Source organism: Halichoerus grypus, chromosome 1 (genome assembly GCF_964656455.1).
Source record: "Halichoerus grypus chromosome 1, mHalGry1.hap1.1, whole genome shotgun sequence".
NCBI lineage: Eukaryota > Metazoa > Chordata > Mammalia > Carnivora > Phocidae > Halichoerus > Halichoerus grypus.
The window spans coordinates 160,672,301-160,744,389 of NC_135712.1; the positions used below are offsets into that span (position 1 = coordinate 160,672,301).

General features: G+C 42.4%; 2 protein-coding genes and 1 pseudogene across 2 annotated transcripts in view; 2 read left to right on the plus strand and 1 right to left on the minus strand.

Annotated features, from left to right (window-relative positions):
• Positions 1 to 456: 456 nt before the first annotated feature.
• On the minus strand, positions 457 to 28,017 carry RPN1 (ribophorin I). The gene is made up of 10 exons (XM_036078491.2): positions 27,691 to 28,017; positions 24,229 to 24,293; positions 19,843 to 20,149; positions 13,851 to 14,060; positions 11,845 to 12,037; positions 7,569 to 7,668; positions 6,217 to 6,355; positions 5,858 to 5,977; positions 2,259 to 2,504; positions 457 to 1,072 (listed from the first exon to the last, which is right to left on the minus strand). Exons 1-10 carry the CDS (start codon positions 27,949 to 27,951, stop codon positions 890 to 892), a joined length of 1,824 nt encoding a protein of 607 aa, XP_035934384.1. The 5' UTR covers positions 27,952 to 28,017; the 3' UTR covers positions 457 to 889.
• Positions 28,018 to 39,161: 11,144 nt separating this feature from the next.
• RAB7A (RAB7A, member RAS oncogene family) overlaps positions 39,162 to 72,089 on the plus strand; it is a 127,713-nt gene continuing 94,785 nt past the window's right edge. Inside the window, exon 1 of the mRNA XM_036078490.2 lies at positions 39,162 to 39,324. The gene's annotated coding sequence lies outside the window, so the exon portion shown is untranslated. The remainder of the gene's footprint in view (positions 39,325 to 72,089) is intronic.
• LOC118526940 (26S proteasome regulatory subunit 4 pseudogene) lies at positions 44,729 to 46,677 on the plus strand (annotated as a pseudogene).

Here is a 72,089-nt window from a genome sequence, read left to right on the forward strand (position 1 = left end):
CAACTCCAAAGTCACTTCCTTAGGGAAACTGCCCGATTCCCCTCTCCACCTGGATCATACTCCTACTCTCCAATAAATACTGTCAGGAGAACCCTGTCCCTTTTCTCCATGGGGTTGTCACAATTTGTGATTATGAATTTGTGTCTGATCATCTATCTGTCCTCCATAAGAACCACTGTTCTCTTTTTCATCCATCATTGTGTCCTTAAAGCCTAGTACAGCATGTGATGCAGAACAGATAAAAAAGTGTAAGAACAGAGCCCTTGCTCCACTACTGTTTGGCGACCTTATGTAGCCCACTTCTACCTCTGTGGCCTCAGTGTTCTAACATGTAAAACAGAGGCAATGCCTGCCATGCAAACTTGCTCTAAGAAGGAAATCCACTATTTAATGAATAAAAAGCACTTGATAAAAGTACTATCAAAGTTAGTATGACATGTGATTGTCACCAGAACAAATGTTCACACTCCCTGCTTTATTTTCATTTGGCCACACACGTTTAAAAAAAACAAACATACACTCACAAAATACCCAAACATAGGGAATTAGAAAGGCAAAAAACAAGGGGCTTATGGGCTGAAAGGATATCCTAGGCATCAGAACAAAACAAAACCAATCATCTACTGAAAATTTCTTTGTTCAAAACGCAAAGATATTTTGTTTTTAATGGGATTTAATTTTTTTTTTTTTTAAAAGAACCCTTTAAAGATAAAAACTAAGCTTCTTGTGTTGCCTATGGCAGGGTCTGGCTTCACTTCCTTGAAGGCCTTTTGTAAAAATACAGATGCCAGCATTCAGCGGCCTTGATGGTTGCCTTCCCCCCTTCGCCCCCAACCTGCCATCTGAAAGTGCAGCACCCTAGGCCCACCCCGATGGTAACTGTCAGGGGCTACAGAGCATCTAGGATGTGGTCGATCTTGGTGACCAACTCCTGCCGCTTTCCAGAGATGAGCTTCTCATTCTCAATGTACGTATCTTTCTTGAGCTTGCCGGCCACCAGCCGCTCGGCTTCCACCGCGGACTTCAGCACCAGCTCCTTGACCTGCGCATCCAGCTTCTGCATCTCGCTCACCTGGCCGAAGCAAGAGCAGGGCAGAGCTTGAGAGTGGTCCTCCCACCCACACTCAGCAGGGCCCACCACCTCCCATGGGCAGAGGGGCTGGCTGTGGAGGAAGACGGGCCTGGCTTCCAATGCCAGCTCCATTTTCTGTACCTTTAAGCTCTGACCTCAGGCCTCAGCTGTACGGGAGGATTGTGAGGATCGAGTGGGAACACAGGGGCAATCCCCCAGCACAGTGCCAGGCACACAGCAGGTCCTCGAGGTACGTTTATCTTCTTCCCTTTGGCTGGCCAAATTAGGTCCAGGGACTCAGTTGGGCAAGACTAATGGCGGGGGTGTGGCAGACAGACTGAATGACTCCCCTGTTATCACCAGCTGGGTGTGAGGCTGAGGACTTCACAAGACTTCACAATCATAATCATTCAACATTCAACAATTACTGAGTGAGCCACAGTGCTAAGCGCAAGTCCAGGCTCTGGAAAACCACAGTCAAGACAGATGAGGCATCTGGCCTTCAAAAAGCTACCAGGTAATACTCGAGCACATAAAGAGAAGAGTTGCAGAAAGAGGTAGGTGCTATGAAGAACACAGGGTAAGGAGAGGGAGTGCTGTGAGTGGCGTGTGGAGAGGGGGATCATCAGGGCCTCTGAGGGGCACCTCTGGGGAGAAAAGGGGTCTCCTCTTCCTTTATAGGTAACAAGGACTCACTCACAAAGCAGGTCCCAGGCAGGGTTCTCAGCACTTTATATGCACTAACTCATTTGACACTCACAACAAGGTGAGGTAAGTACTGAGGCAAGAAGAAACGGAGGCACAGAAGTTAGGTAACTTGCCCAGGTTGACAAAGTCTGAATCAAATGCCTGATTCTAAGTCTAGGTTCTTCTCAGCACACACAAGCAGCCTGGAGCCCTGCCCAGGCTGGCCTCCGGGACAGGCAGCCGTCGTTCTCAACAGTGCCCATGTGGACAGTGACATGGAGGATAGCAGAGCTTTCCGAACCCAGCCCATAACCAAGACCCCCAAACTTCTCGTTCCACTGTAGGGCTGGCTCCACAGGACAAGCCAACAGTGAGCAACAGCCGCCCGGCATGTGCCCCACCCAGAGCAGCCCCGTGGTGCTCGAGGTGGGGGACAATCCCTGAAGGCATAACAAGGGAGGGCAAAGAGCCGAGGGACTCCGGGACAGCTGACACTTACTTTGTCACACAGGTCAGAGCCCTCTGTCTTCAGCCTGGACTGTAGCAATGCAATCTCACTGGTCAAGGCCTTGTGCTCCGTCTCCAGGCTCTTCTTGCCGCTGTTGAGAGTGGACACATCCCGCGACTGCTTGTACCTATTGACGGTCTCGTCAAAGTGACGGTAGAGACCTATTCTCTTGTTGACCAGGGTCAAGACCTGCTCCGTGATGCAAGCCACCTTCATCCTGGCCTCTGCAGCCGGATCCTGTGGGGGCAACATCATGAGTGACAACATCCAGGCCTGAGCCTGCTCCAACCTTCACCTCCCAAAGAGTACCCACCACCGGCTGTGCAAACAAGAAAAGCCATCTTCCTGGAAAGTCAGAGAATCAAACCTTTGCTGACACTAAATCTGGACCAGTTAAGCAAAGGGCAGGACTGGGGACATGAAGATGAAGAAGACATTCACTTCAAAGCCCAGCAGGGCAGAGAGAGGATGGGAGAAAGGATATTAATGCTAGAATACACCATGAAAGGGGGCGCCTGGGTGGCTCAGTTGGTTAAGCGACTGCCTTCGGCTCAGGTCATGATCCTGGAGTCCCAGGATCGAGTCCCACATCGGGCTCCCTGCTCGGCAGGGAGTCTGCTTCTCCCTCTGACCCTCCCCCCTCTCATGTGCTCTCTCTCTTTCTCTCTTTCAAATAAATAAATAAAATCTTTAGAATACACCATGAAAGGGATAGGTGAGGTGCTAAAGGAAGAGAAACCTCCATGCAGGTCAGGGAAGGCTTCTAGGACATTTATTAGGTCTCCCTCCTTAAAACCTTCAAGAGTTTCCCAGGGCCTAAAGGATAAAGCCCAAGCTCCTTGCCCTGCCATTCATGATCCTTTAGATGAGGCCCTACCCCCGAATTCTCTCTCATCACATGTCTACTTCAGACAAGTTCTAGCTTGGCAGCTCAAAAGGCCAAATCTGGTCTGCAAATGGTTGATTTGGCCCACAATTGTTTTTTTTCCTCAATAAATTATCAAAGCTTTAAGATCAGGAAATGTATATACAAGAAACTGAATAAACTGACCCGTTCATTCAGTGAAGTACTCCGCAGCTATACAAAAAATAAATAATAATGAGGAAAAGCTCTATGAACCGTTTTGGGTAACTCTCACAACCTGTTTAGTTTAAAAAAAGGACAAAACATATATACTTGTGCTACCTTTTGTGCAAGAAAGAAGAGGAAATAAGAATTAAAGTATCTGCTTATTTCTGCAAAATAAATCAGGAAGGATACCCAGAGACTGATAAAATTAGTAATCTACAAGGCAGGGTTTTATAAATCCATAATCAAAATTAAATACAGTGCCACAGGGAGAAACTACAATAAAATTCAAACAAATAAATGACCCTAACTATATTTCAAATGAGTTAACACCGGAAAACTCAGCCAATTACCTTGGAACTCAGTACTCTGACAAGATATTCTCAGTCTAGAGACAAAAAGAACTCCTAACAAATCTTGGGACTCTACCTGATACGCCTGGTGTTTCTGGGGCATGAGTGCAACAATTCTGAAACTATTTTGTGTGTTTACAGAATTCAACAAATGAATAAACATACTGACGCTGGGGTCCAGGAGAGAAGGAAAACCGGTGGATGAGAGAGGACAGCAAGAACCCTGTGGCGTCAGACTGGAGGGAGACATCCGTGTTAAATGCTACTGTAAATACCATACATCTCTCCCCAGCTCTGTCTGCTGAAAGGCCCAGACACAGCGACACCCAAAAAGCAATGATCACACCTAGTTCCCAGATCATACTCTCTAGGTACCATTTCCACACTGAAAGGAACCAGGGCTGCCTGGAGAAAGTACTGAATATGCCTGAAACATGCTGATAGGCCTGACAATAAGGAAGTGCTTGAAAAAATGATGAGACATGACAAAAATGGACCAATGTGGGATAATATGAGCATCAAAATAAGTAATACCAGTGAACAGTAGCCCAGAGTAAGGAAGGAAGCCAGGAGTCCCAACAAGTAACAACCAGCCAACCAGTCAACCAGGAAGAGAAGCTTCTCCTTCCAGCACAATGCCAACAAAAGGAATCACAGTTTTCCAACCACCACACTAAGAGCAGATTCAGACAAGAATCAATACTAAATGCTAGGACTAATTGGTGAACGTATATGAGAGTGTTTCTATAGCCTCAAACAAATCATACATTAATTGCAAAGAGAAAAACAATAACTTTAACATGAAGAAATTAGGCAGACATCAACTTAGCCAAGTAAGGACAGTTAATAACATTCCCAGCACTGGGACCAGCTGACATCAGGTACCCCTGAGGGGATGCGCTACAAATATGGCACCACTTTATAGCACTCTTGCCAAAAATGCATAATCTCAATTTAATCAGAGAGAAACATATGATACATCTAAGTTAAGGGATATTCTACAAAACCGGTCTCTACACGTCAGATATGTCAAGGTCATTAAAGACAAAGAAAGGCTGAGGAGCTGTTCCAGATAAAAGGAGACAAAGGAAGCGTTACAACTAAATGGGATACATGATCCTCAGCTGGATTCTGGAGGAAGAAAAACAATTGCTAAAAATGTTACAGTCACCGGGACAGTCTGCCAGATCTGAACATAGCTTGCATGTAACAGCATTACAGCGACATAACATTTCCTGAATTTGATCCTTCTACTGTGGTTATGTTAAGAGAATACTCTTGTCCCTAGGCTACATGCATGCTTTAATACTCAAGGGGGTAAAGGATATAAATGTCTACAACTTACTCTCAAATGGCCCAGGAAAAATAATTATGTATCAAGAGAGAAGCCAAATGTCAAGTGCTATGTCTAGGTAAAGAGTATACAATCGTTATTTTTACTATTCTTGCAAAGTTTCCATAAATGTGGAATTATTTTAAAGAAAAGTTTTAAAAAAACAAAAGCAGGGACCCCTGGCTGGCTCAGTCAGTGGAGCATGTGACTCCTAATCTCAGAGTTTTGAGTTCACGCCCCACATTGGGTGTGGAGCCTACTTAAAATAAAATTTAAAAAATAAATTAAAAAAGGAAAGCAGCATTTATAGCTTAAAAAGTGGAACTATTTCATAATAAAACCTACACTCAGACCTTCTGTATGACAAGGCTTGCGAGCAGCTGCCTCACTGGGCAGCCTGTCTATGGAACCAGCCGGATCATCGTCTTTGCCACATGTACCCTACTGCTCCCTATGGGTTCCACCGAAGCCCTCCCTGCCGCTGCACAAACTGTTCCTTCCAGCTGAATGCCCTTCCCTACTTTGTCTGCGGTCACCCTCCTCAGGACAGCCCCACCATGAAACACACTGCCGGCTGCCCTGTTTCCACAGCACGCGCCCACCAGTGGCAACCTGCCTCACGTAACACCACACGCTCTGTGACCACAGCAACAAGAACAGGGTCTCTCTCTTTACAGTAAGGATTAGCGGAGGCCACAGGCAGGGGAGAGGCTTCTGGGCAACAGGGTTCTGCCTCGGGCTTGTTGAGAGGATCCCTGTGCTCAGTAAAGCTAACGAAACACATTATCAAGGACACAAAACGACTAACAAATGTAGGAAAAAAGCCAAGGGGTACCTTTGTGATGGAAAAGTCCAGCCTGACGTAGATGATGACAGTGAAGAACAAGATGTAGAAAGCAGCCACCACCAGCAGTGGCTCCTGCAGCATAAGCACCTTGTTGAACGTGTAGTGGACCTAGGGGAGAGAACAAGGAGGATGGGCTTCCACAGGCCTGCATGGACTCAGACACCCGGGGGCAAGAGGGGCCTCAGCAGGCCCACGATCATCCAGGCTGCCCCACCCATCCCCAGAGGTGACTGTGCTCAAACCCCTGCAGCCCAAGGAGGGCAAGATAAAGACAGGCAAGTCCATGGCCGCCAGGACCCCATACTCTGGGGAGGAAGACACAGAAGGCAGACCAGTGGAGCACTCACCACGATGTCCTGAATGTGCTGTTCCACCAGATTTTTCTTATAAGCAACAATCACAGGGCGGCCAAATGTGTCTAGGTAAGTGTAGTGCAGCTCATCTGGGGCCCGACTGATTTCATAGGGACTGTCAACTTGGATGTTCCTGGACACAGGTAGGAATGAAATACAGCCTAAGACAAACTGCACTGACCAACAAGGTTTATTTAGGGTTGGAGAATTCTAAGGCTCAGGGGGCCTATCAGGGTTGCTAAGTTCCCGCTCCACTCTGCTCCCCTCCTGGCACCAGACCTTCTAAGACAGCTGACCCACTGCCAGAATACCCCGACTATTCGACCACTCTCCCGCTGAGGTAATGACCGTCTCCCTGCTAATGCTTCCTTGTTCTTGCTAGTGCTCACCAGTACTGGCCAGCCCCCGGAGTCACACAGCCCACAGCCCCCCTGTGCACTCCACCCAGCAAGAGCCTCTCGGGGACTTGAAGAGGCCCCTGAGAAGTTACTCCAGAAGTTCTTTCTCCTCACATGACAGAGAACTTTCATAAGGTACAGTGGGACATGTCCTGTTTTTGTCTGCCTGGATCCACTCTCCCTCTTCCAGGTTCTCACGCTCTAGTTTTGCTAGAACTCCCCATCCCCCATAGGAGGAACAATCAAGGTGCCGATCTTTCTGGTGACCAGAGTGGGCACGTGACCCAAGAGAGGCCAAACAGAAGCTCCCCTTTAAGATGAACCTAGAGCGAAGTGACATGGAGACACACATAGGTGTTTATCCCTCCTGCCGAGGGCAGGTCCCCTGTGAACAACTGTCAGTTTCCACCAAACGGACTCCCAGAGATGTTCTGGCTCTGCAACTTATGCTGCCAATTTACAAGTGACTTACCCTTCCAAATGCACTCCTTTCTGCTTAAACTGGCCAAAGACAGCACTACTGGTTGTAAGCATGGAACCCTAATACACCATGAGGACCCCCCTTTCTGAACCTGGTCTAACCAGCCCAGGATAAAATAGAGCCACTGTTCCATTGCTCTTCTTTTTTGTATTAACACAGCACAAGGGCTCCCTGGCTGTCTTGACTCCGCATTCTGTCCTGTTGCAGATCATCCCATCCCCTTTGGATGCTGCAGCTGTCATACAGAGGCATTCTGTCTGGGGAATGTATTTCATAAATAAACCTTGTGCCCTCATTTGAGTCTAACTTTTCTGTTTAAACTCCAGTCAGAAAGTCCCTACAGACCTCTCAGTCAAAGCTATGTGCTGAGTACCTACTCAGCACCCCCCCAGAACATAGCTTCCCCTTGAGGTACAAGGCCACTACCAGAGAAATGGGAATCAGAGGAAAGGAACAGTCACACTCACTTGGCCCCTTCGGGCAAGATGATCTTCACTGTCAGAGAATCTATCACTTGCTCATCAAACACATGGTCCACGAACCTCATCTTCAGTGCATACTGGTCACCTGAAGAAAGACAAACACGTGCAGGGATGTGAAAAACAGAGGAAATGACACAGGAGCTAGGGGGAAGCACAGGGTACAAACACTCTCACCTTACACAGAGAGGAGTAAAGAGATGCTACCTACAGTTAACGGACTAGGAGATTCTGGGAGACAGAGGCGGTGCCGGCAGCATACTATGGGTCTTCCCCAATTTCTACATAAAGGCAGAGCAACTAGAGAGCAAAACCAAAAACCCATGGAGCATTTTTTACAACTAGGTAAAACAAGGATCTCCACGAACCCCAAAATACAAACGGGGAAGTCACAAAACACCAACAACACACAACGTGCACATTACTAGTGTCTGTAAAGGAGAAAGCAGAGGGAGGCAACAGGGCAAGTGACAGACCTGAGAAGAGAAGAGCCCCAAACAGGCCACCACATTGACTAGAGAAGGAGGCAAGCCAACTGTAGAAAGCAGCTGGAGCTCCGAGGAGTCCTCCCCTGACCCCACATGGTGGGCAAGCAAAACAGGCCCACGGACCTGTGAGTCTAGAGCAGTCTAGTCCCTGAGAACTTGGAAAAGCCATCAGAGCTCTCCTCCCAGGACAGCACCCTAAGTGGAGGAAAAACTGCCGGAAGAAAATCAAAATACCATACTAAATCAACAGAGAACTGGCAGTTACGATACCTCCTCCTAAAAACTCACATTAAAAATGAACAGGGGGCCTAGCTGGCTCGGTTGGTTGAGTGACTGCCTTAGGCTCAGGTCATGATCCCAGAGCCCCAGGATCGAGTCCTGCATCAGGTTCCCTGCTTCTCCCTCTGACCCTCCCCTCTCGTGTTCACTCTCTCTAATAAATAAATAAAATCTTTAAAAAAAAAAAGAACAACAGAGGGGTGCCGCCTGGCTGGCTCAGTTGATAGAGCATGCAACTCTTGACCTCAAGGTTGTGAGTTTGAGCCCTACATTGAGTGCAGAGCCTACTTAAAAAAAAATTTTTTTTAATTAAAGAAAACTGAGCAACAGAAAAAGGGTACCCCTCACTCTCAGAATAAGTTATATTTTTAAAAGCTACAAAAAAAAGAGAACATCCCAAGAGAAAATGAAAACATGCCAGAAATTCATGCCACAAAACTGATTAAAACTCCTCCTGCAGGGCACCTGGGTGGCTCAGTCGGCTAAGCATAATACTCTTGGTTTCAGCTCAAGTCATGATCTCAGGATCGTGAGCTCGAGCCCCACATCAGGCTCCGTGCTGAGCATGGAGCCTGCTTAAGATTCTCTCTCTCCCTCTGCGCTCCCCCACCACACACACACTCTTTCTCTCTAAAAAACAAACAAAAAAAACTGTTCCCAGTATTTCAAAGCAAACTAAAGGTACTATAAAAATGACACAAGTCATGAAAGAGCAATATAAACCAGAATTATAGAAATTCAGAAAAGTGACAGAATGCAGGAAAAAATTCAGGAAATAAATTTTAGAAAGAAAATAACTGTTTTAGAAACGAAGGATAAGCTAAAAGGAATAGCAATGAATAAACACAACAGGTAATGTCTTATAATAAAAAGTAAAAAGAGGTAAAGTTTTCAATGAAGGAAAGACTCGAGAAACTGCCAAATATTGAAAATAGGCAAAGACTCAACATAGAAATAAAAGGAGAAAACTTACAAAAAGGTTTCAAAACTGTAAGTTGAAAAAACATAATGCAGACCCAAGAATAGGAACACGGCAACCACTGCCAAAACACGTTCCAGAAAAGTATTAGATTTTAAAGGAAGAATCCCTTTCAATATTTATATAAAAAGACTTATAAAGGGGAAAAATTAGATCATCATCAGACCTTGAGAGTGACATTTTATACCAAAAAAAGTAACGTATTTAAGATATTCAAGGAAAGACATATGAGCCAGTGATGTTACATTCCTCAAGATGCTTACATGCACAAAAGGCACCACCTGTTATCACCTATCAATATGTGAGAACTCAGTCCCATAAGCCCTCCCTAAGGAATCGACTAGAGAAGGAGCTTCATCAAAATGACTAGAGCTGTCAATGTAAACACTGACAGGGTAAGCATTAACTACAGCTACTATAGAGGTAAGACTAGAGTTAAAAGGGGCGGGCGCCTGGGTGGCTCAGTGGTTAAGCGTCTGCCTTCGGCTCATGTCATGATCTCAGGGTCCTGGGATCGAGCCCTGCGTCGGGCTCCCTGCTCTGCGGGAAGCCTGCTTCCCCCTCTCCCATTCCCCCTGCTTGTGTTCCCTCTCTCGGTGTGTCTCTCTCTGTGTCAAATAAATAAATAAAATCTTAAAAAAAAATAGAGTTAAAAGGGGCACCCGGGTAGTTCAGTCAGTTAAGCGTCTGCCTTTGGCTCAGTTCATGATCCCAGGGTCCTGGGATGGAGCCCCAAGTCGGGATCCCTGCTTCTTGGGCAGTCTGCTTCTCCCTTTCCCTCTGCCTCTGCCCCCCCGCTCATGCTCGCTCTCTCTCTCAAAATAAATAAATAAAATCTTTAAAAAAGGGGGGGGGGAGCATGCTGTGTAATGGCTATTTGTTCTGACAATAGATATAATACAGTATACACACAGCACACCAAAATGGGGTAGAATGGGGAGGGGATATGCCAAAAATAAACTCTTTTCAGTAATCATATTGGAAGTGGTAGTATGACCATTTTTTATTCTGAGATTGCTGTGTATTAGGTGTGGGATAAAACAATTAATTGTGGAATGCTCTCATTCTGTCACCTTCTCTGTCCTTCAGAAAGAGGACTCTCGATATGGAATTAGATACAGATATAACATAGCAGCAAAATCATTACAGTTCACACTATTAAGTAACTATATAAATTCATAATTTTTTTACACATAGACATAATACACACCTAGCTCTGTTAACTGAAAAGGCCTAGATACTGACCAAACTAAGAACAATATGCATTCCTAGTTCTCAGACTGTGGTCTTAAAACACGTTTTTCCACAAGAAGAAACTAGGGATTTGAGGAGAAATGGCTGATTCCAGGTCTGAGACAGAAAACATACAAGCTGGGGGCGCCTGGGTGGCTCAGTCGGTTAAGCATCTGCCTTCAGCTCAGGTCATGATCCCAGGGTGCTGGGATCGAGCCCCACTTCGGGCTCCCTACTTAGCAGGGAGCCTGCTTCTCCCGCTGTCTGCTGCTCCCCCTGCTTGTGCTCTGTCAAATAAATAAAATTTAAAAAAAAAAAAAAAAAAAAAAGAAAGAAAGAAAATATATAAGCTGGGCCAAGAATGTCTTTCATAAGACATCAAGGAAGGTAACAGCTTTCAATCTGCAAGAAACACAGAAAACACAGGAATACTGAATTGCACTTTAAGTAAGGAGTCAGCAAAATCCAGACTGTAGGTTACACTACAAGTGGCTCACATTCTTTGATAAACTGTAAAAAAAAAAAAAAAAAAAAAACAGATGGAGGAGGGGACTATGGATTAATGGACTCATAAGACATCAAATTTTTTGAAAAGAGCAAAACTAAAGTAGAGATTCTAAAGACACATACTTGGGTGATAAAACTTAACAAAGTCAAGAGAGTGGTTACTAAAAGTCAGGATGGTAACCACTATTGTGGGGAAGGAAGAGGTACATGGAGAGCTTTCTGGCTGGCTGGCTCAGTTCAATTTCTGGGCCTGAGTGGTGGTTCTGAGGTGTTCTTATAGACATTTACTGAACTATACATTTGTTTGTGTGGTTTTCTCTATTTAATTTTCTATCTAAAAGATTTTTTAAAAAAAGACGAAGAAAATATGGCAAAATGATAATAATAATTAGTTCTGGGTGCGTGCGTAAAAGTGTTTATTATTCTCTTACTTTTTCTCTTTATTTTTTTAAAAACCTCAAATTAAAAGAATTGAAGCAGTTCCATCTTATGATGGAATTGGGGGTAAGAGGAGGATTTTTACCAGACTGTTCGAACTGACTACCAAATGCATGTTATTACTTTTACAATAGTAATTTGTCCCCACCCATTAAAAAATTGTTCCTAATATCCCAGACTTCCAAAGAACGACAATACTCTCTTCCCATCAAAAATGACTGGCAACTGTTAAAAAAACAAAAACACACACACACACACAAAAACCAGCACTAGAAACAAAAATGCCGGAAACGAAATGATAGTCTCTCCCCTTTCTACTCCCTAACTACTAAAGACTGACCCAAATTATAGAGGTACTCATAGCTTGGGAGGTTGTAGCCAACGATGTAATGGGTCTTCCACCCGCCAAACAGAGGGAAGCGAGGCCGGATTTCCATCTCTACAGAGTCGTCCAAAATAAGGAGGTGGCTGGTGGAAACATTGCCAATCTCGTCCCGGTAGTAAACGTCCTGGGCAGCGGCAGGGAGGATGGTCTGCAAGAGAGGGGACACGCCTTCTAAAGCCCCCAGAAACTTACTCACAGGAGATGATCCTAAAGACAGAAAAGACTTTCTGCGCCAAGAACCTCCCCATAGCACTATCTAATTAAAACAGTCCCCAAACTGGGAACAACCCAAAAAGAAGTCTAACTAGCCCCCCCGCCTGAGGCTTCAAAATTTCTAGATATTGCATCTATTTCTCAATCATGGTAGGTAAATAGCCAATTCTCCTAAACAATAAATAATGAAGACAATCATAAATACCTTTATGAATATTAAGGATTAATACAAAGATAAACATAATATCTAAATTACTCTGCAGGGAGAGAAACTAAAATTGGGAGAAATTACATCAAATTGCTAGGTGGTAGGGTTATGGAGGGGTTTTTCCACCTCATATTCTTTACTATAGCTTCCAAATCTGTAAGAGTATTTTCATAATCAGGAAGAAACAATTCTAACACTTCATTCACATAACGAGCCCTTCTATAATATGAAGTACAGATGACCCTTAGACAACACGGGTTTCAACTGAGCAAGTCCACTTATATGTGGATCTTTTTCAGTAAATACAGTAAATACTGTAAATTTATTTTCTCATGATTTTCTTAACATTTTTTCTCTAACTTATTTTGTTATAAGAATACAGTACATAATACATACAACATACCAAATATGGGATAATGGACTGTTTATGTTAATAGTACGGCTTCCAGGGCGCCTGGGTGGCTCAGTTGGTTAAGCGACTGCCTTCGGCTCAGGTCATGATCCTGGAGTCCCGGGATCGAGTCCCACATCGGGCTCCCTGCTCAGCAGGGAGTCTGCTTCTCCCTCTGACCCTCCTCCCTCTCATGCTCTCTGTCTCTCATTCTCTCTCTCGCAAATAAATAAAATCTTAAAAAAAAAAAATTAAAAAAAAAAAAATAGTACGGCTTCCAGAAAACAGGAGGATATTAGCAGTTAAATTTTCAGGGAGTCAAAAGTTATATGCAGATTTTCAACTGTGCACGGGGCCAGTGCCCCAAACTCTGTTTTCCAAGGGGGTTTTCAACTGAACATGTTTTCAGTTTCTGACTGTACATGAAAATATAAGATTTCATTTATAAGACTAAAAATATACAAAACTTCATGTACAATATGATCAAGTATCTTTTTAAAAAAAGCATTATAGAACAAAAGAAATATTAAAATATGAGCAATACTAATTCTGGGGGGGGTCTGGTTTTTCCTATTATTCAAATTTTCTTTTAAAAACATGGCCTGGGGCGCCTGGGTGGCTCAGTCAGTTAAGCATCTGCCTTTGGCTCAGGTCATGATCCCAGGGTCCTGGGATCGAGTTCCGCATCAGGCTCCCTGCTCAGTGGGGAGCCTGCTTCTCCCTCTCCCTCTGCCTACCTCTCTGCCTACTTGTGCTCTCTGTCAAATAAATAAAATCTTTAAAAAAAAAAAAAAAAATTAAAAATAAATAAATAAAAAATAAAAACATGGCCTACTTTGGGGCACCTGGCTGGCTCATTCGGTGTAGCACGTGACTCTTGACCTCAGCGTTGGGAGTTCGAGCCCCATGGTGGGTGTAGAGATTACTTAAAAATAAAATCTCTTTTCAAAAGAAAAAATGGCCTACTTATACAAATGGGGGTATTTTTTTTTTTAAGATTCTTTCTGTTGGTTCTAACCCTGTGAACTCAACTACTTGAACACCAATTGATCCCAAACAATGGTCCATATTTAGATACTTTCAAAAAGCTAAAGGGCAAATGTGATAAAACGATACTTTCTCCCAATGTCCACGTTGCACATCCCATACCTTAAATGAGCGGATGGAGGCTATTCCACTATCTGGCTGTCTCTGGTAATCATAGCGTGAAAAGGGTCCCTTCAGCACAGCCCCTGTGTGCTTTAAGTCCACATTTTCTTCCACAGCAATGTTACCCCAGTGAGAGACCTCGATCACTCGGGTCATGCTGGTGATGGTCAGGAAAGGGCTGTTGTTCTCATAATGTACTTTAAAAGTATCCTGGAGAGAAAAGAAACAAGTAGTTCCAAGTCTGGGTGACAGATGAATCAACACTAGTTTCAAATACACTGGAGACAATCCATACATCAGCAATAGAATGGCTCAATTATGGTGTATCAAATGCACTCTGTATTCTAAAATGATGCTTACTAGGACTTTTTAATGGAATATGGAAATAAATATTCATGATGTATTACTAAGTGGAAAAATAGGCTCCACAAAATTGTTTTAGGTTCCAACGTAAGTATCATTTGTATTTTAAAAACAAAAACTTCTACATGACACTTATCTTATAGACTATAGGAGTAAAAGAACAAAAAGAACCTGAAATGAAATACGGGAGAATCCCAACAGATAGGAAACAGAGTTCTTAGATTGTTTCTACTTTCTCCTTGTAGTTTTTGTTTTCAAAATTTCTACAATGAGCTTTTTAAATTGCCTTTTGAATAATTTTTGCAGTTTTGAAAGAAAACAAAATCTTAAACTATAATAAAGAAAAATTCTGACAAGGTATATATATGATCTCATAAAGACATAATGTCTACCCAATGAGCTAGCAAATAACCTCAAAACTGAGGATGATTCATAGCACTACTGGATTTTTTCTAACACGGAGAAGACTTACCCAGAAAAGTTCCCAGAAAAGAACCTGTTTAGCTAACATGTATGGAGCTAACAAAAATATGTGTCAGTCACTCTTTATGAGTGCGAAACAAATGCATGACCATTTAATCCTCAAAACAACACAATGAGGTAAGTACTACTCATCTTGTTTTACAAATTAAAAACACCGAGGCCCAGCAGTTTTAACATATTCAAGGTCATAAATAAATCTAAGTGGCAATACTTTTTTTTTTAAAGATTTTTATTTATTTGACAGAGAGACACACAGTGAGAGAGGGAACACAAGCAGGGGGAGTGGGAGAGGGAGAAGCACGCTTCCTGCTGAGCAGGGAGCCCGATGCAGGGCTCGATCCCAGGACCCTGGGATCACGACCTGAGCCGAAGGCAGACGCTTAACGACTGAGCCACCCAGGTGCCCCAAGAATCCGTAGATTCTTAAAAGTTCAACTTCATCCATAATCATATTTGACAGTATTTAATGCCAATACTGATAAGGATACGAGGAAACTAGCAGTTTCTGACTGCTGGTGCCATAATAAATTGGCTAAATCTTTTGAAAAACCACTTGACAACATACATCAAAAGATTTTTAGGGGTGCCTGGGTGGCTCAGTCGTTAAGCATCTGCCTTCAGCTCGGGTCGCGATCCCAGGGTCCTGGGATCGAGGCCCACATCGGGGCTCCCTGCTCGGCAGGAAGCTTGCTTCTCCCTCTCCCACTCCCCCTGCTTGGTTCTCTCTTTCACTGTGTCTCTCTCTGTCAAATAAATTTAAAAAAAAAAAAAAAAAAACTAAAAAGATTTTTAATTTTGGGGGCACCTGGGTGGCTCAGTCGGTTAGGCGGCTGCCTTTGGCTCAGGTCATGATCCCAGGGTCCTGGGATGGAGCCCCGCATCAGGCTCCCTGCTTGGCGGGAAGCCTGCTTCTCCCTCTCCCTCTCCCTCTGTCTGCTGCTTCCCCTGCTTGTGCTCTCTGTCAAATAAATAAAATCTTAAAAAAAAAAGATTTTTAATTCTTTAAAAGATTTATTTATTTGAGCAAGAGAGTGAGGGTGCATGCATGGGTGGAGAGGCAGAGGGGGAAAGAGAGAGAATTCCAAGCCGACTCCCTGCTGAGCACAGAACCCAAGGCAGGGCTCAAGGCTGGGCTTGATCTCAGGACCCTGAGACCATGACCTGAGCCAAAACCAACAGTCTGTAACTCAACCAACTGAGCCACGCAGGAGCCCCCACATCAAGAGATTTTTAAAGTTCGTACGTCTTGATTTGAAAACTTTTACTTCAGAAAATCTATCCTATGGCCAACACACATGAAAAGATGCTCATCATCACTTATCATCAAGGAATGCAAATCAAAACCACAATGAGATATCCCCTCACACCTCTCAGAAGGGTTAAAATCAACACAAGAAACAACAGGTGTTGGTGAGGAGGTGGAGAAAAATGAACCCACATGCACTGTTGGCGGGAATGCAAACTGGTGCAGCCACTGTGGAAAACAGCATGGAGGTTCCTCAAAAAGTTAAAAATACAACTACCTTATGATCCAGCAATGGTCCTACTGGGTATCTACCCAAAAAATACAAAAACACTAATTCGAAGAGATATATGCATCCCTGTGTTTATAGCAGCATTATTTACAATAGCCAAAATATGGAAGCAGCCCAAGTGCCCCTCGACTGATGAAAGGATAAAGATGTGGGGGCGCCTGGTGGCTCAGTCGTTAAGGGTCTGCCTTCAGCTCAGGTCATGATCCCAGGGTCCTGGGATCGAGCCCCGTGTTGGGCTCCCTGCTCCGCGGGAAGCCTGCTTCTCCCTCTCCCACTCCCCCGCTTGTGTTCCTGCTCTCGCTATCTCTCTGTCAAATGAATAAATAAAATCTTTAAAAAAAAAAAAAAGAAAGGATAAAGATGTGGTACATATATGTGTGTGTATACACACACACACACACACACACACACACAACGGAGTATTATTCAGCCATTAAAAAAGAATGGAATCTTACCACTTGCAACAACATGGACAGAGCTAGAGTATAATGCTAAGCGAAATCAGTCAGACAAAAACAAATACCATATGATTTCACTCCTATGTGGAACTTAAAAAACAAACAAGCAAACAGAGTATGTATATATAGAGAGAGAAAGAAAGAGTGAGAGAGAGAGAGAAATATCAAGAAACAGACTCTTAAGTGTAGAGAACAAAGAGAACAAACTGATGGCTACCAGAGGGAGGTGGGTGGGGGGATGGGTGAAATAGATGATGGGGATTAAGAAGGGCACTTACTGTGATGAACACTGGGTGTTGTATGGAAGTGCTGAATCACTACATTGTACACCTAAAACTAGTATTACACAATATGTTAACTAACTGGAGCTAAAGTCAAAACTTCTTAAAAATAAAAAATAAAAAATCTACTCTGAGACTATATAAAAAGTTATATGTAAAGAGATGACCACTACAGTGTTAGAGAAAAAAAGCTAACTGTCCAACATAGGAAACTTGGCAAATAAGCTATAAAACATCAAATTATAGGATCTTAAATGGCTATTAAAAATGGTTTACAAAGGTAATGTAAAATGTTTAGAAAATATTCTAAGTGGCAAAGTACGCAATACTTTACACACAGTGTGATTTCCATATTAAAAAGCCCCTATGCTTAGAAAGAAATGACTCAGGTACTACTATGTCAAAAGTGGATGTCATATTTTCCTTTGTATTTGCCAAATAGTCTCTCATGAGCATTTTATTAATTTAAAATGGAAGAAGAGGGGCACCTGAGTGGCTCAGTCGTTAAGCGTCTGATTTCAGCTCAGGTCATGATCCCAGGGTCCTGGGACTGAGCCCTGCATCAGGCTCCCTGCTCTGTGGGAAGCCTGCTTCTCCCTCTCCCATTCCTCCTACTTGTGTTCCCTCTCCCGCTGTGTCTCTCTCTGTCAAATAAATAAATAAAATTTCAAAAAAAATAAATAAAATGGAGGAAAAAAGTCCAAAATCCAAAATATTGAAAATTTAGAAGCTTGTACAGGAGACAAATTTCTGTCCCCAACATGAACTGAATTAAGTAAGGAAAAGAAATAAATAATGCACTTAGAGGAAACACAACTCAGAGCTCCACAGAGGCATGCGCCCCCAGGGCTCTCCGCACCACAAGGTAACTACACCAGCAATCACAGAGAGATACTCTCACTCCCCCACCAAAACCCCTAAGGCTACAGTATACACACGGTGCTACTTTTCTGAGAAATGGGGGAATATAAAATTACTATAATCTGCATATATTTATAGAAAAAAAATCAGAAAGATAAACCAAAAGCTAATATAAATGGTCACCAAAAAGAACAGACAGAAGGGAGAAGTGGAAGCAAGAGTTCTCTGAATATACCTTGTCAAATAATTTTGGCTGTTTTCATTTCAAAAAATTATATCAATTAAAAAAAAATTCTTAACAGTGGAAAATGACCCAAAATGAACAGCCCTATGTCAAACTGACATCTGAGACCGAGAAAACAGAAACAATTATTTCAAGTGACATTAGAACAAACTATTTTGACTGTACATCCTCAGTGACACATGTTCTAAACACAGAGATGCATGGAAGTCTTAAATATCCATGTATTTCAGAGATGACAATCAAGTACATAGGCTGAAATGACACGATTCCTAAAATTTGCTTTAAAATATTACAACAGAGAAAAAAAAAAGAGTGCTGATAAGTGTGGTAATATTCTGATACTCATTGACAATGTCAAAGTTGATAGGTGTATGGGAAGTTATTACACTATTCTCTATACTTCTGTATATGTTTGAACTTGTCCGTAACAACAGTGTTTTTTAAGCCTTGACTGCTCCCTCTACGCTTAAGGCCCAGCTCCTGGGCTCAGCGAGGCAGCCAGCTTTACTACCCCAGCAGCCGCCCCCGCCAGCACAGCACCTGGTCTCCCATCTCGGGGCCTCTACCCACAACGCCTTGTTCCCTTCTCCCCCAACCCCCACTCCAACCCTCCACATGCTACCTCCTTATTTTTTATTATTCTTTTTTAATGTGAGTATATTTGCTAGAATTGTGCTACATACAACTTGCCCATCTTCCCTGGAAGCTAATTTATTTGTAATCTAGTCTTGGAGGAGTCATTTAATTTCACTGATTCTGTTTCCTTGTCTATCGCTAGAGAATAAAAAAGAAAATTAACTTTTTAACTCTGATTCAATGAAATGAATGATTTTATTTAATACACTATCTACAGAGCCTAGGAAATAAGATGGTGGGTCAGCAAGTTTTTCTTCCCTTCCCTAATCCCCTTCTCCTCCACCTTGCTTGCACTTAAGTTAATGCCTCTGGGCTCACATTTTATTTCATGTGATGGGAGTTCTGTTAGTATAAGACTCTGAGCCTTTTCGTCCAGAGGACCGGCATCCCCTAAGTAAAGAGTAAGTTGGAGAAGAATGGACAGGGCATGCTCTGCCCAGCTGCTCTTCTCCATCTGGCATACCTGCCAGTAGGCAGTTAGAGAGCTCACTTCATCTGCTGGCAAGACTTCCACATGGAGAGGCTTGCCCTGGCCTACCTTATTTGCATGGACACTCTTGTCTCAATTTGGGATTCAGTATTAGGAAACCTCCTGCAGTACCTGCAGATGAACTCTATCTCCTTCAACCTAGTTTACCTGTAATAAAGCTACATATTTTTTCACTTCCTACCTACCTCAATACTTTTGTTTCTCAGTGTGTACAGAACTTGGGAAGGGGGAAGAGTATTGCTGTTTGTGGGGCTCCCTCAGAGACCTCAGCAATCTCCAGTTATCATTATCACTGGCTAATATTAGGCTTTGACAGGTCCTAAATGCTGATGGAATAATTCAACTCAGCTCATGTGTCACTGCTTCAAAAATCCAAGTCATGAAGTTTATGAGGTTCATCTGCCATGTTTTTCCTTATTAGAGAAAATCTTCCTAAACCTCCCAGCCTCTAGCTATACTCCCAAATGAGAAAGGTGACCCCCATGGAGTCATTTCACAGCAGGTGAAAATGTTTGGGGATGATCTTAAAAATGACTTCAGATTTACACCCATCTCACACCACCAAGCCCATCCACTAGTAGTCACTCCAGAAGACATTCTCTGAAGTAGGCAGGGACAGACTGGACTCCACACGAGCCTACCTGACTGTAAGCAGGGATGTCTCTGAAAGGTCCATAATCCAGGAGGTCCTCAGAGCGCGTGGGGTTCCCCAGCTTGGTGTAGCTCTCTACATTTCGGGAGGCAAGCTTCACACGCATCGTCTGTGTCTTCGTTGGATAGGGAGAGTAGAAATAATGGTTCCCCTCAAACACGACAAACTGTTTCTCTGACTGGGTGATCTGGGTTGGATACGGCTGAAGCACATGGGTATAGACTGTTTCCACAATGACCGAAACCTTGGCCCCAGGATCGAGAGCAACTGGGAGCTTGACTGTGAAGAATCTCCCACTGGAGCAAGAACAAGGCAAGAAAATTAAGAGATGAAGGGAACTGAAAACAGAAATAGCAACTCAAAGTCACAGCAACATTTTGTACCCAAGACAAAAGCAGTTACCTTTAAGAGATCATCTTTAACCTATTAATTCAAGCCTTTTAAGACAGATGTCTGGGTATTCATTTCACAATTGTTTATAATAACAGAACAGTACAACAGCGCCTGGGTGGCTCAGTTGGCTGAGCGTCAGACTCTTGGTTTTGACTCAGGTCATGAGATAGAGCCCTGTGTCGGGCTCTGCACTCAGCAGGGAGTCTGCTTGAGATTTTTCTCTCTCCCTCGCCCTCTGCCCCCTCCCTGCTCTCTCCCTCTCTAAAATAAATAAGTCTTGGGGGGAAAAAAAGTATAAAACGTAAAGGTCCAACAAGGTCCAACAACAGGATAATGGTTAAAAGCATTCCAGCAGAGCCACACAGTGGGATAATGGCAGCCACTTAAAAGGATATTAAGCATTTCCATGTACAGTGTAAATAACAGAAATCAGTTCACAAATGGCATCGTATGATTCTATCTTAAAGAATTAACATAAACAAGTATATGTGAAGAAAAGTATTCCAATGAATGTTTCCAAACTGTTAATGGTAACTGTCTAGGGAGGAGAATAAGCTTTATTTTGTTATTTTCTCCAATTGGTTTTATGAACTTGTACCACTCTCATAACTAAAAAAATAAAGCTACTAGCATTTTAAAGAAAAAGAGATGGCCTGGAAACTACTAAAATCCATAGGATATTAACTCAAAAATAAATCTGAATTTTCTAAGCCACAAGATAACTTTTGGTAGGCCCAGAAACTGTTAGTGGAAAATTAAAGGCATTTAACAGGCTTCTTTGGAATTTGTCCTCCAAGGTCAGAACACATCAGAACATGGATCACTTTTCCTGATATGGCCTTACGGAATCTAATCTTGCATATCTTCATCAGTCACACCATCACACACTATCACAACTCTGAAGTACCTACTTAAAATATAGTAAGCTTTACACCTTCTCCCAGGACGGTCTTAACCAATTCCTGGCTTCAAGTTCCAGATCTGCTTCTCATCCCACACTCTGCCCTGAGCACTAAACTCCTATTTTCAAAGGTTCACTAGACAGCTCCACTGACCACCCAACATACCCAGTATCATTCATGATCCCAATTCCTTACTCTGTTAATAAATACTACCACCATCTGACCACTTCTAAACCAAAACCCTCTTACATGGTCGGATGCCTCACTCTACTCCATCCCTAATGTCAGGTTAATCCTGCCTGAGGATGTCTCTCAAATTCATCCCTTCCGGAATTTCCATTGCTGCCCCCTCGGTTCAAACAATTCTCCCTTGCCAAGATTATTACCTATCTTCCTAATTAACCCCCTAATCTCTTTCTCCCTCTAGCCCATCAACAAAACGTGACACAACCCCACCTTAATTTTCACATGAAATGTCCCAGCATAATTGAATCTCATTTTAACAACATTTCAGTGTTCCAGGGTGATCATTAGAAATATCAATTCTCAGGGGCGCCTGGATGGCTCAGTCAGCTAAGTGACCAACTCTTGGCTTTGGCTCAGGTTGTGATCTCAGGCTCCTGGGATTGAGGCCTGCATCAGGGGCCACGCTCAGCATGGAGTCGGCCTGGGATTCTCTCGTTATCTCTGCCCCTGCCCCCCTGCACTCTCTCTAGAATAATAAATCTTTTTAAGATTTTATTTATTTGACAGAGAGAGAGACGCACACAACGAGAGAGGGAACACAAGCCGGGGGAGCAGGAGAGGGAGAAGCAGGCTCCCCGCCAAGCAAGGAGCCTGATGCAGGACTCGATCTCAGGACGCTGGGATCATGACCCGAGCTGAAAACAGACGCTTAACCGACTGAGCCACCCAGGCGTCCTAGAATAATAAATCTTTTTTTTTTTTTTTTTTAGATTTTATTTATTTATTTGACAGAGAGAGAGACACGCACAGTGAGAGAGGGAACACAAGCAGGGGGAGTGGGAGAGGGAGAAGCAGGCTCCCCACTGAGCAGGGAGCCCGATGCAGGGCTCGATCCCAGGACCCTGGGATCATGACCTGAGCTGAAGGCAGACGCTTAACGACTGAGCCACCCAGGCGCCCCAATAAATCTTATTTCAAAAAAAGAAAGAAATATTGGAGCACTGGGTCCTGGGATGGAGTCCCACATTGGGCTCCCTGCTCTGCAGGAAGCCTGCTTCTCCCTCTCCCGCTCCCCCTATTTGTGTTCCTGCTCTATCTCTCTTTCTGTCAAATAAATAAATAAAATCTTTTAAAAAAAGAAGGAAAGAAAAAAGTATCAATTCTCGGGGCACCTGGGTGGCACAGTTAAGCGTCCGGTTCTTGGTTTTGGCTCAGGACGTGATCTCAGGGTCACGAGATTGAGCCCCAAGACCCACATACGGCTTCGTGCTCACCATGGAGTCTGCTTGAGAGTCTCTCTTCCTCTCCCTCTGCCCTGCCCGCTCCTGCTCACTTGTGCAAACTCTCTCTCTAAAATAAATAAATAAATCTTAAAAAAAAAAAAAAGGAAATATCAAGTCTCATTGCAACTCGGAAGCAGCAGCTAATGAAAGCTTCTGATTGATGAAAGACTAGGCAGACAACACAGAGTTGACTATACTGGCATCTAAGGAACAGATTTTTTCGTGGATCAGAACAAAGACACATAAGTTGTCATGTTAGGGTTGCAGGATAAGTGACTTGTTTAATGTTGTCATTAAACTTTATATAGACAGATTAATAAATTTAAAATTATCCCATTTATACGCTTATGTAAAATTATGTATAAATGGGCATATGCATAAAGAAAATAGTTATGTCATATTCTCATTTTTTTAATTTAAAACTAATGAGAAAAAATTTTTTAAACTTTGCCAAGCAAACAAAACAAAACAAAAACAAGCTCTGCCAAGCAGGGAGACCAAATCTAACACTTTCTGAATCATGTGGGGACTGACAGCTGTAAGGTTCAAAGGTTTGCTGGTCAAGAATCAAATATTTTATTTCTTTTTATGATAAACTACAGCATAAACTAACACTGTTTGCCTCAGCAAACAGGATATTTTAATCTTAGCACTGCTGACATTTGTGAGTGGATAATTCTTTGCTGGGAGGAGGAACCTGTCCTGGGCACTGTAGGATGTTTAGGAGCATCCTTGGCCTCTACCCACTAGATGCCATCAGCACCCCTCAGCTATAACTAAAAATGTCTCCAGACATTACCAAATGTCCTGGGCGGGGCAGGTGCCAGGACACAACTGCTCCCTCCTCCAGTTAAGAATCACTGAGCTAAAAACATTTCTTCCTCCCACATCACTCATTCAACAAATATTTCAACGCCTAATCAATACCATGCAAAATACTGGTAACTGTCGAAGCTAGGTGATGAGATATATGGGGATTCTTTATTCAATTCTTCCTGCTTTGTATTCGTTTTGGAAAATATCCTTAACAAAGCATTTTACAATAACTAGTAAGTGCCAGGCCCCATGGTAGGTGCTGAGGTTAAAGCGAAGAACAAGGCAAGTCCAACGCCAGCCTTCAGAGAGCTCGGTCTAACTCCCACGAAGAAGCACCACGTTCAATGCCCTGAAGGCTCAAGAGGAGGTGGGGAGGGGGTAGAATTGTCTGCCCTTTGGAAAGAGGATGGTAGCCAACAACAGATGGGAGGTTATTTACTGAGACAAACAGCCTGGAGTTCTCACATACCATACTGATTCTCCATCCACTGTTTGGAGATCCCTATCCCCACATACATTAGCAGACCTGACCTGGTATGGAAAGTAGCTACCTTCCTGTAAAACAAACTGCCACCGTGAGGGGCAATTTTAGCATCACTAATCAGAAAAGACATCACTGGGTCAGAATACATTATAGCCTGTTGCTTACTTAACATACACTATATTAACTGAAACAGCCTCTAAAACACCAGGTATGTCCTCAGCAACTCTCCTACCTTATGATTCCAACCGATAGGATAACCTACAACAAGAAGAGGCAGAATATATAGATATTCCGACTGGTTGGTTGCTTACCTTTTACCCTTAATTTTGGTTTCTCGTACTTCCAAATTGTTCTCTTCCTCATCTTCTCCCTTCACCTGTAACAGGACAAAAGAGGCTATTCTTTTTATTATGTCTTTCAGCCTCTAAATTTGAGTCAACAGTTAACCAACTGCCTTAGAATGTCCACAGTAAAGTATTCAAACTACAAGAACTTAAAGAGAACTCTGGTAACAATTTTTTTTCCATATGAAACATAAGAACATTGTCAAAGACTTACTTTTGCAACGAATAAGTTGTATACAGTAAGCTCTATAAATACATAACATTTTCCTGAATGACCAAACACACACATATAAATAAAAACTACACTTACACTTTACGTTTCCCAATACAAAGGTGATGTCTTCTTCTCCATTTACATTCAAATACACATTTGCACAGAAAATAAATAGTATTATTTACTGTTGTAGTAGAAAAGTCTCACACATTGCCAAAACTGGTTCTACTTGCATGAAAGTTAACAGTAGCATAAGTCCAACAACCACTGCTTGTCACACTCCCTTATTCTCATCCTTCACTGCAAAAGGATGTGTAACCAGGAAGAGAATGTTAACTCCAGCAGGCTGCAAGGTCTATCTGAGAAAAAGTAGACACCCTGAATCATGAGATGGTGGAGCAAACTATAAGGAAAACCTAATACACACTGCCGATCTCTTTGCCAACTCAAACTCTGCTAAGGGAAAAAAAAAAGTAAAACTACTTTTTGGGCTGAAGCACTTGTTCCCAATAGGGCACACAGAACTATAATGAGGAAGAAGCTATTTTTAATATTTTAAAATGCCTAAAAGTGGGCGCCTGGCTGGTTCAGTCGGTGGAGCATTCAAATCTTGATCTCAGGGTTGAAAGTTCAAGCCCATGTTCGGCGTAGAGATTACTTAAAAAATAAAATCCTTAAAAAAAATTTTAGGGGTACCTGGGTGGCTCAGTCAGTTAAGCATCCGACCCTTGGTTTCTCTTGGTTTTGGCTCAGGTCATAATCTCAGGATCATGGGACTGAGCTCCACATTGGGCTCTGCACTCAGCAGGGAGTCTGCTTGTCCCTCTCCCTCTGCTCCTCCGCCTGCTCGCACTCCCTCCCTCCGTCTCTCTTTCTCTCTCAAATATTTTTTAAAAACTTTTAAATAAAAATAAAATGCCTGAAAGTAATCATACAATCATCCTCAATAAAGCTGCACAGGCCAATAAAAACAAGCTTCATCACTTTGACTGGAATCTTATCACAATGGTAACATTCTAGTATACTCGTGCTTATCACCATTCAGTTACATGTTGATCTCTTACTAAAAGATATTAATTAATAAAAGACCAGAGAGACAAAAGATTTCAAATATAGAATCCACATGAGAGGAAAAATATTAATATGGTCCTTGGTAGTAAGAAGATGAGGAACCACTAGATCGTCATCAGAAATCATCACTGTGGGGCGCCTGGGTGGCTCAGTGGGTTAAGTGCCTGCCTTTGGCTCAGGTTATGATCCCAGAATCCTGGGGTCCAGCCGCATGTTGGGTTCCCTGCTCAGCAGAGAGTCTGCTTCTCCTTCTGCCCCTCCCCCTGCTCATGCTTTCTCTCAAATAAATAAAAATCTTGAAAAAAAATTCTTTAAGAAGTCACCATTGTCCCTTCTAACCAGTTCCTAAAATTCTACATGGAAGGCTAAAGATAAATCCACTGAAAATTCAAACTTCTAGCAACCTTATCAAGGCCTCAAAGTCAACTGTTGAAAAATACACACCCTCTTTGCTAAGTCTAACATCTAGTTACATTTCCCATTGGGATAGGGGTGTAAAGGAGCACATATATCTATTTAACCCGTCTCTCTCATGGGACTATAAAATTAACAAATGATTTTGAATAAATCTGGTGATGTGACTGCAGGTCTTACATCCCTACACAACCCTACCTCAGAGCCATCTAGGCCAAAAGACGCAATGGGGTACAGTGAAGAGCACACAAAGTTTGAAACTAACCTAAGCCCCGATTCACTCATCGCTCTAAGAGCTGACACGGGGTTTAAACAACTTAACTCCTAGACTGCACTCCTCACCTGCAGTAAGCCTACACCTCAAAGTGCTGTTATGAGGGTTAAAGAGAATGTACTTAAAACACCTACCACAACACCCAACACAAAGTAGATTGCCAACAGGACATGTCTGCAGTAATCCAGCATTCTCCAGCATGATGACAGATAGCTTCTGCGGCTGTCTCGTTAAACTGTGGCAACTTCAATTTATCAGAACTAGTTTTTTGTTTTGTTTTAAGATTTTATTTATTTATTTGACACAGAGAGGGAGAGAGCACAAGAGGGGGAGTGGCAGGCAGAGAGGAGACTCTCCGCTGAGCAGGGAGCCTGACACCAGGCTTGATCCCGGGTCTCCAGGATCATGACCTGAGCCACCCAGGTGCCCCCAGAACTAGTTTTTATAAAAGAATGGGATTTAACATTCAAAACACTCAAAGGTGGCAGCACACATTTAAATGAAGTTTTGATCTATCTTTACACAAACCTTTGAGTAAAACTGTGCATTCCATCATAGACAAGGCACGAAAAGGAAGAGGAATCCTTTCAGACGCATAAGCTCTATAAACCCAGCTTTATAGCTCCAGATTCAGTCAGAGAGTAAGATGTACTTAGAAGAAATATGACACTGTAATGACTAGTCCCTCAACAAATAATTGGGTAATCACTTAATGGACGCTGCTTAATGAAAATAGTAATAAAAAGCAAACCTATGGATATGTAAGCCAACATTTTATTTCCTTGAGAGTTGTAAAAGTGTTCACTGAAATGCTGGGGAAGTACATAAAGCAAACTTCCAAGCCATATACTGCTGAGGTGCAAGAACGAGAACCGGTAGGAGGAAGGGAGTGATTCGGCCTTGACCTTTCTGTACAGTTTAAAAGAGGTTTTATTACCTACATGACTTCTTAAACTAACTTTAAGGAGAGGAACCAAATTTAAAAAGCGGTCATTAGCAACCTTAAGTGTATTACACTAACAACGGTTTCAAATTACAAACTGGAAAATACACAATGTTACATTTCCGATTGTATTGGATGACGGCTAGAAAGAAGCACCTACTATGGGCCAGACACTGAATTAAGAGAATGATACTCATTTGGGCTCACTTCTTCGTCCTCCGGTTGGGCTCCTGAGTCAAGTCGTGGGAAACGAAAAGTTTGGAGCACACCCGCGCCCCGCTAGGCCACTAGCCTGGTTTCCCCGGGCAGCGCGGGCAAGGGGAGCTCGCTCGGCCCAAGGCCAGCGCGGGTACCGCCCGCCCGCCCAGGAAGGGCCCACTCGGAGCAGTGGGGGGCCGCGATCGGACTGCTGCCCAAGTGCGCGGCGGCCTCGCTTCAGCAGGCTTACGCTGACGTGTCCACCGAGGCGGCCGGGCTGGCGCGCGCCGACCCCCGCCGCTCGCCCGCACTCACCTGCACGCCGAGGTGAGCCAGCCGGGCCTCGAGCTCGGGCTCCAGGGCCAGGAGGAAGGAGGCTGCGCGGGATGTGGAGCCGCCGCCCGGGTGCGCCAGGACCACCTCGGCCGTCACCTTAGCCAGGTGGCTGCTGAGGTCCACCGTGCGCTTCACGTCCTCGTTGACCAGCAGCGGTGCCTCCGGGGAGGCGCTGCCCGGCCCCGGGGCCCAGGCCCCGAGCAGCAAGAGCAGGACCAGGCGGGCGGTGGGCGCCTCCATGACCCGGACGAGCAGAGCCGCAGACCGCGCCGAGCGCCGCCGCCGCCCCGCCTCCGGCCACTGTGCAGCCGCTCATTGGGCCCGGGCTGGCGCCACAAGATGGCGGCGCCCACGGAGGAAGGACCCCATCTCCAGGGCAACGGGCGGCCCGCTGGGCGCCCGACCACACGCTCCTTTGCTCTTGCCAATCCTGCGGGTAACAATGGCTTTCTACTCAAGACAGTAAAATTTACTTCAAACGGAGAAAGTAAAAGCCTAGGCAAAGTTTAAGCAAAAATAGGCTATCTGCACAGTCTCAAAGTATCTCCCCTAAAATATTTAGTAATTAGAAAAAGGGAAATAATAAGTTTACCGTGGAGAATCCTAGCAACCACTACCTTAACCAAATGATTAAGGTTAATATCACCGATTATAAGACATAATGACATCAAGTACCCACTGATTTGATACACCCAGAAGGGCACCTCACTTCTGTGGTATTGTCACAGAATTGCTGAAAATGCACAGTATAACCTCAATGCAACCATAAAAAACATCAGACAAACCAGAGACACCTTGACTTAAACCCGGTGAGACCTATTTCAGACTTCGGTGCTCCAGAACTGTAGAGATAATAAATTTGTATTTTTTGTTTTTGTTTTTGTTTTTGTTTTTTAAAGATTTTATTTATTTGAGAGAGAGAGAGAGAGAATGAAAGAGAGAGCATGGGGGGGGGGAGGGTCAGAGGGAGAAGCAGACTCCCCACCGAGCAGGGAGCCTGATGTGGGACTCAATCCCGGGACTCCAGGATCATGACCTGAGCCGAAGGCAGTAGCTTAACCAACTGAGCCACCCAGGCGCCCAATTTGTATTGTTTTTAAGCTACTAAGTTTGTGGTAATTTCTTACAGCAGCAATAAGAAACTATTACAGAAAGTAATCTCTCTGAGGGCAGGAAGTTACCTAGATTGTTCATCCCAGAATCCCAGGGTATCAATAAACATTGATTGAATGAATAAATGAGCTTTTCATTATAAATATTATTATCCCTATTTTATAGATGATTAAACTCAAATATTAAAGCTAGTAAATAATCAGGTTGTTTAGAAACCTGGACTGACTCTGAACTGGAGCTCTTTCCACTACCCCCACACTCTTGAATAAAATCCCAGATTCATATAGACAAAAAGAAACATTAGGGATCCCAATCTAATCCTTCTTTCACAGATATGAAATACAGGCCCAGAGAGGGTACCTTATCCAAAGTCTTGGACTCGGAAGCTGATCTCCTAATGCCCCATCAAAAATGGCAGAATGGATAGTGTTAAACATTTTAATGCAGTCATTATTAAAATACAATACAGGGAAGTTGCTTTGGCAGCAGTCTGTTGCAAATCTAGGGAGATCCACCAGGTTCCAAATGAATGAACCAATTTGATTTTTTTGCACCAAGAGACAATTATAGCAAAGATATCCCTGAATCATCCTGGAGTTTCAGATCTTCCATTTTCCCTGGGTAACTTCTGCCTTGGTCACAGTATCTTTCTCCCTCCATCTCTTTCATTCCTCTTGCCAACAACCACTGAAGTGAGCTTAGAGCGGATCTTCTAGCCCCAGTCAAGTCTTCAGAGGCTGTGGCCCAGCTGACAGCTCACTCATGTGGCTACTGGCAGGAGATGTCAGAAAGAGACAGCAACCAAGACAGAAGCCAGAGTGTCTTCTGCAATGTGTTGATGCACAATGAGCAAACCTTTTAGAATCTTTAAAAGTAAGAAAGAGAGTTTTATTCGAGCCCAAGTTAGGACAGCTGCCCAGAAAACATGCTCTTCACAGGAAAGAAAATGTTCCAGAGAATGAACAGTTTTCACAGGGTTATATATTTTTTGATCTTGTAAAAGATCAAAAGATTATAGATTAGCATATAGGCAAGAATCACAAGTTTTAACATCAAGGAATGCAGGGAGTAGGAGCACTGATCAATATATTAAGGACCAGACGGTTTTCCTTTAGGCTACTCATTTCCAAAGTAGGTGCACAATGTATGCTTGGTGGGCCATAAATCAGACCTTTGGTTTAAACAAAGTTTATGTACAGTTATGCTGACTTAGAAGGAAATCTATCAGGCCTTTAGAGAGTTTTTTCCTCTCATCAAATGAAATCTCAGAAATGACATACCATCATTTCTGCCATATTCTATTGGTGGCAGACCAGCCCCAGTACAATGTAGGAAGGGATTATGAAAGGCCATAGTGAGTACCAGGAGGCAGAGCTAGTTGGGGACCATTTTGGAGGTGGACGACCACAAAGAGTATACAGTGGCAAGTCAGTCTTCATCTTCTATTCTCCAGGAACCTAGTCACACTCCTAGGAGGTAACTGCTGCTCCCATTTCTTTGGTCTCCTTGCAAAGATAGTCACAAACGGGGAGTACAAACAGCATCTGTCCCCCAAAAATGTCAATACTGAGTGAACAGTATTTTTTTTTTAATTTTAGAAAATACTGCCCAAAAATGCTCTGTAAACATTGAGGTCATTGATATTCTCTTCACTCATTCATTCATTCACTCCCTCAAGAAGCACTTGTTGAGCTTTGGGTTGCATTGCCAACCCACCCATCTGAACATAGCAGAGAACATAATGTTGATAAGGAAGAATGAGAGATGCTGGGTAGATAATGAGCCACATAACTCCACAATTCTTTTTGAGGAACTTTCATTAGTTCCATTTGGGGAAATAGTCAAAGTGCACCAAACACCACTGGCGTCAGAGAGGGAACAAGACCCAATGTAGACCAGACTCTCTCTACCAGAAACTTGAATCTTTAATGCAGTAACTACACCTGATAACTGCTGAACTAATTCATCTTCATTGGCAGTCCTGAAGAGTTGGCCTCGATTCTTCTCTAGTCCCAAACTTTTCAATGTTGGCTGCTTCTGCTCCTCCATTGACTCTGTGAGCTACCCCATAAACTTCCAGTATATTCCTTTTTTTTCCCCCTCCTATTAAATCAGCTAGAACAAGTTTCTGATAGATTGGAGGGTGAGGGGAGATGGAGATGTTGGGAAGATAATCACAATGTTGTGCCAGGGACAAATTATTAGCTATTCAGACTGACAATTCAAGATAATGCAGGATAGAGAGGTTGTCCCAATGGGTGCCAGCATGGATAAATAATAGCAAGTACCAAGTGCTCCCTGACCTGGCACTAAACAATACCCTCCATCCCACTCCCAGGATTTAGGGCAACCTGGGAAAAGGAGAGAAAAAAAAAAACAAATTAACCAAGATTAACTTTTTACCATCCAGAAGAGAAGGAAGCTGGAAATAGAAATAAAGATGTGATATACAAATAAATATGTTTATATTTCTTGCATATCTGTGTTTGTAGCCTGTACATCAAGAAATTGCAATGGCTTTACCTATACTATTCCTTCTAACTAAAAGCCCCAAACTCTTTCACTCTTCCCTTTGCTTACTTCTGGCAGTAGATTTAAAATCATCTGAGAGGGGCACGTGGGTGGGTCAGTCGGTTAAGCGTCTGCCTTTGGCTAAGGTCACGATCTCAGGACCCTGAGATGGGCCCCACATGGGGCTCCTTGCTCAGTGGGAAGTCTGCTTGTCCCTCCGCCCCTTCCCTCTGCTAGTGCACTCTCTCTCTCTCTCTCTCAAATAAATAAAATCTTTTAAAATAAATAAATAAAATTAAACCATCTGAGAACAATTCATGAATCTTATCTACACACACACACACAAACAATTAATCCCTCTTACCTCTGTGTCCCATAGTAGGTGGTCTGTATACCTGCCTTTCTTTAAAGGAAAGGGGAACACCAAGCTGTAAGTCATCCTTCCCCATGAAGACTCCCAGAGTGCATGGGTTGTTGCAGATGCTCAGTAGAAAGGTGTAGAAAAGTGTTTCCATTCAGTCAGGTGAGCTTGAGAAATACCACTCTGCACATTAGCAGAACAATGAACCCTCCTTAGTATTCCCCTATTTTGGAAAGACAGAACATCCAGATATCACAGAAAACAAAGTTCAACACTGAGCCTATCATACCCACAGAAGAATGTTCAGAACAGTTCCTTTCTTTAGACCCCAAATTCCTGTAGTCATTTGTATTAGTCAAAACTCTTTTAGTAGCAAGAGATAGAAACCCCACTCAAACTGAGCATAGCATAGTAGTATGCAGTACAAACTGTTGTTAGAAAATTCCCAAACAACAATGGATTAAACAAGAAGAATGTTTATTTCTCATGTAATAATCCTATGGAACCCAGGAACGCAGCTTTCTTCAATAAGATTACTCACCCATCCTTTTCACATGGCTTCCATTTCATGAGCCAAGATGGCTGCCCCTGCCTCCTCATAATGTCTACATTCTACATAAGGGGAAGAGAGGAGGAGGAGGGGGAGAGCATGTTCCTTTCCTATAGAGCAAGAGTCTAAAAACTATGGCCTGCAGGCCAACCACCTGTTTCTGTAAATGAAGTTTTACTGGAACACAGCCACACCCATTCATTCACATATGATTTATGACCACTTTCACACTACAAAGCAGGGTTGTGTAGTTGCAGCAGAGACTGGATGACCCACAGAGCCTAAACCACTTACCATGGGGAATATTCACAAAAAATGATGCCCACTCCCATTCTATTATTATGCAAGAGGTTCACACAAGGAAAAGCTGGGTGAAGGTGAGAGGGGCAAACTAGCAGCTCTGCAGACAGTCTGAGATCAGACAGGGACACTCTCTCCTATTTTTCCTAATTCTTCTGCAAATCTAAAGCTCAAATTAAAAATAAAAGATTTTTCAGGGAACCTGGCTGGCTCAATTGGAAGAACATGTGACTCCTGATCTCAGGGTTGTGAGTCTGAGCCCCACATTGGGTAAAAAGATTACTTAAAAATAAAATCTTAAAATAAATAAAATATTTTTCCAAAGATATCATTAAGTGAAACACGGAGTTGGAGAAGGTCACTGGAACACATAGACAGAGGACCTCTATCCAAAATATATACAAAAATACAAATTAATGAGAAAAAGACAACACTGTAGAAAAATAAGCAGAAGAATTTGACCAGGAACTTCCAGAAGAATTATTCAAATGGCCAATAAGGATGAAAAGCATGCAATGACATTAATAATTAGGGAAATGCATATTAAAACCACAAGAAGATGCCACTATACACTCATCAATTGGCAAAACTTTTAGTCTCACAATACCAACTGTTGGTGAGTATATGGATCAACGGGAACCCTCATTCCCTGCTATAATTTGGTATAACCACTTAAGAAAACAGTTTGGCATCATCTACCAAAGATATGTGTACCAAATGGTCTAGCAATTCCGCTTCCAGATATATATGCTAGAGAAATGTGAGCACATGTGCCCCAGATACATACACAAAAATGTTCATAGAGCTTTGTTTGTAATGACAAAAATTGAAAACATCCTATGTGGTCACCTATCAAGAGTAAAGACTTTTGCAAATACTACATGAATAAAACAACATCAGCAGGAATGGTGAAGTAAGGGCCTCTAAAATCCCTCTCCTTTATAAATACAATGAGAACACTGGAAAAAATGGTCAAAATCAATGCTTTGAAACTGATCCCATCTTCTTGGGATCTAGAAGGCCACATATACATGTAGGGCTACATACGTGCCCCAAAAATACCTGAGGAGACTCTAAGCTCTCACTTCTGGCTGCTCATGAGGCTGTGTGGAAACAGTAAGTGAAGGATAAGGTAAAGTTGCAAACTGCCTTCATGAGCACGGGAGGTGTGCCTGACATGCACAGAGAGCCCCTCAGCGAAGGTTGGGAGATTTAATGATTCCAGGCATTTAATGAAATCTCTACTTAATCATTAGCTAACCACTAAGCTAACTGATCAGAGACTTCACTGGCCACACATGACAAAGAACACAGACTTCACAGATTTCGTTCATGAGAGTCACTAAACAAACAAACTGCAACAACAACAACAAACAGCAAAAACAAGTCCTGGGGAAGCAGAGATCTGAACTCCAGAGTTGCCACATTAGATTACTTCAAATGTCCAGTTTTCCACAAACATTATGAGGTATGCAAAGAAATAAGGAAGTATGGTCCATACATTGGGGGAGGGAGGACATAAAGAGAAACTATACCTAAGGAAATAAAACTTGGACTTACGAGACAAAGGCTGTGAATCAGTTATTTTAAATATGTTGAAAGAACTAAGGCAAAGTATGAGAACAGGATAAATTCAAAGCAATCCACACCTAGACACATCATAATCAAGTGGACAAAAGGCAAACACAAAAAGAAAATCTTGAAAGCAGCAAGAGAGAGATGATCTACCATGTACAAGGACTCCTTGATAAGCTAAACAGCAGACTTCTCATCAGAAACCATGGAGGCCAGAAAGCAGTGGGATGCCCTCAAAAGGCTAAAAAGGAAAACACTGCCAACCAAGAATTCATATGAACAAAATATCCTTCAAAAATGAAAACCATGGGGGCGCCTGGGTGACTCAGTCGTTAAGCGTCTGCCTTCAGCTCAGGTCATGATCCCAGAGTCCTGGCATCAAGCCCCACATCAGGCTCCCTGCTCAGCGGGAAGCCTGCTTCTCCCTCTCCCACTCCCCCTGTTTGTGTTCTCTCTCTCGCTGTGTCTCTCTCTGTCAAATAAATAAATAAAATCTTTTTTAAAATATTAAAAAAAAGAAGAAAACCATGGGTGCAGGACTGACTTCCAGCATGACGTGAGGAGCTCTACTGACCTCCGTGGTAAAACTGGTAAAGACTATAAAAACACAACCATTTAAAGCCTCTGGAAATGGCCACGAAGGCAAAGAACAAATGAAAAAACACCTATTCAACAAAATCTATGAAAACTCAGTAAGGAAAGCAAGAGTCTGAGGTATTCAAACCAAGACTGCTACCTCCCACCACCATCCTAGCTCAGCAAGGCAGAGACTCCACACCAGGCCACTGCAGCCAAGAACACAGGCCTTCTCTCCCATAATGAAAAGCCCAGGGGAGATGGCTTCACTGGTGAATTCTACCAAACACTAAAGAAGAATTAATACCGATTTTTCAGTAACTCTTCTCAAAAATAGAAGAGGAAGGAACACAACCCAACCCATTTTATGAGGCCAGTGTTACCCTAACAACAAAACTAGACAAAGACATCACAAGAGAAGAAAACTACAGATCAATATATTTTATGAATATGGAGGCAAATGTTCTCAGCAATATATCAGCAAACAAAAGCAAGCAACATATAAAAAGAATTATACACCATGATCAAATGGGCTATTTCCCAAGAATGAAAGTTTGGTTTAATATCCAAAAATCAATGAATGAAATAATAGAATAAAAATGAAAGAGAAATCAAGACTTTTCCAGATAAACAAAAACTACGAGAATTTGTCACTAGCAGACCTATACTATAAGAAATGCTAAAGGGAATGTTTTGGGCTAAAATGAAATGACACTAGTGAGTAATTTGATTCCAGATGAAAAAACTAAGAACACCAATAAAAGTAACTACTTGGGTAAATATAAAAGACAACATAAATGTCCTTTTTGTTTGTAGCTCTTTTTTTCCCTCTGATTTAAAAGACAACTGCATAAAGCAGTAATTGTACATATTAGGTGGATAAAAGTGCAAAAGTCTGATGTTCTCTTTGTTTTGGTTTATGTTGTCCTGCATGAATGTTATTCATAAGTTTAAGGTAGGGATATTGTAGGGATGATATTGTGGGGGCACTCAACTCTTGATTTCAGCTCAGGTCTTGATCTCAGGGTTGTGAGTTCAAGCCCTGCATTGGGCTCCATGCTGCGTGTGGAGTCTACTTAAAAAAAAAAAAAAAGACAATATTGTAGATTTTTAATATGTTAGATAGTCCTAGAAAAATAAGAAAAGCCTTCCTTATTTCATTTCTTCCACAACAAGACAATAACTTTTGTGCATTTGCACACCTGGGTGGACAAATCTTGTGTATTTCCCAAGGACAGAAACAGCACCTCCTCTAGGTACTGGATTCTCCCCCAGGAGGAGGAGGAGGAGGAGGATGTGATGATGAAGAAGAAAATTGTGACTTGCCCTTAACTAAGTGGTAAATACATCCCTGCTGGGGTGCTAACTAATAACCAATGTGGAAACTGATAATAGATATGAAGGTATTTTTGTACTTTAAAGAGAGGTCTCCTGAAGACCTGGAATGCATCCACTTTCCAGAAACAGGAAGCTATCCTAATGGAATTGGAGGTGGTCTGATTGATGGTTTGAAGCAGATAGAGCAGGGAATGTTATCTAAGATTCCTAAAATCACTGTTTATTTACAAATGTCTTACTTAGGAAATGGGTGCTATGGTGAATACCATAGAGATCTAGTTCTCCTCCTTCTTATGAAGACCCTGACTAGTAAGACCCCTGCAAGACAAGCCAGGCTTCCAGACTCCTGAGACAGCCAGAACTGCTTCCCAGAGCCTGCCCAACCTCAGTCAAGTTCCTGACTGAGAGAGCTGCTGGCTGGCTGGTACAAGAACACCATCACCATGACAACCCATCACCAGCCCCAGGTAAGGGACAAGGCTTCTTGGGCTGGCTTCTTCATATTGGGCCTATGGACTATGCTTCTCTGGAATATCTCCATAACCACCTCTGTCTGCTTCATAAACCACCTGGGCATAACCCTCAACATGTCGCTGGCCTTGTTTAGCTTAGTAGCTATGTTCATTCCTCATCTACTCCATGGTTGGCCCCTCTGGAGAGAAGTTTCCTTAGCTCTCATCAACAATGTCCTGACCCAATACACCATGATGCCCCTATTGTCCTTTACTACTTTAATTTCTCCTTGCTCAGGAAGATCCAGTCTGTGTGGATCCTGGGCAGCCAAGTGGCCATCCTGGTGATGGGGCACCTGGAGACCATGCCATTCTCCATCATCACCACAATCAAAGTCATGCCCTCCAACTCATTCAGTGCCACTTTGCAGAGCAGTCCATTCTCCTTGGTTGGTATCCTGACTGCCAATTACATGTTTCTGATAAGCAACCAATGCCTGATGATCGTCTCCTCCCTGCCCATGACCAGTGCATCTTCACAGCACAGCTGCATCAGACAGTGCCTTCAGCTACTTCTTCATGGTCTATGTGGTCATCCCCCTGACCACCCTATTTCCCGGCCCTGTCCAGGCTAGAGTTCTGCCACTACCACAAGCAGGTGGACCAGAGCAGCAAGGTAGACCATACACAGACAGAGAGGAAGAAATACTCAGCCCTCAGCCCACAGCCTTCCTCCAATACCCCTCAGCTGGTTCTCAGAAACATCACAGTCCTGGTTCCCATCTATCTACTTTGTCTTCCCTGGCACAGATGAGGTGTCCCCACCAGGTCCACCAAGGTTAGGCCCAGGGTTGAGGGCACTAGCACTAGGGGAAATTACTTTATTCCTGTGTCCTATTCCTTGACTTTCTCTTTTTTAAGATTTTATTTATTTATTTGAGAGAGACAGAGATAGCAACAGAGATAGTGAGAGAGAGCATGAGTGGGGAGGAGAGGGAGAAGCAGGCTCCCACCTGAGCAAGGAATCTGACACAGGGCTCGATCCCAGGACCCTGAGATCATGACCTGAGCTGAAAGCAAACGCTTAACCAACTGAGCCACTCAGGTGCCCCCTATTCCTTGACTTTTAACATCTCTGACTGGTTGGGCCACAACCCCATGGCTATGTGCAACTGGCCAGGGAGAGCCAGCTCAGTGCTGGCTTGAGTGGTGTTCCTGCCATGGATCTTGCTGTGTATGCTGTGATTGTGATGCACACCTACCTGGGATCTTCTAGCACATGGGGTAAAGGAGGGCAAGGGGGAGTTTCTGGGACGCTGGCAACATTCTCTTTCTTAAATTAGGTAGTGGTTACATAGACATTTGTGTTACAATAATTTACTAAATTGGACATTTATGTTTTATGCACTTTTTAATATACAATTCATGGTAAGAAAAATTTTTTGCATTAAAAAAAAGTCTACATCCCTGATGGCACACCATACCCATACAAACTTCAGATCTACCTATGCGTGGACTACTTATTATACACACTAGATTAACACTGGTCTGTTGAAGCTGCAATAGAAGAGTATTCTATTATTTGCAGCCACATGCATCATAATTATATGTGATCAATATAACTTTGGAGCTCATTCCATAACAGCACTGCTTTGTTCTTTTTAAGAGCTGCATAGGGGCGCCTGGGTAGCTCAGTCGGTTAAGCATCAGACTCTTGACTTCAGCTCAGGTCATGACCTCAGGGTCATGGGATTGAGCACTGTGTCAGGCTCCAGCGCTCAGCGGAGAGTCTGCTTGACATTCCCTCCCTCCCTCCCTCTGCCTCTGCCCCTCTCCAGCCTGCACACTCTCTGTGTCTCTCCTTGTCTCTCTAAAATTAAAAAAAGAGCTGTTAGTACTCTGTCACATAGATGTGTCATATTTTTTTTAAGATTTTATTTATTTATTTATTTATTTGAGAGAGTGTGTGCATGAGCAGAGGGAAGGGCAGAGGAAGAGGGAGAAGCAGAATCCCCACTGAGCAGGGAGCCCGATGTGGGGTCGATTCCAGGATCCTGAGATCACGACCTGAGCCAAAGACAGACGCTTAACCGACTGAGCCACCCCGGCTCCCCAATGTGTTATATTGTTTAAACCAAACCAGTCCCCTATTGATGAACAATTAGGTTGTTTCCAGGCTTTCACTATTCAAACGATGCTGGTTTGTTATCTGTGTCTGTGCTCATTTGGAACACACCTATAAAATAATTTCCTAAGCCTTTAAGTGGTTGATCAAATGAGTCATGGAGAGAATTAATTCTATGTTAAGACATTCCCAGCTTGGCTTCTAAGGAGGCTGTAAAAACGTACATTCCCTCCACCAGTAGGATTACCACAACACACAAGGACCCTAAACAAATGTGAACATTTCCTCTCCAAATTCCGCACGCCACGCCCCGCCACACCACGTCACGCCCCCGATCGCTCAACGCGCAGGCTCAGATTCCACGCCAGCCTTGCCCCAGCTCGGCGTTCGCGGCGGGGCCAAGCGACGTCAAGGCCCCGCCCGAGCAGACCCGGAAGCAGAATCCCCAGCGAGTTAAAGCTGGAGTCACTGCTAGGGCACTAGCACCAGAGGGCGCGAGAGTCGCCTATGTTGGCTCATGCCTTCCTTGTCACGTCAGTGAGCCAGTCCGGAAATGGAGGGGTTTGCCGTACAAGATGGCTGCTTCCTTTGTGGTTGTAGGGAACACAGAGTTTTTCCCGTTTTGAGAAACGCGATGATCTGAGCGCAGGGATTGCAACGCAGGCTTCTCGTAAAAGATGGCTGCCGCGGAGTTTCCAGGTGTCTTGACGGGGTAGGTGACCCAAAATCCAAGATGGCGGCTCCCACTGTGAAAGCGGAGACAGCCGGAAAAATGGGAGCGTGCGAACGTGCGTCGGGGTGGGGGTCCGGCCCCGCCCCCGCCGCAGGTGGGATGGGCCTTGCACGCTCGGTCTTTGTGTGCGGGTGGAGTGGTTGGAGGAAGGGTCTCCTCCGGGGACTCCCCGCCCTGCATTTCCTGGGACTCAGTTTGGACTTAATGATACTTCGTTGTATACCGTAAGGTACTTTTCCCTGCCAACAACTAAGAAAGGGGGGTAGAACGGGGATTCGTAGTAACCTCAAAATGATTCATGTAGACAAAAAGACAGCTTTTTCCTCTCTTAAGCCGTGAAACCAGAGAGTAACCAGGTGAAATTAAATTAGAGCCCATTTTTCCCCAAAGGAATAACTTGCCATTGCTAGAAAGAGCAAAGCAGCAGTTTACAAATTCCAAGATATATTACGTGAGAAAAAGCAAAGCACAGAAAAATGTCTATGGTTATAACATTGTGTTTTGTTTTGAGACCCATATGGGTAGTCCTGGGGCTCCTGGCTGTCTCAGTAGGTGGAGTGTGAGACTTGACCTCAGGGTTGTGAGTTCAAGCCCTACCTTGGGTGTAGACATTACTTAAAAATAAAATCTTGAAGGGCACCTGGGTGGTTCAGTCATTAAGCGTCTGCCTTTGGCTCGGGTGGTGATCCCAGGGTGCTGGGATCGAGCCCTGCATCGGTCTCCCTGCTCAGAGGGAAGCCTGCTTCTCCCTCTCCCACTCCTCCTGCTTGTATTCCTACTCTCGCTCGCTCTCTCTCTTGTCAAATAAATAAACAAAATATTTAAAAAATAAATAAAATCTTGAAAAACAAAACAAAAAAGACCCACATGGGTTAAGATACAAAAGAGCTTGTGAGGGGGAGCAGAATATGCCACCCCAAAGTGTGCCTGCCACTTTGACATGTGGATTATTTTGAGCCGAAGTCAATCCAGACCTAGCATACTCAGGAAAATTTTTACCTCTCCCTTAACTGCCTGAAAGAATTTAAATAGGGGGACCTGGCCCAGAAAGAGAGCTATTACCAGGGTTAGCTTTTTATCTCAAGGACTTACCTGCATGGCAGGGCAAACATCTGCTTTTATCTTCGTGTGAATTGCCTTCTCCCATTTGAAGTCCCAAGCCCTTATCCCATTCCTTAGCTCAGAAATGGCATATAAGCCTCAACTGCCTGAGTGTCTTTGGGTTTCACCTTTTTATGGGGCTTCTGTATATACAAAATTAACCTTTTTCCCTATTAATGTGTTTTATGTCAATTTAATTATTAGACAAAGAACCTAGGAGGATGGAAGGAAAATTTTTCTGCCCTGACACTTGCCTAGGCATAAAACATCTCCATCTGAAACTAGTAACAGTAATTGCCTGGTCTAACAAAAGCAATAGATATGAAAAGGCGAGGAACAGGAATAGGAAGAAAGATAAGTTTTATAATTATTTAAATATATGATTTAATCACATGAAGTTCCTTTATAAGGTCATCATATCATTAAAAGACAATAGCAAAAAAAAGTGGCATTTTTCAGCTGTAACTGAATTTAATAAAGATCCATGATATTCATTGTGTAAGGATAAAATTTTCAAGGTCAATATTACAGTACTTGCTGCAACGGCTCTATTCTATACCCATGTGACTACCTGAGCCCTCTTGAAAGCTAGTTATATGGGGGGGGGAGGGGTTGCTTTTTTGATTTGGGGTTTTGTATTGTTTGTTTGAAGGGTTTTTGTTTTTGTCTGTTTTTTGAGGGGAGGAGGGGGAACAGGAGGTGTGGCCTGGCAAACAGAAGACACTCAAGACCTATTTGTTGAATGAATGAATGAATGCATGCATGCCTTTCTACTATAAACACATATTCTTAGTGACATCTTCTGGTATATCTTCCTGTTTTTAGGGTTAGTATCATGGAAAACAATGGCAGCATTGAACTAGCATTCAAACCAAGTTCTTCCATAAAATCATCCAGAAATGTGTTTCCAACACTCAAAAAATAAAGTAGTAGCAGTTCCAGAATTGGTATTGATCTTGGGAATCACATATTTCAATGTGAAAGAAGGATCAATCCTCTGTCCTGAAATAATTGACCATTCCTGAGCCTTTGCCAATGTGCCAGGCACTGGACAAATGGGCACCTTTACACATACTACTCAGGGTTATTGGATGTATTAAATATGGTAATGTAATCGGTGTTTCACCAAGTTCCTAACCTGTACTAAATGCTCAATAAATGTTAGCAATTACTATTTCATGGCAGCCCCAAGTTACAGTGCATTTTTGCCTCTGAGAACTTACGGGGGCTTTAAAAATATCCCAGTTGCCATAGGGATTTTATTATTATTATTATCATCATAGAGGCCACATGGTATGATGGAAAGAATTTAGCTCCTTATTATGCATGTTTGAGTAAGTTCCTTAACCTCTTTCATAGACTCCCTGTGAAAATAATAGAAACAATATGTAAAGGACTTTATGCAAGGCATAGTAGGCACTCAATAAGTGGTCTCTAATTCTGTAGTATTTCAACGTCAGAGTTAAGGAACTAATACTGCACTCAGGCAGGAGAACTTCTCTGGTCAAGAGACAGGAGCAGGCGGCCACAGGGTGACAGTTACCACAGGAAGCTACAGGGAGAAGTTGGAGGGATGGCAGGTCCACTGGCTTCAGTGCCTCAGGCTTCCTGCCTCCATTGGAAAAATTGCAAGGTCTCCCCCCCGCAAGCGGATATGATCTGCGGGCCGTTTGCAGAGATGCCCCTTTCCCAACAGCCACCTGCGCTGTCCCAGCTCACAGTCACCTCTTTGGAGCATTTACAATGCCTCTAAGAGGCACCAGCCACTATTTCTGAGGCTCATTCCTCATACTCTAGTGTTTGTTATGAATTGCCTATTGCATATGCTTAATTATTTGAGAATTTTTAACTGTGGAAAAGTGCACATGAAATTTACTATCTTAACTGTTTTTAAGTGTACAGTTCAGGGCAAGAATGGGTACAACAGCAGTGAAGGATCGTGGGCTTGTAGTTGGTTGAATCCTTTTCACAAGGTTGACAACGTCACACTCCAGAACCAAATTAGATGCTTAGAATATTAGCTGCTCAAGGTTTGAAAGATATTTAACAGTCATCAAATCTAATTTCCCAGTGCTCTGGACATCTTGCCCACCACTTGAGTACTCAGTTTCTGCCTGCATTGCTCAAGGAGCAGGATGCTCTCTAACTTGGAGGACCTGTTCCATTTGTAGAGAGGTCTGGCTATGGGAAAGTATTCATTCATTTGGAGTCAAATCTGATCCCTTGCTCTGTTCCTCAGGGATGCACAGAATGTGTTCGTGCCCAATCCATGACAAGCAGTAAGGGACTTTAAGGTATCTACCCTGAACTCTTATGACCTGTTTTTTCCTAGCCCGGATCTTTTGTCCAAGCTCCTGACCTACACATCCCACGCTCTCCTGGTTCTCCACACGTGGCTATCCCACAAGTATCTCAGACTCAGTATTTCCAAAGCATGGCCTGTTCTCTCCTCCTTCCTTATCCAGAACCCGGGCACAGTGCACATTGCTATTTGTCTCTGGTACAAGTACCAAACAAATGAGGGCTTGCTTTTTCTCTTTTGTACAAGTAGTTTAGATTTAAGCAAATGCAGCTACCCCATGGTGCCAACAAGGACCCAGACTCCTATGTTTTGACAGGAAACCCATAGTACCTTAGCCAAACAGAGATTTCCTTTTTCTCATGGATTGAGAAGTTCTGAGAAGTACAGTCAACCCATGAAAGCATCAGAGGCTGAAGCTACTTTTATACTTTTGGTCAGTTATCCATATCCTGTGTCTTTCATCTTCAGAGGTTTGGCTCCTCTGTCACATCCATGTTTCGGCCAAGGTGAACAGGAAGGGAAAATAGCAACCATACTTGCCAGCTCAGTTGGTCTTTCTTTTATGAACTATTCAGGAAGCTTCACTCAGCAACTGCCATTTCCACCTCATTGCCTAGAACCATGTCACCTGGCCTTCTCTAGCTACAAGGAATGCTGAAAAACATGGTTCTTTAGCTGGGCATGTTGTTGCTCTGAACAAATCAGGGTTGTAAGAACAAAGAGGAGAATATAGATGTGAATAGTAATGTCTGTCACAGTAAAGCTTCGTTGAGCAACATGAATCATGTTTCCTAACTGCAGGATTTCTCAGAGCCTTTAAAATTCCAGGGAGAGATACTGTATGCATCCACAGAAAAAACTCTTTGCAATGGTCGTGTCTAAGGAATACTGTTTCATGGTACATGTTTCAGGAAGCACAGAACAAGCACAGTCTCTCTCCAATACTTTCAAAGAAAAATTTTATCTGAACCCAGGGTGGATTTGTTAAGGTATTTATGTTACTATAATGTAGTAAGAATGACAGATTTAATGACTTTCATGAAAATTGTATCATTATTCTTTCCATTTCCCAATCCAAAAAGCTTCTGGTCATTTTCAGTATTTTTTCTCTTTCACAGTACTTAGTTTTCTTCCCTGAACTCTTGCAACCGAATCTTCACCCTTAACATTTTTTAAAAGATTTTATTTATTTAGAGCGCATGAGAGTGAGAGAGTGAGCACAAGCAGGGAGAGTGGCAGAGGGAGAGGGAGAGATCCCAGGACCTAGAGATCATGATCTGAGCTGAAGGCAGACGCCTAACCGAATGAACCACCCAGGCGCCCCTCTGCTTAACATTTTTAAGTATTTTCTTCTAGTGTTTTTTTGTATGCATGGGTATATGTATTTTTATAAATAGTTGAGATAATATGTGCATATATATATACATATAAACATATATATATATACACACACACACATATACATATATGCAGCAGCAAGAATGATGTTTTGGGTTTGTTTTTTTTTTCTTTCTATTCCCCATTCTAAGACTAGGAATACACTGAGATTAATACAAGAGGAAACTTTTTGGTCACTATGGTAGGCTCTGTTGGTTGATATTCCTCCTTTCTCTTGGCTGAGGCACAATGGTTAGAAAGCTCAGAGTTAAGAAATATATACAGCTACTATGACAGAGATGCAAAATAATAGTTACTTTATTAAGATGAAAATGTGTTAGGGCGCCTGGGTGGCTCATTCGATTATGTGTCTGCCTTTGGCTCAGGTCACGATCCCAGGGTCCTGGGATCTAGCCCTACACATGCAGGGAGCCTGCTTCTCCCTCTCCCTCTGCCTGCCACTCCCCCTGCTTATGTGTGCTCTCTTGCTCTCTCTCTCTCTCTCTCACTCTCTATCTCAAATAAATAAATAAAATCTTTAAAAAGAGATGAAAATGTGTCTCCACATGAAAGTCCAATCTTGGCTCCAGTGGCCAAAGCAAGATGGGTCAAAGTCAGAGTAGTGGTGGTCATGGTCCTGGAGGTAGCAAGAAGGATGACGAGGACAAGAAAAAGAAATATGAACCTTGTGTACCAACTAGAGTGGGGAAAAGAAGGAAACAAAGGGATCAGATACTGCCAGCAAACTGCCACTGGTGACGCTCACATTCAGTGCCAGTTAAAATTACTGAAGTTAGAGGAGGAAGAATTCATTAGAAATCAGGAATAAATGAAGCCTGTAGGAGAAAAGCAAGGGGAGAAAAGATCAAAGGTGAATGATCTGAGGGTAGCCAGTTCCTACCCAATGTTGGTAGGAACCTTGGAAGAGGTCACTGATGATCAAAGACACGCCATTGTGTGTGTGTCTACATCTGTGGGCTCAGAACATCACATCAGCATTCTTTTCATGGGTAGACAACAATCTGCTGGAACCCAGCTGCTCAGTCCTGCTCAACCACAAGGTGCATGCTGTGAGAGGAGTGACATGGATCTCCTAGTCACAGCGATGAAGTTGAAAAGTCCCTCCAGGAAATCTATGCTGTAATTGGGGGGTTGGACATCCAAATCAGGGAATTAAGGAAACTGTGAGTTTCCTCTTGCTCATTCTGAATATTATGGGGAAAAAATGGGTATAAAGCCCCCAAGGGAGTCATTCCTTATGGCCCACTTGGCACAGGTAAAACCTTACTAGCCAAAGCAATAGCAAACCAAACCTCAGCCACTTTCTTGAGAATAACTGGCTCTGAATTATTCAGAAGTACCTAGGTGATTGGCCCAAACTTGTACAGGAATTGTTTCAAGTTGCTGAAGAACATGTATCATTCATCATTTTTATTGATGAAATTGATGCTATTGGGACAAAAAAATATTACTTGAATTTTGGTGGTGAGAGAGAAATTCAGCAAACAATATTAGAACTGTGGAAGCAGTTGAATGGATTTAATTCAAGGGAAGACGTGCAAGTTATCATGGCCACAAACCGAGTAAGAAATTTGGATCCAGCACTTATCAGATCAGGCCACATGGACAGGGAGAGTAAGGTCCCCCTGCCCAGTGAAAGGACAAAGAAGTCTGATTCATGCAAGCAAGATGATGCTGGCTGCTGCTGATGTAACCCTAGACGACTTGATCGTGGCTAAAGATGACCTCCCTGGTGTTGACATCAAGGCAACCTGTACAGAAGCTAGTCTGATGACCTCGAGAGAACGTAGAATGAAAGTAACAAATGAGGACTTAAAAAAAAAATCTAAAAATGTTTTTATGAAAAACAAGAAGGCACCTTGGAGTGGCTCTGTCTTTAGTGAACTACAGTTGCCTTCGAAGAAATGGTTAGGAGTGTCGCAGCGCCTCAGAGAGATATGATTGGGGAGGTGTCCCAAAGGAATACATATTCCAGTTGACCTTTCTTAGCAAAACATCCTATGTATCTTTAAAAATGTTTTTTATTCAAGTATAATTAACGTACAGTGTTATGTTAGTTTCAGGACTATGATATAGTGATTCAATAATTCTATACATTACTCAGTGCTCATCATATTAAGTGTACTCTTAATCCTCTTTACCTATCATCCTTTGTATCTTTTAGAACATGAAGTGTAGGATGCCCTTTGGGCTGCCTTCATCTTTTGGTCATGTGCAATGCTCTCTTTCAAATAAAGTGTGCTCTTTCTCAAAAAAAGAAAAGTCCAAGCTTTTTCAACAGCCTTTTTTTTTTTTAATTTCATTTATTTATTTGAGAAGCAGAGAGACAGAGAACACGCGGTGGGAGGGGCAGAGTGAGAAAGAGAGAGGGAAAGAGAGAAGCAGACTCCCTGCTGAGCAGGAAGCCTGATGTGGGGCTCGATCCCAGGATCCGGAGATCATGACCTGAGCAGAAGGCAGATGCCCAACCGACTAGCAACCCAGGTGCCCCTTTTAACAGCTTTGATTCAAGAAATCAGTAGGTATTTAGGTTCCATCAGTCTTGTTGCTTTGTCATCTCTAAGGAGTTGTCATCATCTAAATAGTCTACAGCTGGTTGCCACCACATCCAGTTCTAGCCAGTGGAAAGTGGGGAGAGAGAAAAGGAGCTCCTTATTTTTAAGGATATGACCTAGAAGTTTTTCACCCATTGGCCACCACTGAGTGCCTTTATTCTGAGCATCTGTGTATTCAGGTAAAAATTTGAGGATCCTGTTACAGTAAGAAGGAGGCCAAGATCTTTGCCTTCCTAAAGTTTATATTCTCTTTGGGGGACACGAGGAAAAAACAAATAACATGTTAGGCAATGACAAACGCTAATAAGAAAAAAAAGCAGGGTAATGGGATAGAGATGAAGATGGCACGTCAGATAAGGTGCTCAGGAAAGACCTCATTGAGAAGGGGATGAATAATCAGAGATATGAAGGCAGTGTGCTTCTGAAAGAAGGAAGAGCAAGTATAAATGCTTTGAGTTGGGAATGTGTTTGGCATGTTTGAGAAATAGCATGGTGTGGGCAGTGTTCCTAGAATTTGTTGAAATCAGAAAAGTGTAAACCAGATCATGTAGAGCCCTGCAGGCTACGGTATTTTTATTTTTTTGAAAGATTTTATTTATTTATTTGAGAGAGAGGGTGAGAGAGCACAAGCAGGGAGAGCGGCACAGGGAGAGGGAGAAGTAAGCTCCCCCGCTGAGCCGGGAGCCCGATGCGGGGCTCCATCCCAGGACCCCTGGATCATGACCCCAGCTGAAGGCAGACACTTAACTGACTGAGCCACCCAGGCACCCCTGGGTTTATATTTTTTGAAGATCACTAATTTAACAAGTTATAAAGCTTATATACTGTGGATCAAAGTCTTAAATGTAAGAGGTAAAACGATAAAACTCTTACGAGAAAACAGCGCAAAAAGTTTTGGCAATGGATTCAACGATGATTTTGTGAATATGAAACAAAAGGCATAGACAACAAACTGGGACTTCATCAAAATTTAAACATAGAATTACCATATGATTCAGCAATTCCACTTATGGGTATATTTCCGAAGAATTGAATGTAGGTATTCAAACACTTATTTGTACACCAATGTTCATAGCAGTATTATTCACAAGAGCCAAAAGGTGGCCCAAATGATGCACCCAAATGTCCATCAGTGAATGAATAGATAAACAAAATTTAGTGTATGCATACAATATTATAGAAGATAACTCATCCTTAAAAAGGAAGGAAATTCTAACACATGCTACAACACTGATGAACTTGAGGGAAGTACACTAAGCAAAATAAGCCAAAAGGATGAAAGAACAAATATTGCATGTGTTGGGAGGAAGAACTTATATTCTACCCTTCTAGGTTCTTTGGCTGGTAAGTTGATATAAAAGAGATTAACAGGAGGGGCACCTGGGTGGCTCAGTCGGTTAAGCGTCTGCCTTCAGCTCGGGTCGTGATCCCAGGGTGCTGGGATCGAGTCCCGCATTGGGCTCCCTGCTCGGCGGGGAGCCTCCTTCTCCCTCTCCCTTTGCCTGCCTGTCTGCCTACTTGTGAGCTCTCTCTCTCTGTCAAATAAATAAATAAGATCTTAAAAAAAAAAAACAGATTAACAGGAGAAAAACATTCAATTACATACATACAGAAGTCCCATCAGAATTTGAGACCCAGGGTGTTATGCACAAACAATGAATCATGGAACACTATATCTAAAACTAATGATGTAATGTATGGGGATTAACATAACAATAAAAAAATTAAAAAAAAAAAAAAGAATTTGAGACCCAAAGACAAGCCCATCAGTTGAGGTTTTTATGCCATCCTGAACTAAGGAATGCGATAGGGGCCTGGGGCTTCAAAGGGAAGAAGGGTGACAGGACAATAAGAAGAACAAATGTTTGGTAATTAGATGTTTGCCCTGCCATATAGATAGGTCTTTCAAATAAAAATTGATCTCTGGTTACGGCTGTCTTTCTGGGCCAGCTCGCCTATCTAAATTCTTTTAGGTGATTTGGGAGAAATAGAAGTTTTTCTTGAGTCTACCTTCAACTCAAAATAACCCACAAGCCAAAAGGGCATATTTTGGAGTCACATAGTTTGTCCCTCGCCTCAGTCCCACCTTGGAAACTTCCCCAAGAAGTTTCACAATCCTGAAATTGAGTTGGTAGATTGCTCCATCTCACTGAACCATTCTCTTAATACTGAGAATAGGTCAATTCAGTTAAACAGTTGTATCTCATTTCAGGAAGTGGTGATTCAGGTGGGCTCCCAAAGTTAGGGCTATGGTACAAGAGGCATTTCTATGGAAACAAAAGAAAAACAAGGATTAATGATTGGAGCAGATTATAATCCCTGTTTCTGAATTCCAAAGGCAGTGAGACTGGAAGATTCCTAGGTGTCGGCTCGAAGTATTTTCAGGCAGAGGCAATCTCGCAGATTTTTCTGGTTTGTAGTTTGAATGTCATTGGTGATCTCACTGAGGAGCCACACCGCAACAGGCCTGATGGTCCATACGTGAGCTGTTGTGGTGATTTCTCTGAAGTTTGTATCAAGTTGTCCAACTGTAGCTTGCATGGCTTCAGAAAAATGGCAGTTTTAGTTCTCAAGGATTCCATGTCAGAGGGTGGGAGGAAAGCTGGAAACATTAGTTTGGAGAGTTGAGCCAAATATTGGAGGAAACTAGAAAAATTCAGGATCGGGGCGCCTGGGTGGCTCAGTCGTTAAGCCTCTGCCTTCGACTCAGGTCATGATCTCTTTATCCATTGAAAGGATCGAGTCCCGCATCGGGCTCCCTTCTCCGCAGGAAGCCTGCTTCCCCCTCTCCCACTCTCCCTGTTTGTGTTCCCTCTCTCGCCATGTCTCTGTCAAATAAATAAATAAAATCTTTAAAAAAAAAAAGCTTTTAAAAAAAAAGAAAAATTCAGGATCTAGTCCAGCTTACAGGTAGAAAACAAAATCTCAAAGACAATTAACAGCACTAGAATTTGATATCCACAAAGGTGTATTACTGAAACATAATTTTTCTCTCTACAATCACCCCCATTTTTATCAAAGATAACCACAGCAAGACTAATGCATCTGCAAACCAAGTCTAGTTTTAATCAACTTGGCCTGATCATTTACATAAGTGCATCAAGAATAGTGGTTGACCATATAGGCTCTTTTAAATCTACTTTGCTGGAAACTTTTCATAAGGAATCTCAGATTGAACTTTTATTTATTTTTTTAAAAGATTTTATTTATTTATTTGACAGAGAGATAGAGCCAGAGAGCACAAGTGGGGGGAATGGCAGAAGGAGAGGGAGAATCAGGCTCCCTGCTCAGTGGGGATCATGACCTGGGATCATGACCTAAGCTGAAGGCAGACACCCAACTGACTGAGCCACCCAGGCGCCCCTCAGATTGAACTTTTAAAAGCTTCTCGAGGTTAACAAGCCATACTAAGGACTAGCATCAGATTGTGCCTGCAATACCTACAGATTTGGGTGAATTCCTCTTTTTTTGAGGTCTTCAAAATATCCTAAGGGTCCTGCACCTACCAGGATGTGACCTTCCTTATTCACCTGGTAAGGCTCCTGGGAACCCTGTAAGCAAGGTACCAGGCCAATTTTTCCATGGGGCTTTATTGGCTCCATAAAGTTAGTATTAGTTCCTTAAAGCTGTCTGGTCATGGGGGCACCTGGCTGGCTCAGTCAGAGGAGCATCTGACTCTTGATCTCAGGGTTGTGAGTTCAAGCCCCATGTTTGGCATAGAGATCACTTAAAAAAAAAAAAAGTTTTTAAAAAGCTGTTTGGTTATATCTGAGTCTATATACATCTCTCTCAAATGGTGACATTCCAGTCAAAGCCTTGGTAATATAACCTATGTTTCCAATTGTGTCCTGTTACAAGGAGAACAGATTCTTATTGACCTTATGCAAATAATTCTGTTGCCATGAAAATAAAAATATTCACTCACTAGGAATTACCAAATTCTAGAGGGATCAGGTAGGGAGAAAAATTGTTATGCGAAGGTATATGTTACCAAATTGTTGATAACTTAAGAGAAAAGAGAAAAAGGTTTCCTTAAATCTGGAGAAACAAAAAGCCATAAAATGTTTCCCAAAAGTCATAAAAATGATAATAATTCATTTCCAAAAAAATTTTTTAATTTTGATCAATTCCATTTTAGTTATTTTCATCTCAAATTCCTTTTATTTTTTTATTTTTTTAATTTAAATTCAATTAATTAACATATAATGTATTATTTGTTTCAGGCATACAGGTCTGTGATTCATCAGTCTTTTTTTTTTTAAAGAGAAGATCCTTTTATTTTTTTTTAATTTTTTTTAAGATTTTATTTATTCATTTGAGACACAGAGATAGAGAGAGAGCGAGCACAAGCAGTGGGAGAGGCAGAGAGAGAGGAAGAAGCAGACTCCTCACCGAGTCAGGAGCCCGATGCGGGGCTCGATCCCAGGACCCTGGGATCATGACCTGAGCCAAAGGCAGACGCTCAACCATCTGAGCCACCCAGGCGCCCCGATTCATCAGTCTTATATAATACCCAGTGCTCATTACAACACATACCCTCCCCAATGTCCATCACCCCATTACGCCATCCCCCACCCCCTCCCCTCCAGCAACCTTCAGTTTGTTTCCTAAGATTAAGAGTCTCTTATGGTTTTTCTCCCTATCTGGTTTCATCTTGTTTCATTTTTTCCTCTCTTCCCCTATGATCCTCTGCCTTGTTTCTTAAATTCCACATATCAGTGAGATCATATGATAATTGTCTTTCTCTGATTGACTTATTTCGCTTAGCATAATACCCTCTAGTTCCATCCAGGTTGTTGCAAATGGCAAGATTTCATTTTTTGATGGCTGCATAATATTCCAGTGTGTGTGTGTGTGTGTGTGTGTGTGTGTGTGTGTGTGTGTGTGTACCACATCGTCTTTATCCATTCATCTGTAGATGGACATCTGGGCTCTTTCCATAGTTTGGCTATTGTGGACATTGGTATAAACATTGGGTACAGGTGCCCGTTCAGATCACTACATTTGTATCTTTGGGGTAAATACCCAGTAGTGCAATTGCTGGGTCATAGGGTAGCTCTGTTTTCAACTTTTTGAGGAAACTCCATACTGTTTTCCAGAGTGGCTGCACCAGCTTGCATTCCCATCATTTCCAAATAATTAATATTTGTTCCACCTGAATCCAGTTTTTCCATTGGCTCTGGAAATTCTTACCCAGCAGTTTTTTTGGTAAAGGTTTTATTTTATTTTATCTGATTTTATTTTATTTTATTTTAAAGTAGGCTCCATGCCCAACATAGACATTGAATTCACAACCCTGAGATCAAGAGTTAGATGCTCTACCCTCTCTCCCCTCCCCAAATTAATAAATTTAAAAAATTCTTTTTAAATTAAAAAAAAAACTCCCCCTGCTCATGCTCTCTCTCCCTCCCTAAAGGAAATAAATTAAAAAAAATTTTTTTAAAGATTTTATTTATTTATTTGACAGAAAGAGACACAGCGAGAGAGGGAACATGAGCAGGGGGAGTGGGAGAGGGAGAAGCAGGCTTCCTGCTGAGCAGGGAGCCTGATGTGGGGCTTGAACCCAGGACCCTGGGATCATGACCTGAGCTGAAGGCAGACGCTTAATGACTGAGCCACCCAGGCGCCCCCCAAAATAAATTTTTTTAAAGGGGTGCCTGGATGGCTCAGGCAGTTAAGCCTTTGGCTCAGGTCATGATCCCAGGGTCCTGGGATCAAGTCCCATGTCGGGCTCCCTGCTCAGCGGAGAGTCTGCTTCTCCCTCTCCCTCTGCCCCTCCCCCTGCTCGTGCACTCTTTCTCTCTCCCTCTCTCTCTCAAATAAATAATTTTTTTCAAAAATTAAAAAAAAAATTTAAAAAGAGTTACATGCTCTACCAAGTGAGCCAGAGAGATGCCCCCATTACCCAGCCCAGTTTTATAATCTCAAGTTACCAGAAACCTGAACTTGTCAAAAGTTCTTCTCTTGAATCTCCTTGAAGGAGTACTTTTGCAAGAACACTTTGCAGAGAATCAGACTAAAATGACTATCTGTAAATGACAAAAACATTTTAAATGACCATTGTTAAAGATCTGATGAGAGCTCATTATAGTGGAATTAATACATAAATGTGCTTATTTGTATGACATACAATATTTTAAGGTAGTAACTAGAATTATGACTGATAACATTATACAGATACATGTCAGAATTTTAGGAATTTCATACAATTTCTAGAATAATTATATTAATAATATCAATAACATACAATATAACCTAAGAAGGTTTATCAGGATTATTTGATAACCCTTCTCCTGTAATTTAACATACCAAATAAGCCCAATCGGTATTAACAGCTCTCTTTTTATAAGGAGAGAATACAAATCTTTTGAGATATTCCAGGGACCCTCTGGAAATTCTCAAAATTTAGCTTGAGGTAAAAAAATATATATATATTTTTAAGATTTATTTATTTATTTTAGAGAAAGAGAGAAAGCGTGAGTGGGAGAGGCAGAGGGAGAGGGAGAGAGAATCTCTAGCAGACTCCACACTGAGCTGGGAGCCCAATGCAGGGCTCAATCCCATGACCCCGAGATCATGAACTGAGCTGAAACCAAGAGTTGGACGCCCAACCAACTGTGCCACCCAGGTGCCCCTGAGGTCAAAAAAGATTTTACTGAGAATTTGATTCTGGAAACTGTCAAAAATATCAAATGGTTTGGACACTTGACCAAATAGGATCACAGATCAGTATGAAACAATAATTATCCATTGAACCAAAATGACAAAAGATTTTAAAGGCAAATACAAAATGTTATGTAGTTCTGAGCAAAACCAGTGAAAGACCAAATAAAGCACAGAAAATTATTTTGATAAAACAAAGAATTTCTGCTTTCTAGGCAGATTATTTAAAAGGTAAAGTTCTTTTGCAGTCTGTTACCAACAGCAAACCGAAAGTCCAAGAAAACTTTGTCCTTTTAAGAGAGAAAACCAATTCTAATTTTGCACCAGCTTATTTTTTATATTAAAACTCACTTAACTGGGGCACCTAGGTGGCTCAGTCAGTTAAGTGGTGGACTCTTGGTTTTGGCTCAGGTCGTGATCTCAGGGTCATGAGATTGAGCCCCTGTTGGGCTCTGCACTCAGCAGGGAATCCACTTGGGATTCTCTCTCTCTGCCCCTCCCCCACTGCTCACATGCACATTCTCTCTCTCTCCACTTTCTCTTTCTAAAATAAATAAATCTTTAAAAAAATAAAAAATAAAATAAAATTCAACTTAATTAAATTTATTCTAACGTTAGCAAGTTTGACCAAACATTAAAATTTCTTTCCAAAGATTGTTTTCCTACAAATTTCTACAAATTTCTTTTCCTTCAACAAAAATTCATTTCCTTTCCTCATACCTTCTTTTACCAAACACATACATCCTACTTTCCTTACATATGGAGATATTTCCCTTATTATTTCTTGTAACTTTAATTACATATATTAATTAGAATTCTTAACCCTTAGAAATCTTAATTTCTAGTGAAAACTAAGAATAAGCAATTTTGAATTATATTATACTAGTATTCTTTAGATTGGCAAGTTTATGAATATATTTCATAATTTCTAGAAACATATGCTTCTTCACAGTATAATCTTTCAACATGACACAAGACATGTTTACCAAAAGACCCAAATATCTTTAATTCCATTTTAAAAAATTCAACTGAGTAAAATTTGAACATCTGATTGGCAAGATTCATGAATAGAACAGTATCCAAGGAGCTATACAAAATGAAAGGCTTTTGGGGCACCTGGGTGGCTCAGTTGGGCATCCAACTCTTGATTTCAGCTCGGGTCATGATCTCAGTGTTGTGGGATGGAGCCCTACATCAGTCTCCATGCTCAGCGGGGAGTCGGCTTGGGATTCTCTCTCTCTCCCTCTACCCCTCCCTTGTGCGTACACTCTCTCTCTCTCTCTCTCCAAAATAAATAAATAAATAAATAAATCTTTTTTTAAAAAAGGAAGGCTTTTATAGGCAGAAGAGACAATAATTAATATTCTATATTTTGGGGTGCCTGGGCGGCTCGGTTGGTTAAGCATCTGCCTTCACCTCAGGTCATGATCCCAGCATCCTGGGATCCAGCCCCGCATCAAGCTCCCTGCTCAGCGGGGAGCCTGCTTCTCCCTCTTTCCCTCTCCCTCTGCTGCTCCCCCTGCTTAGGCTCTCTGTCTTTGTCAAATAAATAAATAAATAAAATCTTTTAAAAAATATATTCAATATTTTATCTTATTTGGAAATGATCTAGATATTTAATGACTATACATCATTTAACTTAGCGAAACTCTAAAGTTTTAAGTTACCAAAAAGATTTGGGGAAACTATTTAAATAGACATACCATAACACATAAATATTCCTGGAAAGTTGATTTATAAACTGTTATCTTACATCTATTTAATTCACTTGTTCTTAACAATTATGCTTAGATTAGTTAGGAAAATTTCATGAGACATTAGAAAGCTAACCATCATCTTAAGTTATCTTTCTTGCTGACAAATTCCATAATGGAGATGGCGTGAGCTTATTTGACTTTTGGTAAACCTAGGTAGAATAGAAGTATATTTTATGCTGATAACTCTGAAGATATGCCTATTTTAATTAAGCCAACAAATTTAAATTAGTCTTTTTTTTTTTTAAGATTTATTTATTTATTTATTTGAGAGAGAGAATGAGAGACAGAGAGCACGAGAGGGAAGAGGGTCAGAGGGAGAAGCAGACTCCCCGCTGAGCAGGGAGCCCGATGTGGGACTCGATCCCGGGACTCCAGGATCATGACCTGAGCCGAAGGCAGTCGCTTAACCAACTGAGCCACCCAGGCGCCCAACAAATTTAAATTAGTCTTAATACTAAATGTTTTTCCAGATCACTTGATCCTAAAAAGTATTTGGGTTACTTTCTGTTATATTTCTGAGAACTCAATTATATAAGCACTTCATTTTCTCTAAGCCAATTAAATAAAGTTTTTTTACAGGTTAATTTTGGTGATACCATCCACAGGGATAAAATGCTACACATCTACAATATATATATTTACACACATAAAAATACAGACAGACACAGAAACCTTATAGTTTCATTTTAAAATTTTAGCCATGAAATAGGTATGATAATGTAAAGTTCACGTTATAAAAGAACAATTGGAATAAGTTTGTCTGCTTAGATGGCTAAAGCCTTTTAGAAGACACTTAAGATTTGTATTTGTTCTTGACAAGTAATCTTAATGCAAGTTCTTTCAAGAACTTTGGTTTCCTAAGGGAAGAATTCTTGTAGTACTTAGGTTTCTGGATTGGTAAAAAGGAATAGGTGGAGTTTGAAATGGCCTCTAGAGCTGTATTTCTAATTTTGCAAAGATTTGTAAGATAAGGACAGTCATCCTTAATTCCTCAAAGAATTGGTTTGTAGCCTGGATAATGAAGGACTGACACACCCATACACCTATATTAGAATGTTTTTCTTTCCCTCTGTGTACATAGTTTTATTCTACCTTAGGAGAGAAGGCCTAAAAAAAATAAAAAATAGAAAATAAAAAATAAATTCCTCCTTTTAAATATAGGCATGCCTCATTTATCGTGCTTCACTTTATTATACTTTGCAGATACTGTGGTTTTTACAAGTTGGAGATTCGTGGCCACCCTGGCATTGAGCAAATCTATTAGCACCATGCCCACTTCATGTCTCTGTGTCCCATTTTGGTAATTCTTAAAATATGTCAAACTGTCTCATTATTAGTATATTTGTTATGGTGATCTGTGATCGGCGATCTGTGACGTTACTATTGTAATTGTTTTTAGAGCACCACAAAATGCGCCCACATAAGGCAGCAAATTTAACTGACAAGTGTTATGTGTGTTCTTGACTGTTCCACCAACCAGCCATTTCCCCCCATCTCTTTCTCCCTCTCCTCGGCTCACCCTATTCCTTGAGGCACAACAGAACTGAAATTAGGCCAATTAATAAAACTACAACGGCTTATAAGTGTTCAAGTGAGAAAGAGTCCCATGTCTCTCATTTTAAATCAAAAGCTAGAAATGATTAAGCTTAATGATTATGGCATGTTGAAAGCTGAGATAGAGGCTGGAAACTAGGCCTCTTATGCTAAACAGCCAGAGTTGTGAATGCAAAAGAAAATTTCCTGAAGGAAAGTAAAAGTGCTACTCCAATAAATCTGTGAGTGATAAGAAAGCAAAACAGCCTTATTTTGATATAGAGAAAGTTTTAGTATTCTGGATAAAAGATCAAACCACCACAACATTCTCTTAAGCCAAAACCTAATGGAGAGCAAGGCCCTAACTCTCTGTAATTCTGAGAAGGCGGAGAGAGGTGAGCAAGCTGCAGAAGAGAAGTGTGAAGCTAGCAGAGGTGGTTCTTGAGGTGAAGGAAAGAAGCCGTCTCCATAACATAAAAGAGCAAAGGGAAGCAGCAAGTGTTGATGTAGAAGCTGCAGCCCGTTATCCAGGAGATCGTGCTGAGATCATTAATGAAGGTGGTTACACTAGACAACAGATTTTCAATGTAGACAAAACAGCCTTCTAGTAGAAGAAGACGCCATCTAGGACTTTCATAGCTTAGAAAAGAGAAGTCAGTGCCTGGCTTCAAAGCTTCAAAGGACAGGCTAACTCTCTTGTTAGGACCTAATGCAGCTGGTGACTTGAAGTTGAAGTCAGTGCTCATTTACTTTCTGAAAATCCTAGAGCCCTTAAGAATTATGCTAAATCTACTCTGCCTGTGCTTTATAAATGGAACAACAAAACCTGGATGACAGCACATCTGTTTATAACATGGTTTACTGAATATTTTAAGCCCACTGTTGAGACCTGCTGCTCAGAAAAAAAAGATTCCTTTCAAAATATAACCACTCATTGATAATGTACCTGGTCATCCAAGAGCTCCAATGGAGCTGTATGAGATTAATGTTGTTTTCATGCCTGCTACCACAACATCCATTCTGCAGCTCAGGGATCGGGGAGTGATTTCAACTTTCAAGTCTTCTTATTTAGGAAATACACTGTGTAAAGATACAGCTGCTATAGATAGTGGACCTGGTGGAGCTGGGCAAAGTCAACTGAAAACTTCCTTGAAAGGATTCACCATTCCAGATGCCATTAAGAACATTTGTGGGGCGCCTGGGTGGCTCAGTCGTTAAATGTCTGCCTTTGGCTCAGGTCATGATCCCAGGGTCCTGGGATCGAGCCCCGCATCGGGCTCCCTGCTCTGCTTGTGTTCCCTCTCTGGCTGTCTTTTTCTCTGTCAAATAAATAAAGATCTTAAAAAAAAAAAAAAAAAAGAACATTTGTGATTTTTGGGGTGCCTGGGTGGCTCAGTTGATTAAGCATCGGCCTTCGGCTCAGGTCATGATTCTGGGGTCTTGGGATCGAGCCCCACATCGGGCTCCCCACTGCTTCTCCCTCTCCTGATCCCCCTGCCTGTGTGCTCGCTCGCTCTCTCTGTCAAATAAATACATAAAATCTTAAAAAAAAAAAACGTTTGTGATTCATGGGAAGCAGTTAAAATATCAATATGAACTGGAGTTTGGAAGAAGTTGACTGCAATCCTCATGACCTCGAGGGTTCAAGACTTCAGGGGAGGAAGTAACTGCAGATGTGGTGGAAAAAGCAAGATAATCGGAGCCTGAAGACAAGACTAAATTGCCTGATCTCCTGATAAAAGTTGAATGGATGAGGAGTTGCTTCTTATGGATGACAAAGAAAGTGGTTTTGTGAGATCTGCTCCTGTTGGAGATGCTGTGAAGATTGTTGAAATAACAACAAGGATTTAGAATATGACATAAACTTAGTTGATAAGGCAGTGTCAGGGTTTGAGTTGATTAACTATGGTTTTGAAATAATTTCTACTGTGGGTAAAATGTTACCAAACAGCATCTCATGCTACAGAAAAAGGGTTTGTGAAAGGGAGAGTCAATCAATGTGGCAAACTTCATTGTTGTCTTATTTTAAGTTGCCACAGCCCCCTCAGCCTTGGACAGCCACCACCCTGATCAGTCAGTGGCCATCAACATCGAGTCAAGACCCTTCACCAACAATAAGATTATGACTCCCCGAAAGCTCAGATGATGGTTAACATTTTTTAGCAATAAAATATTTTTAATTGGGTATGTACATTGGTTTTTTTAGACATAATGCACATTTAATATACTGAAGTATAGTGTAAACATAACTTTTACATTCACTGGGAAGTGAAAAAATTCATTTGACTGACTGTATTATGATATTTGTTTATTGTGGCGGTCTAGAATCAAACCTGCAGTATCTCCAAGGTATGCCTGTACCGTGTCGGTTTTCAGCCAGAACAAACAGTAAATATTTCTGGCATTATTAAACAAATCCCCGCCTTGGATGTAAGAGGGGCCCCCAAAGAGGGTGCAAAGGATATGACCTTCCCAAGATCCAGAGTCACTCCCAAAGGAAGCCAAAAGAAAGAACCAAAAACCTGTATGTCCCAGGCAGGCAGAAAGCCAAACCAAGTTCTTAGGACATAAAACTAGGCAAGCAAGAAGGCAATAATTATCTCTGGGGTGAAAGGATCAAAAACTGAACAGGTCTGGATTTGCAAAGGAAGGGATAACGTGAAATTTTATTTTCTGCCATCTTGGGAACATGAATTCTTTTTTTTTTTTTTTTTAAAGATTTTATTTATTTATTCATGAGAGACAGAGAGAGAGAGATGCAGAGGGAGAAGCAGGCTCCCAAGGAGCAGAGAGCCCGATGCGGGACTCGATCCCAGGACCCTGGGATCATGACCTGAGCCGAAGGCAGACGCTTAACCATCTGAGCCACCCAGGCGCCCGGGAACATGAATTCTTTGGATGGGATTCTAGAATATACCTGCAAAGGACATTGGTAGGAAAGCCTGGTGCTGGCAGAGCCTGGTTGTGGAGCCCAGCAAACCAAGCCCTATTCCCTGTCCCAGGTGCTTCTGCTAGATTCACTTCCTGACTTTCAGCGGTTACGTGAGTAACCTATATATCATGGGCCTGGAGATCAGGCCAGAGTGCTCTCTGTAAATCTTGTAGGAAAAAGGAAGTTAAAATAGGCAGACAGGGCCAGATTTTAAGAAGAGGAATTCACGGGGCGCCTGGGTGGCTCAGTTGGTTAAGCAACTGCCTTCGGCTCAGGTCATGATCCTGGAGTCCCGGGATCGAGTCCCGCATCGGACTCCCTGCTCAGCGGGGAGTCTGCTTCTCCCTCTGATCCTCCCCCTCTCATGCTCTCGGTCTCCCATTCTCTCTCTCAGGTAAATAAATAAAAAATCTTTAAAAAAAAAAAAAGAGGAATTCACATTGGATTTAATTTTTGTTTTAAGTCTAATTTGTGTTCTTTCATCTTGTTAAGGGAGTCCTTAAGGCTAACCATTATAATTTTTTTTGTATGTCCTCTTTTTAATTTGGTCTTTGTATAGGTGCCAATAAGATAATTATTTAGGATGAGGCTCTCTAAACCAATTTTTTTTTTCTTTTAAATATAGCCAATTCAGAGTCTCCATCATCTGGCTATTGATAAGTAGGATCTTAAATTAATTTCAATAGCAACTCAAACCAATAAGCCTTTTTATGACCTAACCATGAACTCAAGAGGTGTTTCTAAAGGAGAGTACAAAAAATGCAGCCCTTACAAATCCAAAAAGTTCACTCCCAAAGTTAACCTGAAAAAAGATCTAGCTGCAAATGGAGTACACTCACATTTCTGTCCAGCAAAATTAGTGACAACAGATGTTGAGACTACAAAGGCCCCTTATGGACCAGGACCCCTTATGACAAATTCCCTTGAAAGCTGGTACAGTTGGACAAAGAAAATTCTGCTTATCAGATACACAGCATATGGCTATGCACCAGATACACCAGTATATGCATCCCCCAGTTGGCAGAGACCAGAGAGAATATCCTTACTTTTCATAAAGCCAAGCTCTCAAGACATAGAACGAGGCAAAAGGGAAACCTCATTCAGTTTTTCTTAAATGCACATTAACAGCTTTAGCTAAGCCTTGAGTTTCAGAGCCAAACTAATATGTAGGAGGGATGTGCCCCAGGGTTGGGGATTTTGTGGTGGTTTACAAAGTGCCTCATTACACAGAAATTTTTTTGAGGTTAACAGGTAACCTATGGTCAGTCTAACCTGTTCTGTGACCAAGTGACCAACTTATCCTAACACATGAGTCTTTCAGTTAGGTGGCAATCACTCTTAATAGCTTTAAAGTGCTAGACCCATGCCCACCAGTTTTGTGGCTTTGGCTTCCAGAACATCCCTTAGCAACAGCGTCTACCTTATGTGCACATTAACCATGGCAGAGTTTGTCTAAGTGAACGCTGGTCTGTGAGAACCATGGACTCACTGTGCTGTGAGGCCAGGTCAAACAGCAGGCTTACAAGCCAGCACCTGCATTCTGCCCTATGGTTTTCTTCCTCGTGACAAATGACACAACAGAGACAAAGGAAAACAGTGACCATCTCTGGGAGGAAAAGGATCAACAAAAATCAAGAGTACTCCTAACAATTCTTTAACAAAGTCAATAAATCCAAGGAACCAGTTGCACAAATATTTTATCCCACTCACCTAAATTTAAAAAAGGAAAAAAGGGAGAAAAAGAGTCACCACTCTCACTTGCACCAGTCCCTTCAGGCAGAGATGTGGGAGACTGAAGTGGTAAGAATTCTTACCTTCTGCTGATGCTGATCAGAGATCCCAGGCTCTCTCTGCTGCAGCAGAGGCTCAAAGCAAGAAGTGTCCAGCTAGTCGTTCATCCTGCCAACTGTGCCAGCTGTTGGGGAGGAAAAATTTTTCCTCTACCCTTGGCTGGTAAATTAATATAAGACAGATTAACAGGAGAAAAACATTTAATTACATACATATGGGGGCCCCACAAAGACCATTAGATTCCAAAGACAAGTCATTCAGTTGAGGCTTACGTGCCATCCTAAGCTAAGGAATGGGATGGGGCGGGGGGACCTGGGGCTTCAAAGGGGTGGAGGGTGATTCACAGGACGATGAGAAGAGCAGATATTAGGTAATTAGGCGTTTGCCCTGCTATACAGATAAATCTTTCAATAAAAAGTTGCCTTTGGCAATAGCTCTCTTTCTAGGCCAGGACCACTGTCTAAATTCCTTTAAATAGTTAAGGGAAAGGTAGAAGTTTTTCTTGAGTCTGCTGGGTCTTGATTGCCTTCAGCTCAAAATAATCCACATGCCAAAGTGACATATTTTGGGATCATGTATATTGCTCCCTCTCATATGATCCCATTTATATGAGGTTCCTGAAATAGATTCATAGAGTGAGTGGAACAGTAGTTACCAAGGGCTGGGGAGGAGTGAATGGCAAGTTATTTGTTAATAGGTAAAGAGTTTTGTACGGATTGATGAAAAAGTTCTGTGGGTGGATGGTGATGGTTGCAGAACAGTATGAATGTACTTAATGCTACTGAATTAAACAACTTAGAAATGGTCAATATGGCAAATGTTATGTTACATGTACTTTACTGCAATAAAAATTTTAATTTAATTTAAAAAATTTAAGTCTACAGACTTGAATTACCATATGGTCATTGTAAAAAATGGAAGAACTTTCAGACACTGTTAAGTAGAAATAGTTGATTTTTATTTACTTTTTTCTATTTTTTTAGAAGATTTTATTTATTTATTTATTAGAGAGAGAGTGCAAGCAGGGGTGGGGGTGGAGGGAGAGGGAGAGAGAGAATCTCAAGCAGACTCCATGCTGGGCACGGAGCCCAAGGCGGGGCTCAATCCCACGACCCTAAGATCATGACCTGAGCTGAATTCAAGAGTCAGATGCTTAACCAACTGAGCCACACAGGTGCCCCTATTTTATTTTATTTTTTTAAGTAAACTCTACACACAACATGGGGCTCGAACTCATGACCCCAAGATCAAGAGTCATACACTCCACTGACTGAGCTAGGCAGGAGCCCCTAAAAGTAGTTGAATACAAGAAAAGTCAAAGGCTGCCTAAGAAAGGAAACGTAACCACAGTATACTGCTTGGTTGTGCAGGTAAAAATGTTTATATAGTCCTAATCATATGAGCAACATTTATTGACTTTTCAACTTTGAAAACCAACCTACAGACTCAGCAAGGACGACCCTTGTGGTTACCGAACAAAACATAAGCACTATCCAGTTTGATGGTGTAAAACTAAAATCACAGAGGGGCACCTGGGTGGCTCAGATGGTTAAGCGTCTGCCTTCGGCTCAGGTCATGATTCCAGGGTCCTGGGATCGAGCCCCACATCGGGCTCCTGGCTCAGCGAGGAGCCTGCTTCTCCCTCTCCCTCTGCCTCTCTCCCTGCTCATGCTTTCTCTCTCTCTCTCTCTCTCTATCTCTGTGTCTCAAATGAATAAGTAAAATCTTAAAAAAAAAAAAAACTAAAATTACAGATCAGGGAAGTAGGGAGGTAGGAGAATGAGGCAAAGGGGAGAGTAGGTGCCAGAGTAGCCATATCTGACGAACTTGGAACTTAGACAGAACAAAACATAAAACCTGAAGTTACAAGGACTAAAAATAGTGATAAAAACTCTATTGGAAAGAGTGGGGGTTGGCAGGGTACAAATGACTTAAGTCCTCACACAGAGCAGGATGTTGATAACATCATTCATATATCCGTGAATAGATTATTTAGAGCTCTAGAGGTTAACTACCAGAAAAGCAAATAGTTCAGAGTAATTGCTTTGGGAGCACCTGGGTGGCTCAGTCAGTTAAGCGTCTGCCTTCGGCTCAAGTCATGATCACAGGGTCCTGGGATCGAGCCGCGTGTCGGGCTTTCTGCTCAGTGGCAAGTCTGCTTCTCCCTCTCCCTCTGTGATCTCTCTCGCTCTCACTCTCTCTCAAATAAATTTAAAAAAATAATAATAATTAAAGTCCAGTGACATTCATATTGCTATCCTTTGGGAGCATCTGGATGGCTCAGTCGTTGGGCATCTGTCTTTGGCTCAGGTCATGGTCTCAGGTCCTGGGATCGAGCCCCTCATCGGGCTCCCTGCTCAGCGGGAAGCCTGCTTCTCCCTCTCCCACTCCCCCTGCTTGTGTTCAGTCTCTCACTGTGTCTCTCTCTCTGTCAAATAAATAAATAAAATCTTAAAAAAAAAGAGTGATTACTCTGTGGAGCAGCATCGAGATCAAGAAGTGGTGGGGCATTGGCTTTTATTAAAGCCCTTTGAGTACTATTATTTCTTAATCAAATGTGTGTATTGCTTTAATAATAGTAAATAAAAAATGTTAAAAATGACTTTCAAAATCAAAAATAGTGCTTATGTCTGGGAGGCCGTAAGACTGGGAGAGATTCTTACCTTTCCTTTATACTCTCTGTTGTTTGACTTGAGTATGTAATTTTTTTAGTTTTATTTATTTAAGTAATGTCTACACCCCATGTGGGGCTCGGAACTCCCAACCTTGAGATCAAGAGTTCTGACTCTTGATGGTCTTCTGACTGGGCCAGCTAGGCGCCCCAAGTATGTGTTATTTATGTTTTTTCCTTTATCATTCCCTCTCTCTCAACCACTTAAGAGTACATTGAAAACAGCTTTATACTTACCCCTACCTTCAGGGTTTATTTCCTAAGAACAAAAGCATTCTTTTACAAAACCGGAGTACAGTTATCAAAAACAGAAATTTCACAATGATATAATACTGTTATCTACTTCACAGCCCATATTCATGTTTTTCCATTGTCCTAGTTATGTCCTTTATGGCTTTTTTTTTTCCCCAGCCCAAGATCCAATTCAGGACCAGGCACTGCATTTTGTTTTCATGTCCCTTCAGTTTCTTTTAATCTGGAACAATTTCTTAGCCTTTCTTTGTCTTTTCTGATCTAGATATTTTTTAAGACCATAAGCCAGTTATTCTATAGACTGTCCCTCAGTTTGGGCCTGCCTGATGTTTCCTTCTTGTTAGACAGATCCAGGCTTTACATTTTTGCCAGAAATGCTGTATGTGAACTGTTTCAATTCACCTCATCAGGAGGTCCCTGATGTTACTTTATCTCAATATTGCTGATGTTAAGTGTGATCCTTTGATTAAAGTAGACCTCTACCAGGTTTTTCCCCCCGGAAAGTCAGTGTTTTGTAATCAGGAAGTTATCATGAGGAGATACTTTGAGACGAATGTGTATTTTTTTCCCCTAAGCTAGTTAGCGGAATGACAGGAGGCACTTCAGAAGAGGGTTTGGTAAAGGCTAGCTTCTGGGACCCAGTATCCTTTCTGCTCACCTGGTTCTCCAGGTTCCTCTGTCACCACTTGCCATTGCTCTCCTCCTCTAACTCATCCATTTCTGCCTTGGATATCTTCAGAGCCAGTGGCTGAATGAGGCCCTTCGAGCATTTCTTTAAACCTGAAGCCTAGAAGATGCTAGGGCAATGGTTCTCAAACTGTTTTTAGAATCTAAGACATAAAACAGAAGTTGTTTGGGTTAGAGCAAGAGCAATAGGCTGCAGCCTTGCCCAAAAAGACTTTCTCCTTCCCTGCTCGTTGGGTCTCAGGGCCCCCCAGCCTGCAGTCTAGGACAGCATCGAAACTTCTGACCCAGGAGGCACACCAATGGCCACTGGATCCTTGGGAAGGCTGGCTTGGATCTTACCCCCTCTTCCATTTGCTGCCTCAAACAGCTCTGACCTTGAGTCCTGGGGCCACATGAGTCATTGACTTTGGAGAAGGAACTCTCAGCCTGTGCTCAGGCAACATCCCAACCCCCTATGCCATCCCCACTGTCCTTTCTCTTTTATTTTCCTAAAATATAGACTGTAGTCCAGAGACAAGGGCAAGGAGAAGGAGCAGAGACCCAGACAGGCCCCTCGTAACCCTCTGGCTTGAACCTTCCAGGCTGGCATGCTGGAGGAGGCAGCCAAGTTAGATGTCCAGGCCCCAAACCTGACAGATCTCCTGAGCATTCTCTCCAACAGACCACCCCCATCAGAGGGGAACTGGAATCTGGTGGATAACCACAGCCACCAGGAGGAAGTGGGCTGGAAGAATTTTCACTTCTCCAAAGTTATCCTTACTGGTGGCTTTCAGAGTCTGTATATGACAAAAAAAGTGGGGGTGGGAGAGGGCTGAAGAAAACACTGGCCAGGAATGAATCTCAACTTTGTCACTGACCGCTGCAGCCGTGTGACCCTGACAGGTCATTTCTATTTCCTGACCCTCACTTTCCAGTCTAAAGTGGGGGCAAAAAATAAGCAACTCCTACAGTTGTCAGGAGGACTCACTGTGATCCTGCAGTGGGCTTTCCAGATCTTAGGAAATGCCATGCCACCGGCGTGGTTTGGGCCATGTCTTCGTGCCAGCCCTACTATTACTTACCTAATAATTCCCCCTAACTGGTTTGCCTTTTAAACATGTCCTGGGGCGCCTGGGTGGCTCAGTCATTAAGCGTCTGCCTTTGGCTCAGGTCATGATCCCAGGCTCCTGGGATGGAGCCCCACATCGGGCTCCCTGCTCAGTGGGAGGCCTGCTTCTCCCTCTCCCACTCCCCCTCCTTGTGTTCCCTCTCTCGCTGTCTCTCTCTGTCGAATAAATAAATAAAATCTTTAAAAAAATAAAATAAAATAAACATGTCCTGAAGAAATACTGCTCATGAAATTGGCTTTATTTCACATATTTTATTTTTCTACTATACCTTAGAAGAAATGAACAATGATTAAACTTAAAAGTGTTCATATGAGAATTAAAATAAAAACTTGAAACAGACAAAAAATTAAAATTAAAAAATAAAGAAAATAAAGTGTTAATGTGTGTACCACAGTGGGGTAATGGATGCAGAGTGATCCCTCCCTCCCCTCTGTGTATGCACTACCACCAATACCTCTCCCCCCCTCCCCAGTCTCTGATTTAATGTCCATGGCTTTGTTTGTATGGAAATGAAAGGGGCCCCAAAAGTCTGCAGTGATAGGTATTTTAACCCATTCAGTATGTTTTTGCAGAGACTCAAGTGGCCTGAGTCATGACCAGGATTTGGGTGCGGAAGGGAGGACCATGAGAAAGAGCAGACCATGTCACCCCAAAATATGCCACTTTGGCATATGGATTATTTTGAGCTGAAGGCAATCAAAAAATCTTCTACCTCTCCCTTAGCTACCTAAAATAATCTAGATAGGGGAAGCCTGGCTGAGAAAGAGGGCTCTTACCAGAGATAACTTTTTGGCTGAAAGACTTATCTGTATGGCAGGGCAAACACCTAATTACCAAACATCTGCTCTTCTTATTGTCCTTTAAATTACCCTGCTCCCCTTTGAAGCCCCAGAGCCCCATCCCATTCCTTAGCTCAGGATGGCACATAAGCCTCAATTGCCTGACTTGCCTTTGAGTCTCCTATCTTTCGGGCACCCTTATGTATGTATGAAAGTAAATTTGTTTTTCTCCTGTTAATCTGTCTTACGTCAGTTTGATTATTAGATCAGCCAAAGAACCTAGAAGGGAAGAAGGGAAATTTTTCCCACCCCTACAATTGATATGTCAGAAGCAGGATCTCTGCAGAGAAGGCTGTGTTTACGCTTACCCTAACCCACTCTCAGAAGTGGCCTATTCTCCACTTAGAGCAGGCCATGCCATGGGAGCTTTCTGGTAGGGGGTGACCACATTGCCGCCTGGACACATCAGCAACAGGCTCTCCAGAACATAAGCCAGAGGCTGAACTGGGGCCACATTTTAGGTGGAATGCAGCTGGATAGTCAGTTCCAACTGCATATCCTCTGCATTAATCAGAGTTCAATTATGAGAAGCAGAAACCATTCTAGCAATTTTAATCAGAAGGGGATTTAATACAGAGGATCAGATGCTTACAAAATCATTGGAGGGCCTAGAGGAACGGCTTTGCTGGGCCTCTAAGCCAGCACCCAGAAGACACAGCAGAACTGGCCTACCAGGGGAGCTGCAGTCTCTCCCACAGGAGGCAGGGGAGTCAGGAGGCTGTCACCTGGACTGTGATCCGCCGGATATAAGGAAGCCTTTGCCACTGCTGCAACTCTCAATCTCTTAGCTCCCGCAAAGCTGAACTGCTGCTGAAACCCAGTATCTCCCAGTCCGTGCCAGCCAGCAATTACAACCAGGGAAGCAAAATGATGGCCTCTACCTCACTCCTAGCTGCATCGATGTGTTTAACTGGTGGAGCTAACTCTTATCCAGAATTCTACCTGCAAGGAAGGCAGTGAAATTTTTGGCTTTCTAGCCTCTGGAGCATGTGAAGGCACATTAAGAGATTGGAATGGATAATGGGAGTCAGTTTATCATACCTACCACAGTCAAACAAATGAAGCATCTCCAATCCCTGGGCCCAGCTGACCTTCCCAGCCTCATCTCCAGCCCCTATCCAACCCACCCACCCACCCTGTGTTCAACTGAATTGCTGGGGTACCTCCAACACTCAGTGTCTTTGGTCAAGATGAGCCCTTTGTCTGTAACACTCTTACTTTGCCTACCAGATGAATTTGGATTGCCTCTTCTATTTTTTTTTTAAGTAGGCTCTATGCGCAGTGTGAGGCCTGAACTCACAACCCTGAGATCAAGAGTCACATGCTCTACCTGACTAAGCCAGCCAGGTGCCCCTGGATTGCCTCTTCTTAGAAGCTTTCTCTTACCTCCTGGGGAAAAATCTTATTCTAGGCTTCTATATGCATACCTTCTCTAACGATTTATTTATATGTTTGTCACCCATTCTAGTCCAAGAGGGCAGAGACTAGGTCTCACCTGTCTCTGTTTACACAGCTGAGCAAGGTTGGGACCAATTCCTTTTAGCTCCTGGCATATTAAAAAAGTGAAAGAAGACTGAAACAGGGTAACAAAATTGCTGGTACAATTTAAAGGCTTAAGTTTACCAACTTAATGCTTTTAACATAAAAATGATGCAGTGTAACTGGAATATTTTCAAAATGAATTCAGAAAAATTTTAATTTATAAATTTGTAGAACATAAAAAGTATTAATTCATTTTAAAAGTTATTAGAAACTATAGGAGAAAATGTTAATTTTACTCCAAATGAGTTCTCTACTTTTTATGTTATCATGATCCTCAATTTTTATCTGTATTTATGGTCAACCAGGTCAAATACTACATTTCCCAGACTCCCTTGCTGCTACATGTGGCCATATAATTAAGTCTGGCCTATAGAATGTGGAAGCAAATGATATACACAACTTCAGGGTCTCTAAAAGGGAAAAGATATTTTCTTACTTCCAATAGGCAGTAAGCCACATTGGGCTGAGCAGACTGGGGCATGCCTAAGGATAGTTGAGCAATGATATATTTGGAGGCTGACTCCCTGATACTGCAAAGCAGGACTATTTTTTTTTTTTTAAGATTTTATTTATTTATTTGACAGAGAGAGACACAGCCAGAGAGGGAACACAAGCGGGGGGGTGGGAGAGGAAGAAGCAGGCTTCCCACGAAGCAGGGAGCCCGATGCAGGGCTCGATCCCCGGACCCTGGGATCATGACCTGAGCCGAAGGTAGAGGCTTAACGACTGAGCCACCCAGGCGCCCTCCAAAGCAGGACTATTAATAGATGAAGAAGAAACTTCTGTCTCTCTAATGTGCAAGTATTTAGGTTCTCTATTAGAGCAACTGAAAGTACACCCTGATTATTCCTGGTTCAGAACCAGAACCTGATTCAGAATGGAAATATATGATGAGTACCACTGTTTTGCCGGTATAATTTCCTTTAGAGACATCACATCAGTAAAATTCTAAATGTAGGACCTGTTCGTAAATGTGAGACCCAGGCCAATGTTATTCCTGAGTCCCTGTGACAGGTGTTAGACTTAGGCCTAGAAAAGACACTCAGTATATAAAAGACTTAATGATCTAGGAGGTCATATGTGTTTTTTTACTCTATCTTAGGTGTTTTTATTTTAAAGATTTTATTTATTTATTTGAGAGAGAGAGGGAGCACGAGTGGGGGGAGAAGCAGAAGGAGAGGGACAAGCAGACTCCATGCTGAGCGTGGAGCCTGACACGGGCTCAATACCATGACCCGGAGGTCATGACCTGAGCCAAAATCAGGAGCTGGACACTTAATCGACTGAGCCACCTAGGCACCCTTCAGGTATTTTGTTTTGTGTTGTGTTTTTAACAAGATAACCTGTTCCCAGATTTAAAGGAGTTGTAACAAGATATAAAATGGTCATTACACAAAGATGTCCATCACTGTGAAACATCTGAAGTAACCTAATAATAAATCAACATCGGAGGGATTAAAGAAATCATGATTCATTCATTCAAAGGAAAATTGCAGCCATTAAAATAATGACAAATATGTGTCAATGTATAATAAGCTTTGAAGTTTTGCTGAATTAAGAAAGATTATAAAATAGTATACTCAAATTGGAAATCTGACTCTGTTAAGAAGCATGTACACAAAAAGAACAAAAAATCACGATCACTTACAGTGTGCTTGGCCTTCTGCTGAGTCTTAAGGATACACAAATGAATAAAATGTGGTCCTAATATGGCTTTCTGTTATGTGCACCCAGTGATGTGTAGTTAAATGTTTAACAGCCACCTATCAGTTGGGGGTGGAAAGAAACATTTTGTATTTTTGCCAATTTCTGTGGTGTAAGCATTTCCACCATGGCTGATTTCAAGCTACCAATGAACACTGAACAGAGAATTGGGAAGAGATATACAAGTGGGTCTGAGAGTCAGTGCACATTGGCTCCAGCATAACCCTGGAGATTTCCACCTCCTAACGTCTAACAGTTGGGAGGTGGTTCTTAAAGAAACAATAATTTATTCATGGAATGGAATGCAATTCAGTCATGAGAATATCATACTTTAGAATAATTAGTCTTACTTGAAAATTTCAAGGTTCATTTTCAAGTTTAAAAAACAAGTACATGTAAGTGAGTCAGTGAAAATGGCAATGTAAGGACTCAAAAAATCATCTCCTCCATAAAATCAACCAGAAAATGGCAAAAATGATCAGAATCAATTTTTTGAGGAGTGTGGAAATTAGTCAAAGGCTTGGAACAACCTGAAGAACATTTATTCAAGAATAAAGGTGAGTGGGGCGCCTGGGTGGCTCAGTCGTTGGGCGTCTGCCTTCGGCTCAGGTCATGATCCCAGGGTCCTGGGATCGAGCCCCACCTCGGGCTCCCTGCTCCGCGGAAAGCCTGCTTCTCCCTCTCCCACTCCCCCTACTTGTGTTCCCTCTCTCACTGTGTCTCTCTCTGTCAAATAAAAAAAAAAAAAAAGAATAAAGGTGAGTGTCAGTAAGAACAGTGAGTTTTATGACATTTTAACTTGCCCTAGACCCATCTCCTGTTCTCCAGGTCAACAGTAGCCTTCAAAAATAACAATCTGTGGGGTGCCTGGGTGGCTCAGTCGGTTGAGTGTCCAACTCTTGATTTCGGCTCAGGTTGTGATCACAGGGTCGTGGGATCGAGCCCTGCATTGGGCTCCGCATTCAGCAGGGAATCTGCTTGAGATTCTGTCTGCTTCTCCTTCTGCTCCTCCCCAGTGCACTCTCTCTCTCTCTAAAAAATAAATAAATAAATCTTAAAAAAAAAATAACAATCTGCAGTCCTGTTATACTGTGGCAGCTACCAGAGGAAGAGGAATGGAGCTAAAACTCTTTAAAAGATACATTTCCAAATGATTTTCATTATTTGACTTGTCTGGTGGTTCCCTAAAAGACTTCAGGTCAAGACTGTATTTGGCCCCACTTGGAGCTCACCCAGTGTGGAAAGTTTTCTCTTTAGGGGGTTTTATTTATTTATATACTTGTTAGTTAATTTTAAGATTTATTTATTTTAGAGAGGGAGAGAGCAAGGGGGGAGGGGCAGAGGGAGAGAGAGACTTTCAAGCAGACTCCCCACTGAGCTTGGACCCCCCCCAACACAGGGCTCCATCTCATGACCCTGAGATCATGATCTCGAGATCATGACCTGGGCTTAAATCAAGAATGGGACGCTGAACCAACTGAGCTACCCAGGCGCCCCTAAGGGATGATTTTTTAAAAACAAGTACAGACAACTGGGGCGCCTGAGTGGCTCAGTCGTTAAGCGTCTGCTTTCGGCTCAGGTCATGATCCCAGGGTCCTGGGATCGAGCCCTGCATCGAGCCCCGCATCGGGCTCCCTGCTCAGCAGGAAGCCTGCTTCTCCCTCTCCCACTCCCCCTGCTTGTGTTCCCTCTCTCGCTGTGTCTCTCTCTGTCAAATAAATAAAATCTTAAAAAAAAAAAAAAAAACAAGTATAGGCAAGTGTTTTAACTTTGTGACTGCTAGAGGCAGTAGATAAGAGTTGGGTCACACAATAGATGGGAAAAAAGGCTGAAAAAGGAAAAGTTAGGGAATAGATGTCCATAGGGGCTTTGAAATCTTCGACATATTCTAGAAAATCTGGAAGTTCA

What these genes read in the sequence shown, in the direction of transcription:
- RPN1 (XM_036078491.2), bottom strand. Translation starts at nt 27,951, where the DNA reads ATGGAGGCGCCCACCGCCCGCCTGGTCCTGCTCTTGCTGCTCGGGGCC. An exon ending in ATCTTGCCCGAAGGGGCCAA is followed by an intron (nt 6,356 to 7,568) that starts GTGAGTGTGACT and finishes ACCTGTGTCCAG; the next exon opens with GAACATCCAAGTTGACAGTC. An exon ending in AGCACATTCAGGACATCGTG is followed by an intron (nt 5,978 to 6,216) that starts GTGAGTGCTCCA and finishes TCTCTCCCCTAG; the next exon opens with GTCCACTACACGTTCAACAA.